Raw genomic sequence first — 72,089 nt, 5'->3', positions numbered from 1 at the left:
CTGTGTCATGTGAATACTGTGTCATGTGAATATATTTACTGTGTAGTATAAATATCTTTACTGTGTAGTATTAATATATATACTGTGTAGTATAAATATCTTTACTGTGTCGTGAATACTGTGTCATGTGAATATATTTACTGTGTAGTATAAATGTATTTACTGTCATGTGAATATATTTACTGTGTAGTATAAATATATTTACTGTGTTATGTGAATACTGTGTCATGTGAATATATTTACTGTGTAGTATAAATATCTTTACTGTGTAGTATTAATATATTTACTGTGTAGTATAAATATCTTTACTGTGTCGTGAATACTGTGTCATGTGAATATATTTACTGTGTAGTATAAATGTATTTACTGTCATGTGAATATATTTACTGTATCATGTGAATATATCTACTGTGTAGGATAAATGTATTTACTGTCATGTGAATATATTTACTGTATCATGTGAATATATCTACTGTGTAGTATAAATATATATACTGTGTAGTATAAATATCTTCACTGTGTCATGTGAATATAATTACTCTGTCATGTGACTATATGTACTGTGTAGTATAAATATATTTCCTCTGCCCTCAGTCCTCTGATGCTGAATGACTCTAGCTCCGCCCACTCTATGCCTAAATATAGTCGTCCGTTCTCACTGGAGCACATGCAGGTAACCTGACTCACCTGTCACATTAATGTCACTGTTTGTGTCACAACATCACATCACAATCTGACAGTTTCAAGCTGTATTTTTTTATGATGTCACAACCAGTCTCAAAGTGATTGATTGTATCGATCTGTTGATGATCTGATTAGATCTTGATTACCTGTTCAGTAGTTTCCTATAGAATCAGACAAGAGGTCAGTTCTGACTGCACTTTATCTTTGTTTGTGTTTTCAGGCTGCAGCCAGTCTCTTCTCAGGGGATTCCCCTGTGACCTCTGGACCAATCATCTCTGACATCACAGAGGTGGCCACGCCCATAGCGGAGGATGTCGTCAGTGATTGGACGGACACAGGGTAAGAACCAATGACATAATTTCCTGTACAGTCAGTAACTGTAAAGGTTGAGTTGAGAGTCAAAGGCCCCAACATGAGCAGTAGAACATAAACATGAGAGAAAACAACCAATCACACGCTTTGATCAAACCCTGCAGTGGATCAATAACAGAGCACTCAGTGAAAGTTTGTTCCCAGTAGAGCTGCACGATATATCGTTTGAGCATCGTCATCGCGATGGACGTGTGCGCAATAGTCACATCGCAGGGCCTGCGATGTAGGAGGCAAATGAACTCATCTAATTTCAAGGGTACCTGATCCACCAATCACATTAGTTCTTATTCAGCGTGACGAACAAGAGAAAATTGCCAAAAACGAAGACTTGGTGCAGAAAAGAAAAGCAACGTCAGTTATCTGGAATTATTTCGGCTACAAGAAGGATGATATTGACCAAACACGTGTTCTGTGTCGACAGTGCTTTGCATCTGTTGCCACAACGAGAGGTAACACAACTAATTTGTTTACTTATTTTCTACCTATTTACAAAACAAGGGGTTGTGGACCACTCAGGAATCTGATGTAGAGCTGCTCTTATTATTATTATTATTTTTTATAGAAAGATGTTTAGTTTTGCTGTAAAAGATTTCAGTGGTTGACTAAAAGGTTGAATAACCTGTTTTTTTCACTCATTGTTAGTTACTTAATGTAATTTTGAAGCTAGAATGTTCCATTTTAAGATGGAGAGCTCAAAAGGTTCAAAGGTTTGTTTATTGACATTCAATTCACATTTGCACGATAGAACGAAACATGTACTCAGGTCCCAGCACAATAAAAGCAGGCAATAAAAGATAACAATAAGAATATCTCTAAAACACAGACAGAAGCCATACTCGTAACATTCACAAAAAGAGGTAAGATCAGTGAAGGTTAATTGTCCACAAGATAGCAGCAGTGCAGCATAAAAAAGTGCTATTCAGGTCATCTGATGAAAATTCCTGTATTTTTTCATATCGCAATATATATCGCAGGGTTAAAAAAAATCTCAATGTCAGTTTTTTCCAATATCGTGCAGCCCTAGTTCCCAGTTCATCAGATGTCACTTTGAACGTCTGTGAGACAGTTGCATTTCTGCCTTGTGTCCTGCTAAGCCCCGCCCCTTGGTCAAGATATTTAGTCGGCCATGTTTGTTTTGGTATGTTAATCTTTTTTGTTTTTTATCGCAGTCCTATAAACATATCTATTGATCACAATCTATTGATCACAATATAGGACGACCAAAGAATCCAATATGGCCAACATCATGGTGTTCAGGTAGTCACTGAAGGTTTGTTCTCTTCTGATTGGTCAATTCTCTGCCTGCTTCACCTGCAGAAAGAGCCAATCAGTGAGTGTCAAAGAGGAGCCAGCCAGTCCTGAAGTGGAGGTGTGTCCTGTCCTGGAGGGTGGGGCTTTACCTATAGACACGCCCCTCTCCCCCACCACCTTCATCAACTCCATCCTACAGGACGAGACACAGCTGACCCCCACCACCTCCACCTGCAACCCCACGACAGGTAATTAACACCTCCAACCAAACCTACGACGGGTACCTAACACCTCCAACCAAACCTACGACTGGTAACTAACACCTCCAACCAAACCTACGACGGGTACCTAACACCTCCAACCAAACCTACGACTGGTAACTAACACCTCCAACCAAACCTACGACAGGTACCTAACACCTCCAACCAAACCTACGACTGGTAACTAATAGGGCTGGGGCGACGCGTCGACGTCATCGATTACGTCGACGCAAAAAATAAGTCGACGCAAAAACTGTACGTCGACGCGTTAACCGACCAAAACAAAAAATGGTGGCAGCGAGTAGCAGCAACGCCAGTAGCCCTTTTCACACAGACGCCGTATTATCGCCGCAGCGGCGGTTCGCCAATTCTCCGCCGTTGGTTGTTTACACAGAGCCGAGCAGCTCCGACGTAAAAGACGAACCAGAGTGTAATTCACACAGAAAGCCGGCGCCGCGGCTCCAAAAGAGGCGTGACAGTACACGTCAAAAAAGAACACGTATTTCGAAGGTATGGGACTATTTTACAGTAAAGGGGAGCAACTCTGTTGTTTGTCAGCTTTGTAAAATGGAAATGGCCTATCATAAAAGCACGATGGCTATGCACCAGCACCTCAAAGTGCTGAAAGACATGAGGCCGCTTGCTATTCATTACTTGAATTTTATTTTGGAATTTGGTAATTAAGAGCAATAAAAATGTATTGGAATGAAGAAATTTGTGTTTTTTCATTGAGATACATAAATTAGCATATGTAAATTGCTATATAGGTCAAATTATGGGGAAATAATCGCTAATCGAATCGGAATAGAATCGAATTGAAAAATTAATCGTTAGATTAATCGATGCATCGAAAAAAAAATTGCTAGATTAATCGATTACAAAAATAATCGTTTTGCCCAGCCCTAGTAACTAACACCTCCAACCAAACCTACGACGGGAACCTAACACCTCCAACCAAACCTACGAAAGGTAACTAACACCTCCAACCAAACCTACGACTGGTAACTAACACCTGCAACCAAACCTACGACAGGTAACTAACACCTCCAACCAAACCTACGACAGGTAACTAACACCTCCAACCAAACCTAGGACAGGTAACTAACACCTCCAACCAAACCTACGACAGGTGACTAACACCCTCCAACCAAACCTACGACAGGTAGCGTTTCCCTTTGATGACATATGATCATGAGCTCCACGCTGTGTTGCCCAAAACATTTTTTTCCTGAGGTGTTTTTAAACAAACGAGGAGTCTGTCTGTGATCAGTGTGTTCAGGATATGATGCAACAAACAACAAATAACAACAGCAGAACAATAATCATTTAGTTTATGAATCCACAATCTTTCTGATTATTTCCAGGTTTATGTGACAATATCAGAGATTTTCAGTGAGGTCTCAGACCTGTGGACCATTATCATGACTTTGCTGAATCTTTGTGTGTATTGACGATGATCGGTTGTCTCTTGTTCCTATCCCTCTAGCCAGTCCTGTTGTTGTGATGAGTCCCGCCTCCACCGGGCCCCTCCCATCATCCCCAGCCAGCCAATCACCTGCCTCTGTTCCCACCTCAAATGTTGCCTCGAGCTCCACAAAACCTCAACAGAAATGTCAGACCATTGCCTGCATCGACAGGTAAGTCTTTAACACCTGTTTACATCAGTCAGGGTGGCTGCAGGTCAACTTAGCTGCTGGAGTTACCTGTTAAATGTTTTCACCCACTTGTTTCACCCAAACCTCCCTGACCCTCCAGGGACGGATCCTACCCAGAATGCCATGCTACCTTCAACTGTTTTGTCTGTGATAAATGTGTTAAGTGAACCAGCAGTATGTTTTATATTCATTCTTCTCAGATTTAGTCCCTTTAAGGGTCAGCTGTGTCATTAAAACCCCTGTGCTTCCCTCAGACCCCGCCCCCCTCCCTCTGCAGGTGGACTCTCACCTGACGTTCGGCACTTCTTATCAACACGACCTGAAAAGTGAATGAATAACATTTTAAATATTAGTCAGTTTTAAAGGATCAGTCTGGTGACAATGTCTCTGTGACTGTTTGTTCAGACTCAAACCAGCAATTGATGATTCTCCATTAAAACACATCAATGAGCCGCACATGTAGAGATGACTAAAGATTTGAGGCTTTCACCGTTGCCATGGTAATTGATGTCCCAATCAGTATCCAAAAGCTTTGGGGTTTTTTGTTTGTTTGGTTTTTGAAGAGGAAGAAGACGTGGTGTTGACTACACTGAGAAAGAAGCAAACAAAATGGAGTGAGATACAAGTAATTAAAAGCAGGTGATCCGAGCACACAGAAGAAAACTGTCCTGATGACGGAGGACATCCTGACAGGAAGTCAGACAGTGCTGAGAGATGGACATATTGATGGTTTGAGTCTGAACAGGAGATTTAATGACAAAAAAATAAAAACTTAAGATAACAGCAGACTGATCATGTGACTGAACATTATGTTTGTGTGTGTGTGTGTGTGTGTGTGTGTGTGTGTGTGTGTGTGTGTGTGTGTGTTTCAGGTCTGAACTGTCGGATCATGTGGAGTGTATCGATAACAGTCTAGAAAACCTGCAGAGCATCCTGAACACACAAAGCTTCACCTTCGACACCTCCCCGCTCATGGAGGTCAGTCTGACTCTGTGATAATAACTGTGTAGATTAACTCGTGTCATATAATATAAACTGTGTAGATTAACTTGTGTCATAGAAAATAAACTGTGTAGATTAATTTACGTCATATAATATAAACTGTGTAGATTAATTTACGTCATAGAATATAAACTGTAGATTAACTCGTGTCATAGAATATAAACTGTGTAGATCAATTTACGTCATATAATATAAACTGTGTAGATTAACTTGTGTCATATAATATAAACTGTGTAGATCAATTTACGTCATATAATATAAACTGTGTAGATTAACTTGTGTCATATAATATAAACTGTGTAGATTAATTTACGTCATATAATATAAACTGTGTAGATTAATTTACGTCATATAATATAAACTGTAGATTAATTTGTGTCATATAATATAAACTGTGTAGATTAACTTGTGTCATAGAATATAAACTGTGAAGATTAACTCGTGTCATATAATATAAACTGTGTAGATTAACTTGTGTCATATAATATAAACTGTGTAGATTAACTTGTGTCATAGAATATAAACTGTGAAGATTAACTCGTGTCATATAATATAAACTGTGTAGATTAACATAATATAATATATGTAGATTGACACGTATGACACATATATGTTGACACGTTACATATAATATCAGTGTACATTAATGTGTCACACTCATTGACAGTAAATGTGTGTTTAGTTTTTCAGCTCGTCTGGTCTTTCTGGAGACTTCGACCTCGACAGTTTGGATACTGTGAGTTTATCTGCAGACTTAGACTGATTTGTATCTGTTTCTGCACTTCATCTTTGAGTTTTAATTTAATGAAAATGATTCATTTCTTTAAAGTGTTATCGTACAAACATGTTTAAGAGTGTTTTTACATCCATTTATGGATATGTTGATGTTGGCACACCTGTCTGACTGAGATGTCACTGTTTTGTTTTAGCTGCTGTCTGATGAAGTTCCTAAAGGAAGTGATGAAAACAGCAACCCCAACCACACAGGTAACCCCAACAGCACAGGTAACCCCAACAGCACAGGTAACCCCAACCGCATGGGTCAGATTTAAAGCCGCAGGCTGGATTTAACGCCACCGGTCGGATTTAAAGCTGGAAAGGCGGATTTAACGCCGCCGGTCGGATTTAAAGCTGGAAAGGCGAATTTAAAACTGCAGGTCGGATTAAAGCCGAAAGTTGGATTTAAAGCTGCAGGTCGGATTTAAAGCCGCCGGTCGGATTTAAAGCTGGAAGGGCGGATTTAAAGTTGCAGGTTGGATTTAACGCTGCAGGTCGGATTTAAAGCTGCAGGTCGGATTTAAAGCCGCCTGTCGGATTTAAAGCTGGAAGGGCAAATTTAAAGCTGCAGGTTGGATTTAAAGCTGCAGGGCGGATTTAACGCCGCCGGTTGAATTTAAAGCTGGAAAGGCGGATTTAAAGCCGGAGGGTGGATTAAAGCCAAAAGTCAGATTTAAAGCCGCCGGTCGGATTTAAAGCTGGAAAGGCGGATTTAAAGCCGCAGGTCGGATTAAAGCCGAAAGTCGGATTTAAAGCTGCAGGTCGGATTTAACGCCGCAGGGCGGATTTAAAGCTGCAGGTCGGATTTAAAGCTGGAAGGGCGGATTTAAAGCTGCAGGTTGGATTTAACGCCGCAGGTCGGATTTAAAGCTAGAAGGGCGGATTTAACCCTCTAGGCGCCAAAGTCGCATTATTGCGACAGGCAACATTGCTGAATAAAACAGCCCATATCTTTAAATCTACTGCCTTGTGCTGTTACTGCTTGCTACCACTAGATGGCCACTAGATTCAGCTTCAATCCTGACGTCATTTGTGGGCGTGTTTCTATGCAAAATACCTGAGAAAAAAAAGTTTGACACCCGACACCGGCTGTCAGAGCGGCAGCGGCAGAGTGGGAGAGGAGAGAGCCGTGGAGCGGTGGCAGAAGTGTGCTGGACAGATAGAGAGACAGATTTTTGTAATAAAGAACAAAATGCCCAAAAGACTTTACAGTGCAGATGAGGTGCTTGCACAGATCTTTGCTGATCGCGATTCAGAAGGGGATGATTTGCCCTCTGATGACGATCGCTCGAGACGAGTGACTGACGATGCTGCAGCTGCACACACTGTCACACAAGCAACACACACTGATCACGGCGAGAGTTTTCTTTTCTTTTTACAAATTAGATTAGGAAATTTACTCCAATCAAACTCCTGTTCCTTTATTTTGAGGATGAGATGATAATTTAAATATTTTTTTTCTGTGTAAATATGTTCAAAAATCAGTTTTACTGAAAGTTACTTTCAGTCACCTGGTGACATCACAATATGCAAATTAGATTAGTTCCAAACGGAATATTTTCCTAAATAAACTCTGGCGCCTAGAGGGTTAAAGCTGCAGGTTGGATTTAAAGCTGCAGGGCGGATTTAAAGCTGCAGGTTGGATTTAAAGCTGCAGGGCGGATTTAACGCTGCAGGGCGGATTTAAAGCTGCAGGTTGGATTTAAAGCTGTACTCTGGGTGTAGTTTTCCGTGAGTGATGATGAATTAACTTTATCTATTGTTCTGGTTCTACTTCAGAGTCCAGCTGCAGCTTTAAGAAGGGTTTGAAACAAGGGAAAGACATTGTTTTAGTTACATTGTGTAAGTGATAAAATATTGTAACATGTAACACCAAGATTCTTGATGGGTAAAGTTTGAGAAAATGCAGAGTTTTTAGAGTTCATGTTAGCTGATCAGTTTGATCAGGACTCAGGAGCAGGAAGTCGTCTGACGGACAGGATTAATTAATGTAAGAGTGATCGTCTGCCTCAATGGGAACAAACAGCCGAGTGTTGTCAGCATTAGTGGAAATCTAACTGTGGGGAAATCTATAGAGAAGACAGAGCTCTGAAGATCTCCCTGAAGAACCAGATCAGGTTCTCAGACAGATCAGACAGGATGTCTTCCCCAGCTCCTCCCTCTCGTCCAAATATGAGCTGTGTCTCAGTTCGGGACTGATGAGGCCATCACATTTTGAAAAGCTCCTACCAATGTGGCCTTCGTTTCCTGTGACGTGAAGGATCCAACAGTTGCATCCTTCACGGCCAACCGTTTCCCAAGATTCATTGCACACTGATGACCGTTAGGATTTGTTTTCCAAAAGACAACTAGCAGCTGAAAACACTTTAAAATAAATCTCAGTAGTTAAATCTCAGTATGGAGTTTCAAGTCACATGAATATCAAAGTAAAAGCGGACAAACTGTTTGGGCGAGCCCCCATTTGTTACCGGCTCAAGTAACAAAGGAACGCCAAGAGAGACTTTTCAGCAGTTTCACTTTAACAAATAGGTGACATCGTGTTGTTTGTGGGTGTGGCCCCTGTTGTCATGGTGACTCTTGTTTGCTCTCTGATTGGTCCAGGGAAACAGCTGGTGCAGTACACGGCCACACCTCTCCTGATGTCTGAACCAATCAGCTTGGGAGAGGGCGGGGCCGACCTGCCCTCACTGCTGGAGCTGGAGGCGGAGCCTTTCTTCATCACCGACCCGCCAACTGATGACCCGGTCACCGCCCTGCTGAGCCATGCCCACCCGAACCCTGACCTCTGACATCATCAAAGAATGTGATTAATCAGTCACCATAGCAACAGGACAGTCTGAGCGCTGACTCAGCAGCAGCAATATGAAATCAATCGATCAGCTGTAGATCAATCAGTAGGTCATGTTTTTATTTTTGATCAATATTAACCAGTTTATATACCCGTGTCTTCTTCTACTCCTTTTATTTTAGCTTTGTTTTTTCTTCTTCGCTGCTTTATTTAAAATGTTTTGTTTGACGCTCAGAGAACCAATCAGAGGTCAGCAGGTGTTCTCTGTGTTCTGCATGTTGATTGGTTGTCTTTGTGTAACATTAGAAAATAAAGAGATGATCAATATTTTTAGAAAAGTTTATTATGAATAAGAAGTGACCCGTTACTATTGAGACAACCTGGAAGCAGAAAGAGATGCACTGATCTGATCTATTCGATCAGTATTGATCCACATTAAACATGTTCATCAGTGTGTCAGCGTTTGTCTCTCGTTCAGATCCAACAATCAGGTGATCAATCAGATAATGGATCAGGTGATCAGTCAGGTGATCGGTGAGGAGATCAGTCAGATGATCGGTCAGGATGGCGCTGTGACACCAGCTGTCATCATCTCACATCTGATTGGCTGTTCAGCTCTCTGCTGCAGTCTGAGCCACAGTAACATTGATGACCACCTGTTGTGATCATCTGATTGATCTGAGGATGGTCACATGACTCTCAGCTTGTGTTGTTGTTAAACTTCCTGTCACATGATATTTACTGCTAGCATAACGTTAGCTTTCTGGCTAAGAGCTGAGCTGAGAGTACCAGTTTATGTCGTGTTGCTGAGGTTTGTTCTGTTTACTGGAGCAGTGAACGATGTTTCCATTACATGAGGGCCTGATGGGGTTGTGATGACCGGTCTGCTCCTCACTGTGGAAATACTATTCATTCTGTGATGGTTGTGCTGAAGCTTAGCCGAACATTAAACGAATGTTAGCTGGTTGTTGCTGTAGGCGTAACGGCAGCACTTGTCGTTCTCATGAAAAACAACACAAATTCTCTTTTAACTTGATTGACAGATGATCAATATATATTGAGAACAGAACAGATTCATCGGCTTAACTTCTCTTCAAACAGGAAGTCCTTCAGTGTAAAAGTCTGTTGTTAACTGTGTTTACTCATCAGTTTCATCCAGCTGACAGACGAAGAGTTAAAATAAAGATCTGACTCCAGAACTTTACTTCAAGTATTTTAGAACCTACTACATAAATGTGTACTGTGTAACAAACAATGATGGGAATACATGTAAGTGACAATGGTTTACAGAGGAGACACAAGACATAAAGATTTTATATAAAAATGACATGTTAATAGTTTTTAATTGATGAGAGTCAGAGTTCTGTTTGAGAAGCTTTTTACATGTAAATCTGCATTTATGAATATTAAAACAAATAAAATGAAGAGATTAGAAATACGCAGTGGTGAGTTGTGTTTTCTTCAACATCTTCAAACAGGACAAAATAAAATGTTCATTAATAACAAAAACAAAATTATTCAAAAAAATAAAAGAAGAAAATGTTTATATTGAGTTTATATTTCGTCTGGATTTTAAATGTGTCGTCACTGAATTAACATTTATTTATCAGAAAATGATTCGAGAACAGACGACGAGTGTCAAACCGTCAAAACTTTCTGTTCGGAAACATTAAAAATGTTTTATTAAAGAAGTCACCTCATGCATATTCATAATTAATATTCTTTTTCAAATCGAATGCAGCTTGTTTCATCAAATGAAGTAAAAACAACATTTTTTCATATTTTTTATTATTTAATATTCTTATGGACATGAACAACCTGATGATGATGATGATGTCATCAGGTTATTGATGAAGAACTGATCAGTCCGGACAAAAGACGAAATCTCAGTTTGATGTTCAAAATAGAAAAAAACCCCAAACATTTATTGTAGAAATTTACAATCCTGACAGTGACGATGAGTTTTGTTGAGTCAAAACAGAATCACCCATTGGTGGAGGTTCGGCTGACTCTATTTATTATTTCCACTTACAGGGATTCTCTATAACAAAATGAACTTCTATAAAAAACTTAAATATTGAAAACAACACAGTCGGCGGGGCCCATAGCTAATGGGAGGGGTTTGATTTCCTGGGCCATGCTGATTGGTCGGTACACTGGAATCTGTAGCGCAGGAATCGAACTCGCGGCTTGATGTGGAAGTCAGCAGGTATCCTCCAGTTCCACATTTTCTGCACCTGGAACAGAACAACAACCAGATTTAACATTTCACTTTTTACAGTTTTATTCTTTAAACTCTGTGTGGGGGTGTCCTTACAGAGTCGTTAAGGACACACGTGAGCTCTGAGTTTCAGAGTCGTTACGGCCAGAGGAGGTGGCCTAAGACATCACTTATCACCCACCTACAATGCAGTACTGAGTTCTCTCCCCAGATAGCTTAACAACCATTCACACCTGGGCTCACCTGGCCTTAGTAACCCACACCTACTTAGTGGCCCTAAAGACTGGCTGTTTTCGAAACCGCATACTACCGTACTGCCTACTACATACTGCGTTAGATATACTGTATACTGCGTACTGAATGTGGGATTCAGTATGCTACTTCAGCAGACTGACGCCATTCACACCGCAGTATGCAGTATGCAGTATGCAAGTTTCCCAGAATGCATTTCGTGGCAACAGGCGCAAAGCTGTTTTATTTCCCACTGTAGCGCTGTTAATATGTCACTTTATTAAGTTTTAATATGTTTTCATGTAGAAAGTAACCGTTCAGATCCCCAGTGTGCGGTTAGTTTACTCAAATGACGGCTGTTTAGTAATTTGCCTCGATGTTTTGGGAGAAGTGAAGCTCCAGAAGGAGCGGCTCGTCTCAGAGGCAGCAGCCCGTCTCCAGAGGTGTTCGGCCGGCCAACATGCGTCGTCGTCCCGGGGGAGACAGCAGGCCAGTTATCTTAACGCTAGAGGGAAGCTTCATGTCTGTAGTGGACAGTGTACAGTACAGCGCTGTCTCTGGAGCTCTGTATGTACAGAAATCACCAAATATTAATAAAAAAAATGTTTTAATTAACAGAGTACTTTTTTCATTTCATATGTACAACAGCCTGGATTTCTATTGTACCTATAGCTTTCGTCACAACAGTCAGCAGCCTGTGACTGTACTTATGTTGTGTGAACAAACATAAACGCTGTACTGCTCCGGAGTACGTGACGAGGACGTCATGATCCAGGCTCCAGCGCATTGCATTGTGGGAAACAGTAGGCAGAGCAGACTGGTCGGATGCATACTGGAAATATTTTCCGAATCAGTACGACATCCGGGAACTTTTCGCATACTGCAGATTTTGCTTTTGTTTGCATACTACATACTACATTTTGGCCAAATCAGTACGTACTAGCAGTATAGTACGCGGTTTCGAATACAGTCTCTGTAACTCAGAGCTCACACATGTCCTTAATGACTCTGTAAGGACACTCCCACACTGGAAGGACACCCCACATTATGTAAGGACACTCCCACACACTATAAGGACACTCCCACACAATGTAAGGACATTCCCACGCATAGTTTAAAATGCCTGTCAACTCCTCTCCAGTTAGTTAGAAGTGAAGAAGCCTCTTTGATGAGAGGTGAAACGTCTTCAACAAACTGAAAAAAGTCCAGTTGCCTACGATACAGAACTTAGAGGTACCAGGACCTTAATGACTGAGAACCTTCATCAACATATCTCGATGACATAATACTGTGGAGTTAAAACATCTTAAAGGATCACAGATGATATAAACCATGAATACACTTCAGTTACTTGTATTACAAACTTCAGATAATTTATGAATTTTCCAAAAAATAACTTTAATTTCAATCACTTGCTCGTCTACAGGCTTAAGGGGAAAATAACAATCTGTTATGGGACAGTAAAAACTATTAGTCCTACAAAGGTCAGAGGTCAGAGTGATACGAACCTTCAGGACCCTGACCAGATGGGTTGTACTGTTCAGTGACTGAACCTGCAGAGAACAAGCAGAACCAAGAAGACAGAAAGAACAAACCTTCAGCACCTGATCACAGTAAGATACTCTTATAACCTTTAACAGGACAAATGAACAAGAACTAGAACCTTTAGCCAGAGCCAGAACCAGAACTGTTAACTAGAACCAGCACTGTTAGCAGAACCAGAACCATTTAGAAGAACCAGGACTTTAAACTAGAACCAGAACCTTTAGCGAGTACCAGAACTATTAACAAGAAACAGAACTCTTAATTAGAACCACAACTATTAACAAAAACCAGAGCTGTGAACCAGATCGAGTCATTATTGATAGACTGGTTTTCTAGACTGGTTTCATACAGGGTCACACTGGTTTATGGACTGGGTTCATACTGGTCTCAAATTGAGTTCGGACTGGTTAATGTGGTAGTTTGAACTTTGAGCATTTGTAAAACTTACCAGCCATCTGTGTGTGATCTGTCACAGCTGGATGACCTGAAACACACACACACACACACACACACACACACACACACACACACACACACACACGCATTAATGAACATTTATGTGAGGACATACTGTAACGTGTTTGGACATACTGTAACGTGTATGGACATACTGCAACGTGTTTGGACATACTGTAACGGCACTCAGAGTCATTTTGCTGGTTTCAGGGATGTTATTTAACATTTTGGTGAAATTTGTTTAAATTTAGAAGAACTAAGAATTCTTGTGCATATAGAAGAAATAACAGCACGATCTTAAATGTCAGTGCGGACACACCATTTAACTGACCACATTTACAGATCTAACTGTAACTAACCTATTTAATTTATTTGTAAATCTGTTAACTCACTCTAGTCATTTCTGATTTTCTTGCGGTCTGATACGGAGGCCTACTAGCTGCAGCCATGCCACAAACACACCGACCCCTTCGGACTCTGTCCCGGTCTTCTGCTGCTCCTCTCAGTGTCACTCATCCTCCGGAGCTGCTCTTCGCTGTAGTGTGTCAATCACGTCCCTGTCTGACAACCGCTTTTGTATGTTGTCGCTTTAGGTGAGTGATCGAGACTGAACATGAGGTCTATTGTCCGATCGAAATGTAGAGAGTGCCTTCTGTTGGAAATAAGCTTAATAGCAAGCAGACGGAGGTGTGTGAGCCACTACGTAGGCTGCTGGACAGGGATGTCCCATGGCACTGGCTACTAAAGCATGACGCTGCAGTTGAAGAGATCGAGCGTCTGGTCACAGCGGCCCCGATCCTGAAATACTATGACGTGACCAAGCCAGTCACCATCCAGAGTGATGCAAGTCAAAAAGGACTGGGCTGCTGCCTATTACAGGAGGGACAGCCAATAGGGTACGCGTCACGGGCACTAACTCAGACAGAACAGAATTATGCACAAATTGAAAAAGAGTGCCTGAGTATTGTGTTAGCATGCCGGCGGTTTCACTTCTACCTGTACGTGCGGGGGGAGATCACAGCAGAAACAGATCATAAGCCACTTACCTCAATCTTCATAAAGCCCCTCCTCACTGCCCCCAAGCGTCTCCAGAGCATGCTGCTCACGCTCCAGAATTACAACCTCAAGGTGATATACAAGCCAGGCCCTGACATGCACATCAGTGACACATTGAGCAGAGCCACGGTTTTACCACAGAGGACTGACACAAGATACACAAAACACAACATCTGTAACCTGCAGAGGGCTCAGGAGGACACAGAACAGATAAACCAGGCCAATTACCTGAATGTCACCAGCAAGCGTCTAAGTCAGATCAGACAACACACTGAGGGAGATGAAGCTCTTCAGTTGCTGAAGGCAGCGGTGCTCCAGGGATGGCCAGATCGCCAGGAGGACACCACTCTGGCCATCAGAGAATACTGGTCAATCAGGGACGAGATCAATGCACAAGATGGAGTGCTCTTCAAAAGCCAGAGAGTCATAGTCCCAAAATCGCTGCATGCAGAAATGTTGAAACGCATTCATGCCAGCCATGTAGGAGGAGATGCTTGCTATAGGCAGGCAAGAGACACGCTGTACTGGCCGAACATGCACAGGGAAGTCAAGGACTACGTGAGCCAGTGCTCAGCGTGCAACAAATACTCACATGAGCAGCAGCGTGAAACAATGTTGTCACATACACTCCCAACGAGGCCATGGCAGATTGTGAGTATGGACTTGTTCAGGCAGGCAGGCAAAGACTTTCTGCTTATTGTAGATCATTATTCAGATTTTGGGGAAATATAATTGCTCCCAGATCTTTCAGCAGAGACCACAGTACTGAGATGCAAGGCCCAGTTTGCAAGACACGGGCAGCCTGACTGTGTGATAACAGACTGTGGGCCCCAGTTCGACTGTGAAACATTCAAAAGGTTTGCAAAGGAATGGGACTTTGAACACGTTAAGTCCTCACCCAGACATCCGAAATCTAATGGAAAAGCAGAGTCAGCTTTGAAAATAGTAAAGAATCTGTGTAAGAAGGTGGCCTGTGCAGGCAACGACTGCACCTATAGACTGGACTTAATGCTTGGGCCAATTTTTGTTTTGTTGTTGTGTGATGTTGAAAAAAACAACAAAAAAAAACAAAGGGGGTAATGTGGAAACAACCTGGAATTTATTTTTTACTTGTATTCAAGTTGCAATACAGTTAAACAATTAAGTGCAATAAGGGCTATGTTAAGCTGCTACAAAAGGGGAGATGTTATGGGATTGTTCTATAGTGGTCCCTAGTGTTTACATGAAAATGGTATGGCCCGACTGAAAGCAGGAAGTGCTGTTTGTTTATGTCTCTGGCGCCAGCTCTCAATACAGTTAATGTGATAGACACACTCCATGTCTCCTCTACATTTATTACACACAAACAGGCGTGTTTGTGTTGAGTTACGGTCACGACACGTCGGAGTCGGACAGACAGGAAGTCAGACAAAGGAACGGCACAGAGCATCCGCTCAATTTTCAGAATAAAACGCCCTGTGCAGGCGGAGGATCGACAGCAACAACAAAGTCAGAAATATAAACAATAAATTAAAAGATTTAACTGTGTAGCCGACAATCTGAGCCAATCAACAACACGAGGCTCCTAAAACGCTCCTGCTGGGATATGAAGCCGCGTGGAGGACGTGATGTCATCGAGACGTGAAGGTGTGAGGGAGAAATTTTAAACGTGATCAGGGAAGAAAACTGAAGAGCAGAAGAAGAAGTGACTTCCTGTTGGATAAACAGGTGTGACCTCAGGTTACCTGAGTCTGTACCCGTAGAGTCTGTTGCCATGGTAACCAGGTCTGTGTGGGCGGAGCCATCTGAAGCTTAAGGACACAGGGACAGACAGGTGAACAGACAGACAGGTATACAGATACAAACACAGACAGACAGACAGACAGGTATACAGATACACACACAGACAGACAGACAGACAGGTGAACAGACAGGTGGACAGACAGACAGACAGGTGAACAGACAGACAGACAGACAGACAGGTATACAGACACACACACACAGACAGACAGACAGACAGGTGAACAAACAGACAGATAGACAGACAGGTATACCTGTGTGAAGGACGACAGGTGTTGATTCTGTAACATGATCATGTGACAGGAAGTGAGTTCAAACAAACTCCTGCTGTTGTTGAAATGTGGTTGTCATGGTTACAAGTCTTACCTGTGACATCATGGGTCAGTCCCAGACCTGACGCTGGAACCAATCAGAACACAGATTCAGGTTTCTACCAGTGATCAGTAATCTCGATCAGTCTATTGACGTATTGATCTATCAGTCCATCTGTCTCACCTGTAAGGTCACCGTGAAGACCTGTCACTGAGTCTGCTCCACCTGCTGACATCACCACAACACCTCATTACATCATCACAGATAGAACGTAGAACCAGCACGTAGCTGGCAAACAAATTAGTTACCGTTTTCATGGTATTATTTCAAAGTGTGAACATCTCGTTCATCTAATCGGTTTGTCTTTCAGATCTCATTAATAACAACACTCGTCGGGTTGGAGAAATAATTAACCTGGTTAAGGAAATGACAGCTTGAACTACAGTTAGTCTGAGACTCCAAACATATCTTTAACTTTACATCTTTAAATGTTACGGCTGAAAATGACAACAACGGAAGTTTAATGATGTCACATATCTCCACAATGCAAAGTAACTGACACGTTTGTAACAGGAAGTGACTGTTGTTGTTACAGTGAAGTCACAGGGATTCCATCTATAGATCCTGTGTAGGTACATGTGTGTAGTGAGATCACAAGAGTGCAGCGTTAGTTCTGAGATAAATCAAGACAATAATGTGTTTGTTTCTTCTTTCCGTTTGCTGAATCAGCTCAGATCAACCTGACCATCAGGCTGAACCACGAGCTCTTCTGCCATTAGCTGAAGAGTGTGTTTCGATAGAACCAAACCAATCACAACCAGTCTTCACTGGACAATGCTTCCTAATTGACACTTGATTTTAATCCATCAGAACTGTTCGACACAGGTAAGGTAATGTTGTCATAGCTGAACAGGTAATCAAGCTCTACAGTCAATTATTCAGTGAGTTCATTAGTGCTTAATAAGAAAAAAGGTCATAATCTGTAAAGCTAGTGGTTCTCAGTTGAAGCTTCAGTAACTGATCAATCTATCAATAATTACATCATAACAATCCAGGGATCAATAAAACAGAGTGAAGTCGTACCTGTGACCTCAGTCTGAAGATCAGTGAAGGAAACCAATTGATCAGTCGCTGTAGAAACAAACAGCAGAGTCAAACTCAACAATAGATCTGATCTAACAAATGTATAGAACAGTAAGTGTTCTACACATGTATCAGAATACATGTCCATAAGTATATCAGTATATATATATATATATATGTGTGTGTGTGTGTGTGTGTGTGTGTGTGTATCAGTATATATACACCGATCAGGCATAACATTATGACCACCTGCCTAATACTGTGAAGGTTCCCCTTGTGCAGCCAAAACAGCTCTGACCTGTCAAGACATGGACTTCAGACCTCTGAGGGGGTCCTGTGGTGTCTGGCACCAGGACGTTTTATAGTGGATCCTCTGGGTCCTGTATGTTGGGGGGTGGGGCCTCCATGGATCAGACCTGCTCCAGCACGTCTTACAGATGCTCCATCAGATTGGGATCTGGGGAATTTGGAGGCCCGGTCAACACCTCGGGCCCTTTATTGTGTTCCTCGGGCTGTTCCTGAGCAGTGTCTGTGGTGTGTCAGGGCACATTGTCCTGCTGGGGGGCCACTGCCATCAGGTAGTGTTGTTGTGATGAGGGGGTGTACTTGGTCCACAACAGTATTTGGATGGGTGGTGTGTGTCAAGTGGCATTCACATGAATGCCAGCACCCAAGGTTTCCCAGCAGAACATCACATTGTGATGAGATGAGCAATGTTATTCACATCACCTGTCAGTGGTTTTAATGTTGTGGCTGATCGGTGTATATGTGTGTGCGTGTGTTTGTATATACACCAGTATATATGTCTATATATCGTACATATCGTATATGTGTCTATATGTATATCAGTATATATGTACGTCTATGCATATATCAATATATATATATATATATATATATATATATATATATATATACAGTATATATCTGTACATTTATCAGTATATACACTATCAGTCATAAGTTTGGACACACCTTCTCATTCAATGTTTTTTCTTTATTTGTATTATTTTCTACATTGTAGATCAAAACTGAAGACATCAAACTACGAAGGAACACATGGAATTATGTAGTAAACAAAAAAGTGCTAAACAGAACATGTTTTATATTTTATATTCTTCAGAGTAGCCTCCTTTTGCTCTGATGACAACTTTGCACACTCCTGACATTCTCTCAGTCAGATTCATGAGGTCGTCACCTGGATGGTTTTAATTAACAGCTGCGCCTTGTCAAGAGTTAATTTGTGTAATTTAATGTGTTTGAGACCATCAGTTGTGTTGTGCAGAGCTAGGGTTGGTACACAGTTCAATACAGTGAATAGCCCTACTGCCCTACTGTTCTGATCCATAATATGGCAAGAACCACTCAGCTAAGTACAGAGAAACAACAGTCCATCATTACTTTAAGACATGAAGGTCAGTCAATCCGGAAAATATCAAGAACTTTGAATGTATCCTCAAGGTAGGTTGCGAAAACCATCAAACACATGATGAAACTGGCTCTCATGAGGACCACCCCAGGACAGGAAGACCAAGAGTTACCTCTGCTTCAGAGGATAAGTTCATTAGAGTTACCAGACTCAGATTAGAGCCCACATAAATGCTTCACAGAGTTCAAGTAGCAGACACATCTCAACATCAACTGTTCAGAGGAGACTGTGTGAATCAGGCCTTCATGGTCAAATTGCTGCACAGAAGCCACTACTGAGGAAGAATAAGAAGAAGAAGAGGTGTTTGGGCCAAGAAACACAAGGAATGGACATCAGAACAGTGGAAATCTGTACTTTGGTCTGATGAGTCCAAATTTGAGAGTTTTGGTTCCACCCGCCGTGTCTTTGTTAGACGCAGAAAAGGCTAGCGGATGGTTTCTGCATGTGTGGTTCCCACCGTGAAGCATGGAGGAGGAGGTTTGATGGTGGGGGGGGGCTTTGCTGATGACACTGTTGGCGATTTATTCAAAATTCAATGCACACTGAACCAGCATGGCTACCACAGCATTCTGCAGCCACATGCCATCACATCTGTTTTGCGCTTAGTGGGAGCATCATCTGTTTTTCAACAGGACAATGACCCCAAACACACCTCCAGGTTTTATAATGGCTCTCTGACCAAGGAGAGTGATGGAGTGCTGCGTCAGATGACCTGGCCTCCACAATCACCCGACCTAAACCCAGTTGAGACGGTTTGGGATGAGTTGGACCGCAGAGTGAAGGTAAAGCAGCCAACAAGTGCTCAGCACCTCTGGGAACTCCTTCAAGACTGTTGGAAACCACCCAGGTGACGACCTCATGAATCTGACTGAGAGAATGTCAGGAGTGTGCAAAGCTGTCATCAAAGCAGAAGGTGGCTACTGAAGAATATAAAATATAAATCATATTCTGGTTTGTTTAACACTTTGTGGTCGTGATTTCACAGCTGAGGTCATGTACAGTTTCGATCTACAATTTAGAAAACAATACAAATAAAGAAAAAACATTGAATGAGAAGGTGTGTCCAAACTTATGACTGGTAGTGTATGTCTATATGTATATCAATATATATGTCTATATATACGTCAGTATATATGTCTATACGTAAATAAGTGTATATATACAGTATATATGCGTATATAGATATATCAATATATCTGTACATTTATCAGTATATATATCTATGTATATCAATACATATTTCTATATGTAGAGTATATCAGTATATATGTAGAGTATATCAGTATATATGTCTATGCGTATATAAGTTTCGGTTTATGTTTACCTGTATTTATGTCCGTCAGCAGCGTCTGTCGACCGTTTCCTGTCAAACACAAACAGTTAGTGAGTCGCAGCCAATCAGTGACTTCACCACAATCTGACTCAACATTTAATTAATTTGTCATCAGATCAAATAAAACTTTATTGTCCATTGAACTGGAAATGTCTCTTCTTTTTAGCAGCAAAATATCATGAAACATTTAAACCAAACCATTTAAATATGAAATACTGAAGAGTAAAAAGTACATTAACAACTACTGTCCATTAAACACAGCGCAGTGGATATTCAACTCACTGTTTTAATTTGGAAGAATCTTTGCTCATAGAATTAATTGTGAAGTGAATGAATCAGGTCAATAATCACATCGATAAGATCAATAAATAATGTAATTAGTTTGAAAATATTACAGATATTCACCACTAGGTAAAATTATCCCACTGTTACCGTTAACATCAGGAGAGTCGGCTCCATCTGCAGATATAAAATATGAATCAAACACACAGAATTTAGTTATGAATATAACTTGTTTGTTTGTTACTGAGGTCAGTGAATAAAGTTTTTCATGTTGTGAGATTTAAATGAGTTTATTCTTGTAAGAGGAACAGCCTATCTGGATTTTCAGAGTAAACGTCTCCCTGGATTTTCACATTAAAAGTCTTTACCATACCTACCTTCCTGGGCTGCAGGATGGGCGGAGCTTGAGATTGAGCCGGACAGTGATTGGTCAGGTGCTGAGCTCAGAGAGGTGAGGTCTACTAGCAGGATGAAAACAGGAAAGAAGAAAGAATATGTTGGTTTCATGTTGTTGCTTAGAGCGTAACTCTGCTATAAATCATTTGATTTATATTTCAGATGATCAACTCATTACCAATATCAGCTAATAATGACTCTAAAATGAAAAGTCAGCCTGAAATGAACATGTCTGCTTATATGACAGGATGTGATGAGGCATTTAGGCACCTGGACACAGGTGTCATGTTACTCCGCCAACAGGTGTGACGTGTTCAGGCCTGTGGGCGGGGTCAGTACCTGCAGGTGAATCCAGGCTGGTGCCACTGTGCTGATTTACAAACGGAGCAGCTGTCACACCTGAACTGACGACTGAAACACAAATAACAACAGAACTGATCGATAATACAGCTGATCGCAGCTGATCAATAATAAAGATTATTGACACTATGTGCAGTGTTAGTGTTTGATTTTAAATTTGAAAAACTGAGGAAGAAGAAAAAAACTCACCTGTAGAGTCAAGCTGAGTGGGCGGAGTCATGTGACCTGTCAATACAAACAAGATGAAACCTTCACTCTCACCTGATCACACCTGATACGCAGCAAAGGGCCTCAGGTCGGACTCGAAACCCGGGCCGCTGCAGCGAGGACACCTGATCACACCTGCACTGATCATACCTGCACTGATCACACCTGGACTGATCACACCTGATCACACCTGGACTGAACACACCTGCACTGATCACACCTGGACTGATCATACCTGATCACACCTGCACTGATCATACCTGCACTGATCACACCTGGACTGAACACACCTGATCACACCTGGACTGAACACACCTGATCACACCTGGACTGAACACACCTGCACTGATCACACCTGGACTGATCATACCTGATCACACCTGCACTGATCATACCTGCACTGATCACACCTGGACTGATCACACCTGATCACACCTGGACTGAACACACCTGCACTGATCACACCTGGACTGATCATACCTGATCACACCTGCACTGATCATACCTGCACTGATCACACCTGGACTGATCATACCTGATCACACCTGGACTGAACACACCTGCACTGATCACACCTGGACTGATCATACCTGATCACACCTGCACTGATCACACCTGGACTGATCACATCTGGACTGATCACACCTGTACTGTCCACACCTGATCACACCTGTACTGATCAAACCTGCACTGATCATACCAGAAAATCGACCAAAGAGGGATTTGTTTTGATCCTCCCCTCAGGTGACATCAGAGCTGTCTGTCATTGTAAAATTAACTTTTACCTGTCCATTTTTCACAGGTGTGTAAGAAGTGAAACATGTTTAAACTGCCTCAGAGATCACACCTGGTATGTTGATGTGAACACCTGGTCCAAACGGATCACCTCCACCTGACCACAACAAAAACAAGAAACATTAAACAACAGTTCAGATATCTGACCAATCAGCAGCCAGACTGTTCACCTGAGACAGGAAACACTGAAGGAGACAGGAAACACTGAAGGAGACAGGAAACAATAAAAGAGACAGGAAACAATGAAGAAGACAGGAAACACTGAAGAAGACAAGAAACAATGAAGGAGACAGGAAACACTGAAGGAGACAGGAAACAATGAAGGAGACAGGAAACAATGAAGAAGACAGGAAACACTGAAGAAGACAAGAAACAATGAAGGAGACAGGAAACACTGAAGGAGACAGGAAACAATGAAGGAGACAGGAAACACTGAAGAAGACAGGAAACAATGAAGGAGACAGCAGAGGAAACACTGAAGAAGACCGGAAACACTGAAGGAGATAGGAAACACTGAAGAAGACAGGAAACAATGAAGGAGATAGCAGAGGAAACACTGAAGAAGACCGGAAACACTGAAGGAGATAGGAAACACTGAAGGAGACAGGAAACAATGAAGGAGACAGGAAACAATGAAGGAGACAAGAAACACTGAAGGAGACAAGAAACAATGAAGGAGACAGGAAACATTGAAGGAAACAGGAAACACTGAAGAAGACAGGAAACACTGAAGGAGACAGGAAGCACTGAAGAAGACAGGAAACAATGAAGAAGACAGGAAACACTGAAAAAGACAGGAAACACTGAAGAAGACGGGAAACGCTGAAGGAGACAGCAGAGGAAACACTGAAGAAGACGGGAAACAATAAAGGAGAAAGCAGAGGAAACACTGAAGAAGACCGGAAACACTGAAGGAGATAGGAAACACTGAAGGAGACAGGAAACACTGAAGAAGACAGGAAACAATGAAGGAGACAAGAAACAATGAAGGAGACAGGAAACAATGAAGGAGACAGGAAACACTGAAGGAGACAGCAGAGGAAACACTGAAGTAGACAGGAAACACTGAAGGAGACAAGAAACAATGAAGAAGACAGGAAACACTGAAGAAGACAGGAAACACTGAAGGAGACAGCAGAGGAAACACTGAAAAAGACAGGAAACACTGAAGAAGACAGGAAACACTGAAGGAGACAGCAGAGGAAACACTGAAGAAGACAGGAAACACTGAAGAAGACAGGAAACAATGAAGAAGACAGGAAACAATGAAGGAGACAAGAAACACTGAAGAAGACAGGAAACACTGAAGGAGACAGCAGAGGAAACACTGAAGAAGACAGGAAACACTGAAAAAGACAGGAAACACTGAAGAAGACAGGAAACACTGAAGGAGACAGCAGAGGAAACACTGAAGAAGACAGGAAACACTGAAGAAGACAGGAAACAATGAAGAAGACAGGAAACAATGAAGGAGACAAGAAACACTGAAGAAGACAGGAAACAATGAAGAAGACAGGAAACAATGAAGGAGACAAGAAACACTGAAGGAGACAGGAAACAAAGACAGGAAACACTGAAGGAGACAGGAAACACTGAAGAAGACAGCAGAGGAAACACTGATGCTCTCCCACTCAGTTAAAAAAAGCAAAAAATGCAGTGTGTGATCAGAAATTTACCCATGAGGCCGAGCAGGAAGTCGTGACTGGACGAGTCGATGGTACCTGAAGGAGATGAAATTAGGAGTAGGGAAAACTTATGAGAACTACAGACAGCTGGATCATTTCGTAAAAATCAATAATCAATAACTAGCTGCTACAACAAGGACAGAACAGGATGAAGGGAGAAGAAGAAGAAATGATGGCAGACAGACCTCACCTGGACACTCACCTGTAAAATCCAGGTGAGAAACTCCACCCCCCAATGAATCCGAGACACCTGAGGCAGAAAGACAGGTGAACAGACAGAAGAGTAGACAGACAAGTTGTTGAATCATGTGACTGTCACTCTGTCACTGGTCAGCTCCTCCTGAAGTCCCGCCCACTGAAGCTCACCTGTCTGACTGTCTGTTCCACCCCCTCCTGCTCCTCCATTCATCAGCTTCTGTCCATTACCTGTAACACACACACACGAACGCACGCACACACACACACACACACACACACACACACACACACACACACACACACACAGATCAGTATTCAGCCTCTTGATTTTTTATGTCTTTATTTGACAGATTTTCTCATTGAGTTATGTTCAGCTCTTCACTTCAAACCATTATATTAACCACAATAAAAATCATTATGTTATTATAAATCATTATAAATCATTATATGTTATTATTTATAGATATTTACCGTTTGACTCTGAGTCGACTCCGTCAGAACCTGCAGACACAAACACATGATTTATAACTCAGAGAGTTTTTCACACTCAAGTTCATTCATTCATTCATTCTTTTATTCTTTGGTCCGTGTACGTATGGATTTATTGTGTGTGTGATTGATTCAAGCCTTGTCCACACACACACATACTTGTTTAAGTATCCTTTCATCCACATTAACACACCTGAAAACACACATCACAGGACCGCTCTCGTACACAGGGCATGTGCGTACTGTTGTAAACAGGAAGCAGATTGTTTACTGCGGTCACTTGCTTCGTTACAGAAAATACTGTGAACTACTACTTTTTTTTGTTGTCTCTTTTCAATTCAATTCAATTCAATTCAATTCAATTCAATTCAATTCAATTCAATTCAATTCAAAGGGGCTTTATTGGCATGAAAGTTCAACAACAATGTTGCCAAAGCATCAAAACACAACTTGTCCAAACACTCGGACAGAACACAACAAATAACAACACAAACACAACACCAATATTGATTTACATTAATTATATATACAGTATATACAGTGAGTGAGTGTGTGTGTGTGTGTGCTTTTTCATCATTGTATTATCAGCATCTGTTTGTATCTTTATTGATAAAAACAATATAACATCCATTCTCAAATACTCCAACATCTCAACACACTGTGATGCTACAAACACTGATTGATGAGCATGTGTCTGCGTCATTGTTTCCAAAAATCAGTTTCTGCCCATTCAGACGTAAAGACTGAAAACAGTTTGTGAATATCTTCACATTAAAATTCACCTGAATGTTGAGTCTGAGCAGCAGAGACACCAGAGAGAGAAGCCGAGGAACCAGAGGAACCTGAAGGACGACAACTTAATGCCCATTGTGTGCACACATGTACATGCAGCCATTGATCGATTGGAACTTATTGATTGATGACTGTTTACCTGTCGGCTGTGAAGCTGCTGAGCTGATTGGACCTCCAGCTGCTGAAAACCAAAAACATGATTATGATGCGTCACATGCTGTTTCATCAGCCAATCAGCATGCAGCCAATTACAGAATATGTTCAGTCATGTGACCTGATGGAGACGATGTTTGATGAGTCGTAAAGCAGAAAAGTTACCTGATGAGTCGACAGAAGAAGAATCACCTGTTTGAAGTGAAACAGAAACAAATATCAGGTCAGTATTTATATATTTTTCTTCTTCTTCTTCTTCTTCTTCTTCTTCTTCTTCTTCTTCTTCTAACCCTTGATGTTTACCTGCAGCACTTCCTGCTATTCCATCAATCGTTCCTCCTCCTGCAGCCTGACTGGGAGCTGAAAACAACACAAACATTGAATTGATTGAAATATATATTCACTTTTTAAAAGTTGATGTTTGATCATTTTAACAACAACAACAACAACAACAACAACAACAAGTACAACATCTTCAAGTCATACACCAATGTACTGTACATGTTAATGAATATGAATATATATATATATATGAACAGTGTAACATCGACTCACCGCTCTGATCCTGAATGTTGGAGGAAGCACCTGCAGAGAAAACACACCTGAGTGAGCTTAGACAGTCGTCATTATTGTAATGAGAAACAGAAACATTAAATCTGGAAGACAAATTTCTGATTTCCTGACACTTCTTAATATTTATAATATTAATATAATTGTAATAATATAAATATTCTGCTGTATATAAAGTCTCTGAATCTTCACTGCTAATTAATTAGATGTCAAATAACTTAAAATGACAAAATAAATATCTGTAAGACTTTATATAATTGAGTTTTGTCGGTGAAAATTTTGAATACTGTATATAAATTGTACATTTCTGAATCAAATAATCCAAAATGGTGTCCGGACATCTGCAGAGTTTAGAGGAGTTACTTCAGTTTGAACATTGTGCTGGCTGCATTATACTCAGAGTGGTCTCTAATATGGCGGCCACCTCCTCTCAATGTAAAGCAGGGTGAATAAACTATAACCCTAACCCAACCAACCAACTAACCAACCAACCAACCAACAAAGCCACCAACCAACCAATCAACCAACCAACCAATCAAACAACCAACCAACCAACCAACCAACCAACCAACCAACCAAACAGCCAACCAACCAATCAACCAACCAACCAACCAACCAATCAACCAACCAACCAACCAACCAATGGACAGTGTGAAAATATGACTTCCTCAGCAGAAGAAATAACCAGCAGCTGATCTCATGATCAGCAGTTTGTGTTCCTGCCCTTCACGTCACTGCCTGCAGGTGGTGCTGTGGCTTGGACCTCTGTGGTTACCTGAGACCTGCACGATCATATGTTACTGGGCAGACTAATGAAAAAATGTGAATTAGAGCCAATCAGGTTAATCTGGATTAAACCTGAGACCAAACAGGAACAAACAAACTGTTCAGGAGGGAAAACCTGATCAGGTCAACTCACCTGAACCTCCGGATGCCGCTGCCGCTGCGGTGGTGGTCTCCTGCACGCCAACATGTCCTGTTGGAGGAGGAGGAGTATCAGGTGTTTAGGATGAATGAAACGTGTGTTTGAGCAGCTGAAGAAAGGCGACTCACAGAGTTTATTAGAAACAGACTGAAGAATCAGTGTCGCTAACGTCTGACAGAAAGTCTGTTCAAACTAATAATGTAATAACGCCGTCTGCGTCACATGAATCTGTGACTGAGCCTCTCAGATCTTCATCACCTCACACATGTTTAAATCAAATGTTTACGTTTAAAATTCAAGCTTGTTTTTTGTGTTTATGCAGGTTTATGTTGAAGTTAAAATCTCACCCTCATCAATCTTATCTTGACTCTTGGAGTCATCATCATCTGGAAAGAGAAACACATCCAACATTGATCGCTCTAATTAAAGATGTTTTAAATTAAATGTTCACATGTTCAGCAGTTTCAACACTTCATTTTTACCCGATCTTTCTTCTGTTTCTTCTTCTCTTTATGTTTAAAGTTCTTTATTGATTATTATTATTACCAATCATATCGACTCTGCTCTGACCTCTTTGTTTTTTTTTACCACAGTTCATCAATCATTTTATTGAACGCCTCACTCGAAAACACAAGGTTTTTTTCCACCTTCATGTCAGTGTGAGCTGAGGTCATACTTACACACAAAGATAAATATTTTTGATCATTTGATCAGATATTGATTAAAAAATGAGTATTCCAAATTAAAACACCAAATATCACACACACTGCCTACCCTCCTCCTCCTCAGACAGCTCTCCCTCCACCTCCTCTGTGGCCTCCACCTCCACCTCCTCCTTCTCTGGAAACACAAAAACTTTCATCTCATCTTATGACATAATAAACATGTGCATTCAATTGACATGAAGTATTTAATAAAACGTGTGTGTAATAACCAGGACCATTACCACAAGCTATCCAGTCCTCATATAAGTGAGAGCTGTGTCTGTATACTCAACACAAACTCAAACATGTTTGTGGTGGCTGTTGGACTGTCTCTTGGCTCTGATCCTGTCTGTGATATTCACGAGCAGGATCTGAAGGTGTGGTCGTGGTGAGGAGAGTTTCCTATTTGAGAACCTCAGAGGTGTGTCTCTGTTCTTTGCAGATGATGTGGTTCTCCTGGCGTCATCGGTCCAGACATCCCGCAGGCACTCGGGCGATTAGTAGTTGAGTGTGAGCCAGTTAAGATCAGGGTCAGCTCCTTCAAATAAAGGAATTCTGATTGTGATTCTGATTCTGATTCAAGTCTGAGGCCTTCTCTAACAGAAAACCATGGATGGCCTTCTTTAGTTCAGAGTTGAGCTCCTGCCCCAAGCGAAGGAGTTGAAATATCTAGGGGTCTTGTTCACGAGTGACGGGAAAATAGTGTGCCAGCTGGACAGGTGGTTTGGTGCATCAGCTGCCGACGCTGTCCTGGACTGCTGGGGTGAAAAAGGAGCTGAGCCAGAAAGCAAGCTTTTGATAACCAGTCAGTCTACGTTCAGACCCCCACCCATGCTCATGAGCTGTGGGTGGTAACTGACATAATGAGATCGTGGATACAGACAACCAAAATGAGTTTCCTCTGTGGGGTGGTTGTGCTCAGCCCTAAAGACAGAGTGAGGAGCTCACAGTGGAGCCGCTGCTCCTTCACATCCAAAGGAGCCAGCTGAGGTGGTTCAAGCATCTGATCAGGATGCCTCCTGGGTGCCTCCCTTAGGAGGTTTTCCAGGCACAACCAACTGGGAGGAGGCCCTGTGGTAGACTCAGAACTCCCTGGAGGGATTATATCTGATATGGCCTGAGAACAACTCAGTATTACCCCAGAGGGAACAGGAAAGCCTTCAAGGGTAGAGAGATGTAGCCTGCTGCCACGGCAACCCGACCCCAAATAAACGGGAAAAAATGGATGAATGGATTATCTAATTTAAATATGAAGTATTCTATAAAACTGTGTGTATTTAATTCAAATATGAAGTACTCTTACCCTCCACAGGAGCCGTAGAAATGGTTGTTGTCAGAAAGATGATGATCGACACGATCAACAGGTTTCTGTCAGGACACATGCAGATCAATACTGATCAGTAACAGTTTCAGTTCCTTTTATATCAAGAAATACTAATAATCATTAACAGTCAGGAGGGTTATTAATCAAAACCAGTAAACCGTCATCGGTGTCAATCAGTATACCAGTCATCAGTAATCGCTACAATTCAGTTCCAGCCAATACCAGTTAATACAACTGAAAGACAGTCGGTAATAATCAATACTTGACAATGATTAATATTTAATACATATCAGTTCAGTCCAGTAATCAAACACAGCCACTAACATGATGGAGATACAAGGTTTCAACATATGAGAGCTCTCAATGGTTCTTCAAATAATAACATTCATTGTAAACACATCTGATCAGACAGACGATCAGCTTATATACTACAACCGTACAACAACATGCAGTACATGTACTGATAGTACTACTGTACAGGACGGTGCTGGAGAGTATTACGGTATTTTTGTAGAATTACAATAGTAAAACCGTACTGTTGGATCACTACAGTAGTATTACAGTACTGTTGTATAACTGCAGTAGCATTACAGTACTGGTGTATAACTACAGTAGTATTACAGTACATTTGTATAACTGCAGTAGTATTACTGTTGTATAACTACAGTAGTATTACAGTACTGTTGTATAACTGCAGTCGTTAAAGTACTGTTGTATATAACTACAGTAGCATTACAGTACTGTTGTATAACAATAGTAGTATTACAGTACTGTTGTATCACTTCAGTAGTATTACAGTACTGTTGTATCACTACAGTTATATTACAGAACTGTTGTATCACTACAGTAGTATTACAGTACTGTTGTATCACTACAGTTATATTACAGTGCTGTTGTATCACCACAGTAGTATTACGGTACTGTTGTATAACTGCAGTAGTATTACTGTTGTATAACTACAGTAGTATTACAGTACTGTTGTATCACTACAGTAGTATTACAGTAATGGTGTATAACTACAGTAGTATTACAGTACTGGTGTATAACTACAGTAGTATTACAGTACTGTTGTATCACTACAGTAGTATTACTATTGTATAACTACAGCAGTATTCCTGTTGTATAACTGCAGCAGTATTACAGTTCTGTTATATACCTACAGTAATATTACAATACTGGAGTATAACTACAGTATTATTGCTGTTGTATAACTACAGTAGTATTACAATACTGGAGTATAACTACAGTATTCTACTGTTGTATAACTACAGTAGTATTACAGTACTGTTGTATAACTACAGTATTATGACAGTGCTGTTATATAACATAACTAACTTTTTCTGCAGTATTACAAAGAATTACACACACACACACACACACACACACACACACACGTGTGTATATATATATATATATATATATATACCAATGCTAATATATAGTATTAGGGCTTAAACAACTGTCACAAACAATCCATAAACATTTAGATGAATCAGTATAACACCAAGGTGTTACAGTATCAGTGAAAAATGTGGTAGTAGTACAAGTAGTTAAGTAGTATAAATAGTAGTAGAGAGTAGTACTCACGGTGGCAGCATAATGCTGTTGGAGAGTTTCTGTGTTCAGGTAAAGAGACGCAGCTGAAGAGCTGCAGCTCCTCCCTCAAACACTTGTATTTATACTCATAGAGAGGGGGAGGGACCCAGCATGCTACTGCTGAGAATACTGCAAAATTTACTGCTGAGAATTCTACAAACTACTGCTGAAGATACTGCAAACACTTCTAATGCAACCCCCCCAGCACTAAAGGAAGATTAGTACTTTTATTCTGTCAGTGATACTTTCATCCTTCCTCTGTAAGCTGGAGTTATCCCACCATGCAGTGGGAGCAGTGTTCACCTGACCTCTCCTTAAGGAAATATTGTTTATTTTGTTGTTTTCTAACAAGGAGGGTGGGTGCTGATTGGCTGCAGTAAGGGCAGGTGATTCTGTGGACTGTTAGCATGTTAGGTTGTTAGCCACATTCATCACCTGAGCAGATTTTACCTCCTGAGATCCAGTGTGACCTCACCTCCCATCTCACTGACAGCTGCTTCAACAACAACCAACCAATCAGGGCATTGTAAGCGGGATTAAAATGTTAATGTCATCAAATTTTTTTCCCACTCGATCCCAACCTTCTCTGACGTCATGTAAACAACAACCACAATAATGTGGATGATGATGATAATAATAATAATAATAATAATAATAATAATAATGAAAATATCGACTGTAAACAGTCTGTTATGGTTCTATTCAATAATATGAAGTTGTGACGATGAACTCTGGCAGTCTGAATATCTGATCAATACTAAATATTACAACACTAGTTTTCTGACTGTTGATTCGTGTGTTGAATGTCTTTCACTTGAGAGGAACTGGTCCTGGAAACTGATCTGAAATCTATGTGAAATACGTTTCTCCTTCAGAGTCTCTTCAGTACACACTGAACACAGTACACAAATGTTGTGTTTGTCATGAATCGCCTTTTAATTGATCAATGGCTGTGTTCCATTCAAGTTGTTCCATTCAACCCTAACCCAGCAGGAATAATTATGTTCACTATTCCCTCAGTGTTGTCTGTCAGGCTCAAAAGCCTGCGCCTGTCCCCTCCTCCCCCACCTCTCCTCCCAGGTTTTACTTCCAATTACCTTGTCATCACCTCAAAGACAACACCATGAATTTAACCCCCAAAATCATACAGAACAACCCAAATGTTACTATATACAAAAGATGAATGTACAAAAAATAAATATTATTGTACAACATCCTCAATGTTAAATGGATTATGTTAATACGCAACTTACCAAATATTAATAAAGAACACACACAATGTTAATATAGAACAAACTAAATTTTAACATTTAACACCTATTATGTTAATATACAACACACTAAATATCAACATTTAACACCTACAATGCTAATATACAACACACTTCATACTAATATACAACACCCACAATGTTAATGTACAACACCCACAATGGTAATATACAACACTTCAAATACTAATTTAGAACACCCACAATGTAAATATACAGCACTGCAAATATTAATATTTAACACCCACAATGTTAATATACAACACGTTTACTACTAAAATACAACACCCACAATGTAAATATACAACACACTGAATATCAATTTAACACCTACAATGGTAATATACCACATACTAGATATGAATATATATAACACCTATAATGTTAATATACAACACACTAAATATCAACATTCAACTCCTACAATGCTAATATACCCCATACTAGATATTAATATATAACACCTGTAATGTTAATATACAATACTGAAAATATTAACATTTAACTCCACGATGTTAATATGCAACTTACCAAATATTAATAAAGAACACCCACAATGTTAATATACAACCAACTAAATGTTAATATTTAACACCTACAATGCTAATATACAACACATTAAATATCAACATTTAACACCTACAATGCTAACTGTACTGACTTAATATTACTATACAACACCCACAATGTGAATATACAGCACAGCAAATATTAACATTTGATACCCACAATGTTAATATACAACCAACTAAATGTAAATATTTAACACCTACAATGTCAATATACCACATACTAGATATTAATATATAACACCTGTAATGTTAATATACAACACACTAAATACTAATATACAACACCCATAATATCAATATACAGCACTGCAAATATTAATATTTAACACACACGATGTTAATCTGCAATTTACCAAATATTAATAAAGAACACCCACAATGTTAATATACCACATACTAGATATTAATATATAACACCTATAATGTTTATATACAATACTGCCAATATTAACATTTAACACCTACAATACTGATATACAAAACGAAACGATAATACGAAAATACAACAGCCACAATGTAAATATACTACACACTGAATATCAATTTAGCACTGCAAATATTAACATTTAACACCTACAATGTTAATTTACAGAGAGCCAAATATTGATCATATAACAACCACAATGTTAATATACAATCTAAAGTTGAATTGATGTCAGTGCTTACATTTATACTTTTTGTGGGTGTGTTTTTCTGGGTAAGTAACTACATACTACTGTGTGTTTTTTAATGTGTGTTTCTGTGTATTACCACATCTGTGTATGTATTCATGTTTTGTTGTGTGTGTTACTGTGTGTGTTTCTGTGTGTTACTATGTGTGTGTTCAGGCTTAGTGGACATATAGAATAGAAGCTTTATGAGTGATATAGAGCTCCAGGGATAAAGTTGCCAACATTCCTCTGAACTACATCCATAACCTCCTTCCTCTCTGTCCCTCCTCCTCCTCCCTTCACCTTCTCCCCTGCCTCGTCCTCCCTCCTTCCACATAGAGTAGTAGTTGTATTTGTAGTAGTTTTAGTCCTCTTGTGTAAGAGCGTGTAGGTCTGTCTGTATATAACAGACTGTAAAATGAAAATGAAAATGAAGTTGTTCTTTCAGTGTTAAATGCTTGAAACCCTACTGACCTTCTGCGCTTTTATTTTGAAGTGAGTTTCCTGCTGTCTGTGGGAATCAGGGCAGAACGTGAGTCTGCATCCATCTGCAGCAGGACGTCCTGAAACCAGAACTGAGCTGGAGCCGAGTTGGACTCTGGGATTGGGTCCAGAAGAGGAATTAAGGGCACATTAAGGTATAGTTTGGTCCAGCTCGGTTCTGGATGACTGCAGCTCACCTGGACCTTTGATCCTGATGTCCAACTGTAACCAAGAGCTGTGGGAGCAACACGAAGCCAGTGAGACTCCAGAAACTCTGAGGACAACAGACAACTAGACATAACATGATTCAGTATTGAAGAGAATTCAAACAGACTCACACTCATTTAAACCTACTGGAGATCTACAATAAATACAGAATCACAGTGTTATTAATTCAGCTCACACTGGTGTGAACACTAATTACAATAAAGATTTGGCCTAATCCTTTAGTCCACCTATTCATCCTGTATAATCAATACATCAACATATATTAAATATTATTACAGCTCTGTTATACTACATTGTCATTATGTGTTTATACACCAGCCTCCACAGGAGCAGTGATAGGGTAAACAAATACATGAATAAACACTAAAGCTGCATTTTAACCAGTTAATACATCTGTATACCAACATGATGAACAGGAAGTTACAGTGTACCAAGACATCATTTACACCCTTTCAAAGCTGAAATCTTCACTGTAGCTGCTAAGAAGTGGGTGCACGAACTCGACCACACATCGAAGGTTTAAATAACGTCTCTAACATCAGTCTGGAATCTCTGGGCTTCTGCAGACTTGGATTACAGCTTGGATTAAATCAAGTCTCCAGCTACTTCAGTTGTTTAGCAGAATGCTGCAACTCTGTTTTACTGTGAAGAGACAAGACTTCAGCTGACATTCATCAGCATGGAGGGAGGAGATGATGACTGGACTTTACTTTTTGGGTGAACTGTTCCTTTAAAACTAAGATCTCACTAAACAGACAAAATCACCAAGAAGCTTTTTATTTTTTTAAAATAAATAAATAAATAATGTAAAAGTGGAAGTTGAACAGGGATTTTAAAGAGTTTTGTCTGATCTCCTCAGGTAGGTTGTCCCAGAGTCTCTGTAAAGGTTCTGTCAGCCGTTCTCACTCCCAACATGTGACATACAGCAGGTGTAGGGCTACAATACTGTCCCCTCTACAATCCCTCCTCTCACTGGAAGGGCACTTTAAGAAGTGACATGAGAGGGAAACTACAGTTTCTATGTATCAGCGTAGGGCCACTGACCAGGCTGCTGTATTTGATGTGTTGGGAGTGAGCACTGGCCAAAGAGGACAGGCCCTTCTTTAGGCTAAAGGTAGGTAGAGGTAAAGGTAGTCTTTTGGAGCGAGGTCAGCTCTGTGTTCAGATTCCAGTACCCGACAAAACCCTTACGTATGAATAGGTGAATGAGGGTTAAACTTATTTAAACACTTGATTAATGTCAAGCGTCTGGTAATAGTTAAATAGATCCTGTTCAGGAAGGGACCTTCAGAATAATTGGACACTACTGTGTTCTCACTTGTAGTGCTTGAGTCTATACTCCTGAATCAAGCTTCAGTAAATGTTTCAGTGTAATATATCCAAGTCTCATGAACCATCTTCAGTAGTAGCCCAGTTCTCAAGAATTTCTGCACAGAGATTTTCATCACCAAACTAGTGTAGATGGAGAAACTGAATGAATGAAATGAGCATGAACACGGTTTCTCAACAGGAATTGGAGGTGGCTTGTCTGCCAGCTCCTAATGTTCAACAACACTCTTGAGTTATTTTTAATTTGCAGCTCTTGACATCTTAACCTCTGTGTGGAGGTGGGAGTGGTCGAGGTGCGGCTGCGGGAGAGCGAGAGGTGGAGAGGGCTCAGGAGAGCAGCGCCAGGTGAGCGATTGACAGGGCTGGCGCTCGATTAGTAATCACTGTCTTCCCTTTATATGCAGTAGCGAGCTGGACCTCAGATGGAGGAGATGCCGGGGAGAGGCTGCCGAGTTCAGGAGTGGGGAGCTGCAGGAAGGAGAGCAGACGAGACGCACGAGCCGCGTTCAAGTCCCCCTGAAAAGAGCATTGTATTGTGTGCAGGTTAAGCAATAAAAAGGGCTTAAAACCCAGGTCTGTGTGTGTGTGGTCTCTGAGAGGACTCGCGGTAGCTGGGAAGGGCTACACTCTGCATTAATAAGCAGAGACCTGAGACATTCCAGACGAAATGTGAGTTTGGATGATTGGAACTATCACTCCACTTTTTGTTTAAGCCCCCAAATACTTTCATTTGTCTCGGTCATGAGATGTTTTGGTCTCATAGTTTCATCCAAGATGGAGGAACTTATACAATTCTAGTTTTGTGGTCTGGTGACAGATAACACAAGGCACCACGTTAAAGAGGAGTCATACTTGGATCTACACGTTTGACATCATTAATCTTTATATCCCGGGATAAAATTAGATCAAGAGTATGACCTTTTGAGTGAGTAAATCCAGACAGAGAACATGCTAAGTTAAAATATTTCAGGCCCAGCGGTCATCAGGGCAGCAGAGGAGTTAAAGTCTCCCAGGATCAGAAACGGATCAGAATGGATGACATTCATTTAAAGACTGATCACACTGACAGCAGTTAAAATGATTCATTAGAAAAGTGAGGGGTCACCTGACCCTAACCCCACCCTCAGTGGAAAAGACAGCTGTACTTCCTCTACCTCTGCTTGTGTGTGTGTGACTCAGGTGAAAGTAAATCCTTTCTCACAGATATCGACCTATCAGCTGCTTCGATGTGAAATGTACCCTTGTTTAACCAAACCAAAGTTTTATTTTACACCACACACACACACACACACACACACACACACACACACACACACACATACACACACTGATGTGTCAGGCTCCATTGATTTGCTCACTGTGGCCATTAACCAATCAGGAGCTTTTTGAAACAAACACCCTTTATCTCACAATAAGTATCTCCTGTCTGTGTGTGTGTGTGTGAGAGTCATTTAACCTCTGAGGACCTGCAGGTCACTTTTTATTCATCGTCTCAGGGAAACTTCATCTGCTCCATCTCAGGAGTCAGTCTTCCATACCAGTGACTTGCAGCAGCAGGTAACCTGATTCCTCCCCCTCCAACACGCCTGTAATCAGCTTCAGGTGATCTGCCACAACTAGCTTAAAATGTTAACATCCACCTGCCTGACAGTCTACATGAGTGTCAACAATTGCATCAACAGGTGCAAAACAGGTGGAACAACAGGTAGAACAACAGGTGGAACACAGGTGAAACACAGGTGGAACAACGGGTGAAACAGGTGAAACACAGATGGAACAATAGGTGGAACAACAGGTGGAACAACAGGTGAAACACAGGTGGAACAACAAGTGGAACACAGGTGGAACAACAGGTGGAACAACAGGTGAAACAGATGGAACAACAGGTGAAACAACAGGTGGAACACAGGTAGAACACAGGTGGAACAACAGGTGAAACACAGGTGGAACAACAGGTGAAACAGGTGAAACACAGATGGAACAACAGGTGGAACAACAGGTGAAACACGGGTGGAACAACAAGTGGAACACAGGTGGAACAACAGGTGAAACACAGGTGGAACACAGGTGTGTGTGTGTGTGTGTGTGTGTATGCGTGTGTGTGACAGACAGACTTGATGCGGATGTATATAGTTAAAAACTGACCTGCAGGTTGGACAGAAACAAGTTTGAAGTTTCCTGCAAATGTATTAAAGAAATCCGCAGCTATATATATATATATAATAGAAAAAAAATATAGAATATTATTATAAAATCATGTTTGGTGATTTTCAATAAGTTTTGAGGTAGTTGTGGTCCTTTTGGGGGTAATTTCAAAGACATTTGAAATATGTTACTTATTAATTATGACCCACTGACAGACACAAGTGTAACCTGAAATTCTTTCAGCATTTTAACGTTTCGTTCACCTGAGTCTGTTTTAAAAAATCATTTTATAATCTGCTCTGACCTGACTGTCGCTGCTGTTTCTTTGATCAGGTTCATCATCGGTGTACGATCACAGGAGTAAATAAAGACTCAGAGACTCATGAGAAAATTCAGACTTTATTAGCAGTTCCTCTGCTGACAGACAATCGTTCGTCCTTCATGAATGTTTGTACAGTAAACGATGTGAACACAGCAGATCTCAGGTCAGCAGGTAAACGATGACTGTATGTACACGTGTGAGCACAGAGCAGACAGACAGACAGTGAGACAGGTGAAAGACATGGAGTCTGAAGACAGTGGAGACAGAGGCTGAGCCTTATATAATTGCATGTGATAAAACACATTTATTTATGGATTGATTGATAAACTGGAAGCTGGAGGTCGAAGTTAAGCTGCGGTTCTTATTGTTGTTGTCATGGTAACTGAGTCAACCGTGGGGCCGGCTCTGACGGGAGAAAACACAAAAACACTCAGTTGATCATTGTTGTTGTTTGTGTGTGACATGACAGAACTGATCGATTAACATCTGTGATTGATTGATTCCTGTCTGACTGTCACTCGTCAGCAGTGTCTTTTGTTCCCATTCTCCGTGAACGCAGTACAGAATTAAATGTTTTGACTCCAGTCGACTCAGTTCAGTTTGAGCGTCAAGACCAAAGTAACTAGTTACTTAGTCACTGTTGACTTCATAGTTACACTTCCAGTTACAGTTACATTCATCAGCAGAGTCAGTGTGATTTTACCTGCAGTTGCTGAGCTCCCACAGAGTCCGAGCATCTAATTCATGGCTGAAAGAAGAAAAGAAAGAGACGTTTCACTTCTGTCACTTTGCTCTCAAACTGTGTGGGTTAACTGGTTTATTCTCTCTCCTGCAACTCAGACATTCAAGTGGATCTGAACTGTGATTGGCTGTGAGGCAGTGTGGTGTCACAGTAGGGTGTGACCTTTACCATCAGTAGTGGCAGGGTCATCTCTCTTATCTGGTTGGTCAACAGGTGTCGCTGCAACAACAAACAAGGTAACAACTCATTAACATCAACAAACAGGCTCCACCTACTGTGATGCAGTCCTACCTCTGTGAGATACGCAAAAACAATCAAACAAACAAAAAAGTCTCCGAAAACAAAAACAAAGTCTCAGAAAACAAAAACAAAGTCTCAGTAAACAAAAACAATGATCTCGAGAGTGTTTGTCTTCATCCTGACCTCTTTGTGTCCTCTGATTTCTGTACTTTGACTCTGGATTTTAATTATTTGTTTGAACTTCCACTGCTTGAAACTTTTCCCACACCTGAATTCTTCATCTCGACTCCATTTAATTTTAATTTTTTTAATTTGATCTCCATGAACCCTCACCCGTAGTCTTTACCTGGTTGACCTTTAAATACATTGAAACACAATAACCGTTTGTGTTGACTTTTGAATTCTTCATTTTACGCTTGTTAGTTGTAATATTAGTATTTGTATTACTACTACTAGTAGTAGTATATAGATGTAGTAGTAGTAGTAGTTGTAGCAGTACTAGCAGTCGCAGTAGCAGTAGTAGGTAGTAGTAGTAGTAGTTGTAGCAGTAGCAGTAGTAGTAGTAGCAGTAGAAGTAGTTGTAGCAGTAGCAGTAGTAGCAGTAGCAGCAGTAGTAGTAGCAGTAGAAGTAGTTGTAGTAGCAGTAGTAGCAGTAGCAGTAGTAGTTGTAGCAGTAGCAGTAGTAGAAGTAGCAGTAGTAGTAGCAGTAGTAGCAGTAGTGCTAGTAGTAGTAGCAGTAGAAGTAGTTGTAGCAGTAGTAGCGGTAGTAGTAGCAGTAGTAGCAGTAGAAGTAGTTGCAGTAGTGGAAGTAGTTGTAGCAATAGCAGTAGTAGGAGTAGCAGTAGTAGTAGCAGTAGTAGTAGTTGTAGCAGTAGCAGTAGTAGTAGCTGTAGTAGTAGTTGTAGCAGTAGCAGTAGCAGTAGTAGCAGTAGCAGTAGTAGCAGTAGTAGTAGCAGTAGAAGTAGTTGTAGTAGTAGTAGTAGTAGTTGTAGCAGTAGTAGTAGCAGTAGTAGCGGTAGTAGTAGCAGTAGCAGCAGTAGAAGTGGTTGTAGTAGTAGAAGCAGTAGCAGTAGTAGCAGTAGTAGTTGTAGTAGTAGCAGTAGTAGTAGTAGTTGTAGCAGTAGTAGCAGTAGCAGTAGTAGTATTAGTAGTATTAGTATTTAGTAGTTGTGAAAGTACTTGTAGGTCCAGAATCAAATAAATCCATTAATAAACTGAATTGTTGGTCCAGTCTGGACCTGGTAAATATAAAGGAGGGAACAAACGTTATCAGTCAGCTGCTCTGTGTTTTTAATAAAATGTCACGTTGTATGCTAGTTAGCTAAAAGATTAGCTATACTGTTCTTTCCATCATGTCAAGGTTTGAATTAAATCTTTCTTAATTCTAAGACAATTTTGTGAAGTTTGGTGCAACAGAATTTAAACTTAAACCAGGATTTCATCAGGTTTAAAAGTTCTTCCTTAATTTGTTGATCTTTACCTCTGAATTCTTCGCGGTTACACCCCGCTGTTCCGAAAATAGACTTCCATTCATCATAATGGCGTGGTTTCCCATTTATTCTTAAGACCCCGCTATTCCAAAAAGGCTATTGTGGACCCCCTGACCCTAACCCTTAACCCTAACCATATTGGGAAGTAATTGGAAGTTGAAAGTCAGATTCGGAACAGCGGTGTGTCGGAGTGGGGTGTGTCGGAATGGAGGGGTTTCGTAATGGAGGGGTTTTGGAACATCAAGCTGTTCCCATTCTTCACGTCGGCCTCTTTCTTCATCTTCCTCTGAAGTTTTGACTTCTCATTTTGATCTCCATATTTTCCACCCTGATCTTTCACCTTATCCTCATATTTAAAGTCTGGATCTTTTAAAATGTTGATGTTTGATCTAAATACTTGAACTCTACCCCGGTCTATACTTTTGACTCTTTACGTCAACTTTGAAAAGGACCTGAATTCTTCTTTAATAAAAGTAAAAACACCTGATGAAACAGTCGTCAGTCTGTTTACCGTCAGTGGAGTGAACACTCTGCTGCTCGTCCTTATCTTCTGGCATGTTTGTATCTGTTGGTTCAGTGCTGTCACCTTCAGCTTCACTTTCTGAAACATCCTCCTCATCCTCTTCTGCATCACTGTTGGCCTCTGTTGTTCCAGGCTCGTCACTGTCATCTTCATCTTGATCTTCACTTTCTGAAACATCCTCCTCATTCTCTTCTGCATCACTGTTGGCCTCTGTTGTTCCAGGCTCGTCACTGTCATCTTCATCTTGATCTTCACTTTCTGAAACATCCTCCTCATTCTCTTCTGCATCACTGTTGGCCTCTGTTGTTCCAGGCTCGTCACTGTCATCTTCATCTTGATCTTCACTTTCTGAAACATCCTCCTCATTCTCTTCTGCATCACTGTTGGCCTCTGTTGTTTCAAGCCTGTCACTGTCATCTTCATCTTGATCTTCATTTTCATATTCATTTTCCCCATCTGCATTCATACTGTCACTGTGTTCCTCCTCTGTGTCCTCATCACTAGCTCCTTCCATTTTGTCTGAAATCTCCCCGTCCTCCTCAGACAAGCTTCCCTCCCCTTCTGCTGCAGTGTCTTCATTTTGATCCTCTCCCTGAACCTCATCCTCAGACCCCTGAGTCTTATCCTCATCATCACTGTCATTCTCCTCCGGAGTCTGAACCCCATCCTCATCTTCACTGTCATTCTCCTCCTGAGTCTGATCCTCATCCTCATCCTCACTGTCAGCCTCGTCCTGAGTCTCATCCTCATCATTACTCTCAGCCTCATCTACATCCTCAGCCTCAGTTGTAGAATCAGCCTCATCAACATCCTCATCCATACTTTCAGCCTCGTCTACATCCTCAGCCTCATTTGTAGAATCAGCCTCATCTACATCCTCAGCCTCAGTCGTAGAATCAGCCTCATCTACATCCTCAGCCTCAGTTGTAGACTCAGCCTCATCTACATCCTCAGCCTCAGTCGTAGACTCATCCTTATCCCATTCCTCAGCTTCAGTCTCATTGTCAGACTTATCGGTAGTGTTTACGTCACTCTGGTCATCACTGTCTTCTGCAGCATCTGAGGATCAAGCATATTTCACAGTCATCATTTATTTGTTATCATGGGAAACGTCAGCAGCCAATCTTTAACCAAACAGGTGCGTGTTATTGATTATTCAGATATGAGTCCAGCCAATCAGTGCGCTGCTCCTGTGGCTGTCAGACTGCAGTGTGAAATATATGATTCGTGAGATAGATTAAAAATACTCAGACACAAAGAAACAAAGAAACAAAGACATGTGTCTGTTTGATCAAGAAGCAGCGGTGTTTGTATAATCAGCTCCAATCGGTGATCAATCCACATCAACGAGTCACATAAACAAAGACTGAAACATAAGAAATCTGTATTCTCACCTGCAGCATCTGTGGAGGTGTTGTTGGTGTCATCTGAAGAATCACAAACACAAAAACACTTAGAATGTTGTCCCTACTGTCGTCTGTTTTATCATTACTGTCGTCTGTTTACTGTCGTCTGTTTTATCGTTACTGTCGTCTGTTTTATTGTTACTGTCGTGTTTTATTGTTACTGTTGTCTGTTTTATCTTTACTGTCGTCTGTTTTATTGTTACTGTCGTCTGTTTTATTGTTACTCTCGTCTGTCTACTGTCTGTTTTAGTGTTACTGTTGTCTGTTTTATCTTTACTGTCGCCTGTTTTATTGTTACTGTCGTCTGTTTTATTGTTACTCTCGTCTGTCTACTGTCGTCTGTTTTAGTGTTACTGTTGTCTGTTTTATCTTTACTGTCATCTGTTTTATTGTTACTGTCGTCTGTTTTATTGTTACTCTCGTCTGTCTACTGTCGTCTGTTTTAGTGTTACTGTTGTCTGTTTTATCTTTACTGTCGCCTGTTTTATTGTTACTGTCGTCTGTTTTATTGTTACTCTCGTCTGTCTACTGTCGTCTGTTTTAGTGTTACTGTTGTCTGTTTTATCTTTACTGTCGCCTGTTTTATTGTTACTGTCGTCTGTTTTATTGTTACTCTCGTCTGTCTACTGTCGTCTGTTTTAGTGTTACTGTTGTCTGTTTTATTGTTACTGTCGTCTGTTTACTGTCGCCTGTTTTATTGTTACTGTTGTCTGTTTTATCGTTACTGTCGTCTGTTTACTGTCGTCTGTTTTATTGTTACTGTTGTCTGTTTTATTGTTACTGTCGTCTGTTTACTGTTGTCTGTTTTATTGTTACTGTTGTCTGTTTTATTGTTACTTTTGTCTGTTTACTGTCGTCCGTTTTAGTGTTACTGTCTGTTTTATTTTACTGTTGTCTGTTTACTGTCATCTGTTTTACTGTTACTGTCCTCTGTTTTATTTTACTGTCGTCTGTTTTAGTGTTACTGTCTGTTTTATTTTACTGTCATCTGTTTACTGTCATCTGTTTTATTGTTACTGTCCTCTGTTTTATTTTACTGTCGTCTGTTTACTGTCGTCTGTTTTAGTGTTACTGTCGTCTGTTTTATTTTACTGTCGTCTGTTTACTGTCATCTGTTTTATTGTTACTGTCGTATTTTTTATTTTACTGTCGTCTGTTTACTGTCATCTGTTTTATTGTTACTGTCGTAAGTTTTATTTTACTGTCGTCTATTTTATTGTTATTGTTGTCTGTTGTATTGTTACTGTCCTCTGTTTAATTTTACTGTCGTCTGTTTTATCGCTACTGTTGTCTGTTTTATTTTACTGTCGTCTGTTTACTGTCATCTGTTTTATTGTTACTGTCGTATTTTTTATTTTACTGTCGTCTGTTTACTGTCATCTGTTTTATTGTTACTGTCGTATGTTTTATTTTACTGTCGTCTGTTTTATTGTTATTGTTGTCTGTTTATCTGAGACAGGTTCTTTTGGGTCAGAGCTCTGAGCAGCTGTATTTGATTTCTGTTCATGTTTCAGTTGTTTTGCGTCTCATCCTGGTTATTTCATGTCTTGTGTCTGAGCCCAGTTGACCGATCAGTAATTGTGGGGTTGTGTATTCTCACCTGCAGCGTCTGTGGAGGTGTCGGTGTCGTCTGAAGAATCACAAACACATTTCAAATGAACTGATGTGAAAGTTTCCTTCAATCAGAGTTTAAACTGGAATTTCATTTGATTCACATGTGAACTGAATTAAACCAAACTGACCTGGATCAGGACTGACGGACACACCTGAAGCACCTGAAACAGGTGAACAGACAGACAGGCGATCAGACAGGTGAACAGAGAGACAGGTGAACAGACCGGTGAACAGACAGGTGAACAGACAGACAGGTGAACAGACAGGTGAAAAGACAGACAGGTGAACAGACAGATAGGTTACCTGTACTTGTGTCATCTGGTGTTTTGTTGTCAGCAGAAACTGTTGAAACAAATCAACATGTTTAGATGCATAGTTTATATAAATGTGTGTACAGCGTGTGTAGTTTGTATTGAGTTTTGTGTATAAATTGTGTATTTGTGTTGTTCTGTTACCTGTCTGTGGGTCTTCCCGGCTCCTCAGCAGGTTTTTAACGTTCTCTAAATCTTCAATGTTCAGAAACATTCATACAAGAAACAGTGGTGATGTCACAATCAATAACTTAACATTAATCTCACAAACAGCTGATGATGTAGTGATGTAATGATCAGGTTGTATTTGTTCAGTCTTGAACTGTACAGTCAGTAAGGGGCGCTGACAACACTTTAAAATGATTAACAGCACTCTGATTGGCTGCTCTGTGTGGATCTGATGTCATCATGAGGAGCAGGCTCTCTACAAGGTCGAGGGTCAAAACTTGACCTGAACTAAAGTGTAGGATTTAATGAACATGAGTGACATTTATGCCGGGACTTAAACATTTATATTTACCTTTATCTGTTGGTGGATCTACAGACAGACAACCAGAAGGACAGACAATAAAGTGAGGCAATGATAATTAAAAAGTTAATATTGAACATTAAGTGAACATATTGATTGTTGCTGATAATAACATTAGTGACAAATGATGATGTCATAGCTTACCAGTGACTGGAGCTGCCAGAGAAACAGCAGCGAGAGCAACGAGCAGCAACACAACACACCTAGAACACGCATGCAAAGTGAACAGGTTGATTTGACTACAACATGTTTGCATATTGTTTTCCTTCACCGTACTGTCGTACAGGAAGAGACAGAGTCTATAGTGTATTTCAGCCTATACATATCATCATACATAACAACTAAATTAATTGACAACAAAAAATGACCATTATCTACATCATCAGTTAAATTAAAGATAACATCCCTGATGATGTACACAGAGAAAAGGCCTGTGACAGTCAAGTGACAAACATAAAGACTGTAAAGTAACAATTATAAAGAATGTAAAGTGACAAACATAAAGACTGTAAAGTGAAATTTATAAAGAATGTAGAGTGACAATTATAGAGAATGCAAAGTGACAAACATAAAGAATGTAAAGTGACAAATATAAAGAATGTAAAGTGACAATTATAAAGAATGTAAAGTGACAAACATAAAGACTGTAAAGTGACAAACATAAAGACTGTAAAGTGACAATTATAAAGAATGTAAAGTGACAATTATAGAGAATGTAAAGTGACAAACAAAGAATGTAAAGTGACAAACAAAGACTGTAAAGTGACAAACATAAAGAATGTAAAGTGACAATTATAGAGAATGTAAAGTGACAAACATAAAGAATGCAAAGTGACAAACATAGAGAATGTAAAGTGACAAATATAGAGAATGTAAAGTGACAAACATTAAGAATGTAAAGTGACAAACAAAGAATGTAAAGTGATAAATATAAAGAATGTAAAGTGACAAACATAAAGAATATAAAGTGACAATTATAAAGAATGTAAAGTGACAAAGAATGTAAAGTGACAAATATAAAGAATGTAAAGTGACAATTATAAAGAATGTAAAGTAACAAACAAAGAATGTAAAGTGACAAATATAAAGAATGTAAAGTGACAATTATAAAGAATGTAAAGTGACAAACAAAGAATGTAAAGTGACAAATATAAAGAATGTAAAGTGACAATTATAAAGAATGTAAAGTGACAAACAAAGAATGTAAAACGATAAATATAAAGAATGTAAAGTGACAAACAAAGTGTAAAGTGACAAACATAGAGAATGTAAAGTGACAAACAAAGAATGTAACACGACAAATATAAAGAATGTAAAGTGACAAACATAAAGAATGTAAAGTGACAAACAAAGAGTGTAAACTGACAAACAGAGAATGTAAAAATGACAATTATAGAGAATGTAGAGTGACGAACAAAGAATGTAAAGTGACAAATATAAAGAATGTAAAGTGACAAAGAATGTAAAGTGACAAATATAAACAATGTAAAGTGACAAACATAAAGAATGTAAAGTGACAATTATAAAGAATGTAAAGTGACAAACAAAGAATGTAAAGTGACAAACATAAAGACTGCAAAGTGACAAACAAAGAATGTAAAGTGACAAATATAAAGAATGTAAAGTGACAAACAAAGAATGTAAAGTGACAATTATAAAGAATATAAAGTGACAAACATTAAGAATGTAAAGTGACAAACATTAAGACTGTAAATTGACAGAAATAATGTAATGTGCTTAAGTGTTGAATATGAGCTGTGTTGAGTGGAGGGTGAAACTGGTCTGAAGGGTTAAATGACTGCAGTTCTTTGTGGTTCCTTGACAGAGAGCAAAGAAACAAAGCGTTTCTTCTTTTCAATGTATAGAAAGAAACAATGACGAGCAGCTCAGATCCTCAAAGAGACATACGAGCTTTGAGGTTCATCTGAGAGTCGAGTGACTGCAGCTGAAACACTGGCGTCCTTCTGCTGAGCCAACGGACCAAACCTAAACACTGATACTGTCAGCAGCTTAAATATTAGCTCAGCTATTTAATAAATTTAGTTTGGAACTGTTTGAACTGCAGCTTCACATGATAATGATTCATGTGATGACTATAACATCTGAGAAATATTGTGATGGACAAGAGTCAATGTTTCCTTTTTTAAAAACCAAAGTAAAGTATAAGACAGACAGAAACTGTTGTGAACTACAGACGGACTGCAGACAGGTTACAGATGAACTGACGTGAGATCACTTGACAGTCTAATTAGAACAATCAGGTGTCGCAGCACAAAATGTTCCGACAGAGCAACGTCGGCTGTTATAGTGTTTACAGTTGAAATGTCTCCTCAGACGGCATTAAATATTTAATAAAAGACATTTTATAAACTTCCATTAAGATTTATTGAGTTTTAGGTTCAGTATCAGTGATGAAGAATTAATGGTTAAATAGTTCAGTATATAGTATAGTATAGTACAAATAGTTCCTTTAGTGTTCTGATGTGTAAAAGTCAAACAGTTTCATAAAGTTTTAAACTCACCGTCGCAGCATGTTGTTGTTCAGGTTGACACGAACCAAACTTCACTTTGTTGAGTCTGAACTGAGCTGAAAGAGAGCAGCAGCTTTTTATACTCTCCTCCTCCTCCTCCTCCTCCACCTCTCTCCGATCACTGCTCTACCTGTCTGTCTGCTCTACCTCTACACTCAGCTTAACATGGTTTGGTCCGGTTTAAATTCACTGAATCACTAGTTTAGTAACAAAAACACCAGATGAGAGCAGCTCCTGTCATTTCTAATTTTTTCTACTTACATTATAGCCACACCAGATTTACACATTTATACTGGGTTTACACCAGCTTTACACATTTACACTGGGTTTACACCAGGTTTACACCAAGTTAAAGTCAGATTCAGAACAGTTAACACAGTTTAAACAAGATTTACATCACATTTAAATGGGTTTAGACCAATAAAGTCAGAACAGTAAACACATGAAGAAGAGTTTAATGTTACAGATCTTAAAGTTTTCATACGTTTCCTACCAGGAAATGTAGAAATAATATGTATTCTGTGTGTGTGTGTGTGTGTGTGTGTGTGTGTGTGTGTGTGTGTGTGTGTGTGTGCTATGTCTGGTATGTTGTTCTCATTATGAGGAGAACTGGTTGGACAGTTTTTACCAGGAACACAAAGAGTTTAGGAGAAGGAAGCAGTTCATTTCAGAAGCACCGTGACTCAGACAGGTTTAAACCTCATTAACATGTCATTAACATGTTACTGATGACACACACACACTGATCTTCACATACACAATTTCAGCTAAATGTAAGTGTTTTTTAAATGTGGTTTGGTGACAGTTAACATGACCTCTGACTGTCACATGACCTTTACCCCTCATCATGTTCTTGTTATTAATCACAGTCATGATGAATTGATAAATAATGATGTTAACATCAATACGTCATATTTATGTGTTTTGTTTTACTATATTATCAAGGCTGTCAAAGTTAACGTGATAATAACGCATTAATGCAAATTCCTCTCAACGGAATGAATTTTTTTGCAATTATCACACACACGTTATGACCCTCGGCCCGCCCCGTAGTTTGGGACATCAGGCAGCGATGCAGCAGTAACGTTTTGACTCTTTTGAATGACAAGTTCTGTTCCAGATGTTTCTCTCCTCAAGAACAAAGTTATTTACATTTACTGTGGATATGAACTGAGTCAGCACTGGTCCAGTCCAGTCTCAGATAACACAGCTGATGCAGAGAGCCTCCTCCTCCTCTCAGACCTCGCTGTTGAGACAAACTGTCTGAATGTGTCTGCAGCTGGCAGGCTGATGGACATGTTGATGAACCTTTACAGTGTTCAGTATGTCTCTACATTGTGTTAGTGTTACTGAGACTGTTACATTCAGCTCAATGTGTCCATCTGTTGTTGCTTGTTGGGTTTCAGTTTGTCATGTTTTACTTCAGCATATATTTTGAGCGTGCAGAACCTTTGAGGTTGTTCTGGAGAATATTCTGGACAGTTTCTGTTGTTTTGGATTGTTGCAATAATAATAAACATACATTTGCATAAAGCAGATTTGTTCGCTCACATGTTGAAAAGAGAATTAATAACACATTGGTACCTTTAGACAGATAGAAAATGTGAAGTTAATTTGTGATTAATCACAAGTTAACTATGGACAATCATGCAATTAATTGAGTTAACTATGTTAATCGATTGACAGCCCTAATTATTACACATTAAAGTGTCTCTCAGTGTTTCATCCACCTGCAGCAGTTGTGACACAGTTTATGGTTACACACACCTGAAACACACCTGAATGTTCTAGTAAAGGGTCAAGGTTCCTGTCAATTACCTTGTATGTTGACACCTGAATTATTTCAGTGATGCAAAGTGAGCGGCAAACAACACTCAAACCTGATGGACCAGATTCCTGACCAGTTTAAAATAACCCTTCAGACTGACTGGAAACAACATGGAGCTGGACCTGGAAATGGACCACAGACTGGGCTCTTTGATTGGTTATCCTCAAATTTTTTTCGATTGGTCTGTATTGGACTCACTGAGAACTGTGAACTCTGCTTCAGATGTAGATCAACTTTCTGTTGCCTGCGTCTTAGATTTCCCTGAAATCAACTAAAGCTCACTGTGGTTCATCCGTCATTTTCTGACACTTGTTTAACACCAAAAATAATCCTAACTCAATGTTTCTTACAGCAGTGGAAGAGAGTGAAATTATAGAGATTGTTCATAAAAAAAACTGACTGTAATGACTGACATGAGAAAAGTTATAAAAATCATTGAGGGAATTGCTAAATCACTAAAGTACATCTGTAACTTATCACTCTAAACAGGTAAATTCCCAGTAAATGGAAAATGCAAAAAAGTCTGTACGAAACCCGAGACAAACACCACTTCACAGACTATAGGCCTGTTTCTCTGCTTCCTCAATTTTCCAAAATCTTTGAAAATCTTTGTTGATATCCACACAGTTGGTGATTTTTCCATCAGCTGTCCGTCCCTCATCTCTCAGCTGTAACCGTGTGTTTTCAGGTTCAATTAACTTCTTCTTCTACGCTGCTGTGGGTAGACCAGTCCATGTTTTAAATGTTTGCTGAAAATCTGGGTTGATTTACAGACTTGATAACCAGCGTTGTGTGTTTGTGATTGTTGGGGTTAGTAAAGCCACATGACAGAGTCACATCCTGGGTATGTTGAGGTTCAGGCATCACACACACACACACACACACACACACACACACACACACACACACAGACACACACACACACACACACACACACACACACACACAGCTGCCTCATTATTGCTGCTCAGCAGGAAGTAGTACAGCAGACATGTTTTGAACAAACAATAGAAGAAGAAAACTTTCCAGATCAGTGAGTTGATGGGATTTCCCACAAACAAGTCACATACAAGGAAATACTGTGAAACACACACACACATGGGCCAAAGTAATTTTGTCAGGCCTTTAATTCCAGCTGTTTCTGCTGTTTGTGTTCTCTAAAGGTTTCCAGTCTCAAACTGATGTCAGGATGTGGAGGGCAACGATGCAGCTGGTGGATTTTGACACTTTTCATGGTCTTTTTCTAAAACATTTTAAAGTTTATTATTTACCTGTAACAGTTTATATTTATAACAAGCGGCACACACATCACAGAGAGACAGAGACGCTACTGAGCATGTGCAATGTCCATATGAAGGAAAATGAAAGGAAAAAAATTTTGGTGATGTTTGAGCTGAGTGAACACTTTTATAATGTGAAAAATGTCTGCACGTGTGACTGCAGGTAAAGGAGCGATGCTGACAGACAGAGCTGAGGGTCATGAGGTCAGATGTCAGCTGGAATTCACACTCAGTTCAACTTTATTCAAATATGACAAAAGTCAAGAAGAACATGAGAACATGTTGTTTCAATGTTCGATTACAGTAATGAATTGTGAATGAATAAATGTAAAAGAAAACAACAACCTAAAACTCAAATAAACTGAGCTGATTTAAAACAGAGTCAGGGGCCCAATACATTAAACATACGAGGGGCCCAATACATTTAACATATGAGGGGCCAGACACTGACAGACTTGGATGAAAGTGACTGAAAATAATGAATTATCAGTCCAAACTTTGAGTCAGAAAACAATTTAGGTCATTTCTTAAATTCATCCTGTTGAATGTTAAAAACACAAACAAGTTGTCAGATAAAATGTTTGTGTCTCTTGTCTCCATGTGTGAAAGATGTTGTTACAGCTACATACATGTCTGTGTTACTACATGTGTGTGTTGCTACATGTGTGTTTCTACGTGTGTTTCTACGTGTGTGTTACTACACGTGTGTTACTACATGTGTGTGTTAGTGCGTGTGCGTTGATGTCTTATATCTGAGGGCGGTTGGTCCTGGATCGCCTCTTTGACGTTCGGTTCCTCACCAGAGTTTTCGGCTGAGGAATGATTGGTTGAAGGGGGAGGGCGGGGCTCTGAGGTAGATGGGAGGGGCTTTGGATAAGGCTGACGGGGTTTTGTGGCTGCACGGCTGGGCTCTGAGATTTGGCCGAACGGGAGTTGAACTTTTTCTTCCCTCCTTCTTCAGAGTCGGAGCGCTCATCTTCTGTTAGAAAAACAGTTTTAAACAAACTTGTTCCATATCAGAAAAAAAAAAAATATACACTCAAAAAATAATACATTTATAAATGAACTGATAATTTATGATACATGTCTGAATTCATACATATTTTATTGGATATAATTTTCATTTTGAAATTTCCAAAACTGTTTATTTTTAAATGGCATTTTTGACAGGGGTGATGTCACTCCCCCTCATCTTTCAGCCAGTGTTATATATGTTAATGTTATCCATTTTAATGTTATTTGTGCTGTTGTGTGTTATGTATCATGTAATATAGCATAGTATGTTATGGTATAGTATAATACAATATCTTGTAGTATCGTGTAGCATGCATTCATCTCACCATCTTCTTCTTCCACACTGATTGCAGCAGCTGCAGCAGGTTCTGTAATCAATCAATCAATCAATCAATCAATCAATCAATCAATCAATCAGTCAATCAATCAGTCAATCAATCTATCAAGTTTTCAATATATCAATCAACAGAAACATTCATAAAACGCTGAAATTTAAAGAGATATTCAGAGGTAGAAGAAGAAAACCAGACATACCATGTACTGTCACCTGATTTGCTGCTGGAGCTACAAAAAGCAACAATCAATTCAATGAATGAATGAAAATAGGAAAATAAGTAGATAAATTACTTTGAGTCAAAGGGTAAATGTATAGATATATGTCCCTCTATATATGTATGTATGTATGTATGTAATGTATGTATACGTATGTATGTATGTATGTATGTATGTATGTATGTAATGTAATGTACGTATGTAATGTATGTATGTGTGTGTGTGTATGTAATGTATGTATGTATGTATGTAATGTATGTATGTGTGTATGTATGTATGTATGTCATGCATGTATGTATGTGTGTATGTAATGTTTGTAATGTATGTACGTATGTAATGTATGTATGTATGTATGTGTGTATGTAATGTATGTAATTATGTAATGTATGTACGTAAGTACAATTTCCCTATTGTGGGACTAATAAAGGATTATCTTAGCTTGTGTATGCATATCTGTCGTCTGTATGTATGTATGTCATGGATGTATGTGTGTATGTTATGTATGTACGTAAGTACATATTCCCTATTGTGGGACTAATAAAGGTTTATCTTAGCTTGTGTATGCATATCTGTCGTCTCTGTTGTGTTCTCACCGTCTGCAGCCTCTGAACTGGAGCTGCTGGTATCTGAAACAAATCATTGTTTATCATTATTCAGTGATCTGTTATCATGTTAATATCTTACGCTCAGGGCTTTATTGTGTTCACTATTGTTGTTATTGGAAAGCACTTTGTTACTTTGTTTTTGAAAGGTGCTTCATAAATAGGTTTATTATTATTATTATTATTATTATTATTATTATCATAATCTATGTTTTTTTATATTATTATTATTATTATTATGATTATCTGTGTTTTTATTATTATTATTGTCAGCTATGTTTATGTTATTATTATTATTACTATATTATTATCTAGGTTTATATAATAATAAAAATAATTATAATCTAGGTTTATATTATTATTATTATTATTACTATTGTTGTTGTTGTTCTTCTTCTAATTATTATTATTATTTGGGAGTATTTCTACTTTGACATTATTGTTGGACATTATTTTGACATTCATTCGTTCATCCTAACTCTAAATTAAACATGTGAGAATTGTTCTCTTTATTTAAGTCTGCTGACTTATTATTAAATGATTTATAAAGAATAAAGTTTCTGTTTTGTCCACAGCAGAAAACACAACAATAACATGTCATCATGTTTTAAGTTGATTTGTTGAAATTATCATCAATCAGTTGTTTATTTCCACATCTAGCAGTTACAGATCAACATGATGATTCATGTGGAGTCGTGTTTGTTTCACCTGATGATTCCCACTTTAATATATTCTCTCTTTTAGCTCTGTTTTTGTTCTCCACCAACTCCTCAGGTAAGTATCTGTCTCTTCAGCTGCACTTTGTTCACCAGCAAGTCTCTAACTGTGTCTGTCTGCTGTTTGCTGCTCTACAGGAAGTGTACAGTGGCTTTTTACAGATTTGACTCTGAAAATGATGCTATGAGAGTGCTGAGAGTGAACCACAACTAAAGTTGTGTCCAGACAGATAAACGATGAGCTGAAACTTCGTATTAAACTCTGTAAAGCTTAGAGAAGCTGCTGATTGTGTTTGACATAACTCATTTATATTTGCCCCACTTCCAAGTGTTTGTCTCATTTGTGTAATAGCGATGTCCTTGTGCTGCCATAATGTCTCTCTAGTAGTTATTGAAATGAAAAAAAGATTGTGTTTGGTATTTCTCTGCAGAGTTACAGATGTGAACTCTTACCGGGCTGATCAGGAGAGACGGCGTTCATACTCTCTGAAACAACACAACGTCCACCTCATCAACAATGACAACAAAACAGCATCATACCTGAGTCACAGTTTCTGTGGATGTTAAACTCAACAGTAACTAAACTGACAATATGTTAAAAATGTTCACTTTTATATGAAAGAGATTTAGTATATAAATATATACATATTTCATATACAAGTCAAACCATTTCAATCATCAGACTTGGGAACTTATGTCATTTCACTGATTTATCTCTGACCTCATATTGGAAAACAGTTTTTATTAGTTTACATGAGTTTTGACTGACTGACACCTGATGTTAATTGGAGTTCCTCAGGGAACCATTCTGGGTTAGGGTTAACCCCTTCTGAGACCCATTTTATTTGACTTGAAAATAGTTTTCAGACTAAAACTTTGTCATTATATACCAAAAAACACCTTTTTTAAAAAAGACCTAACCCTTTTTTAGAAGTTGAAAACTTCTGACTCACCTGTGGGGGCTTCGTCAGATGTGGAGTCTTTATCTGACAGACAGAGAATATCGACAGGTTAGACTACATACAAACATTTCAGGTATGAGTGATGAGCCAGACAGGTGACCTACCTGTCGACATGGCTTGTATTCCAGCATCTGCAAACACAAAATGCTTCATTAAACATCAATACCTCAGTCAAATGACCTGCCAATCAAACTGTAATACTATTTTTATCTGATGATCAATCAGAACAGATATTAATTAGATCTCACCGTTTGAGTCCAGGTCGCCCTCCACCAGCAGGGCGAACAGAGAGAACAGAACAACAACGTTCCTGCAACAAACATATCCTTCAGACTGAGAAACTTACAGAGGTCACATTGAACGCTCAGTTGTTTCTGTATTTTCATTTTGACTCTGCCTCAGGCTGCCCTGTGATTGGCCAGTTACAGAAGTGTAACATAACAGAAAAACAAAACAAAAGCTCAGTTTGATGTTCCTCCTGACGGTGGCGCTAGATGGAAAGACTTCAAATAAATCATCAGTGTGTTCTTTGTTCATGTTGTCACTGTAATTGCGTCTGCAGCCTGAGGAGGGCGCCGGCAGACCAGTGGATTAGAGTCCAGGTAGCTGTGTACTGAAGAGGTTCAGTATTGACACAACCTGGTCCACCTCAGTAACAAACACCCAACATCAATAACCCCCGAGCAGAGAGACTGATTTTATTGATTTACTATCAGTTCAAACAGAGAGGAAACATTTGTGTGATCAGTATCATCAATCTGATGTCTCATTTCATAATAAGACTAATAATTAGAGCTTGAAACTTAAATTTGATCTCTCTGATTGTGTTCAGAAAAGTTTATATTTACAGACACACAAACACTGATTTAACCTCTCTGTAGCAGCCAATCAGCAGCCAGTAAGTGATGAAACACCTCTGATGTCACATCACTTATTCATTATTATTATTATCAAACATTAAATTATTTTATTTGTAAATGTGTCTGAATTTGAATTCGAATGGATCATTTCACATCAGAAATACACATTTCATAAACCAGAAGAGACAGAAGATTTAATACATGTTGCACGGAAGGCTGCTAACCACACGCACTCAGACACACACACATGCACAGACACTCACACGCACACACACACACACACACACACACACACACACACTGTGAACTCAGTTGTTGATACAAACAGTAATGTAACTCTAAGAATGAATAAAATGCTGGAAGATATTTTCACTTGTTTCTGTCTCACCATCTGATCCTATTTAAGGTTGTTTACTTTCTGACTGATTGTGTTTGCTTACTTCCTGACTGATTGTGTTTGTTTGCTTCCTGACTGTGGAACGTCATGTTCATTCATTCATCATTCTGCAGTTTGTAACATCATCGTTGTTTTATAGAGTAATCTGACTGAAACAAACATGGACGTACCTGGTGAGCATGATGCTGTGAGGTCAGACAGTTCCCTGGATCAGTACGACAGGTAGGCAGACAGGTAGGCAGACAGGTTACAGTACTTCAGTATTGCACTGCAGGAATCTTCTGGCTCTGAACGTCCGGCCTGGTGATTTATATATCAGCCTAAATGTCACCAAGACAGAGAGAGAGAGAGAGAGAGAGAGGGAGTGTGTGTGTGTGTGAGTTTCAGGTTTCTGTGTTAATGTTCAGTTAGAGGAGGTGAAGACGCCCACAGAGGTCAGTGTCAGTGTTTCAGTATCTGTGAGGACCCCGAACATCATCTCAGTGACTTCAGACCAACATGTTGTCAACGTGTTTCATGTTCTCTGATGTTCTCAAGTTATAAAAATGTTCTCTGATGTTCTCATGTTAAAGAAATTTTCTCTGATGTTCTCAAGTTATTAAAATTGTTTCTGATGTTCTCAAGTTACAGAAACAGTCTTTGATGTTCTCATGTTACAGGAATGTTCTCTGATGTTCTCAAGTTACAAAAATGTTCTCTGATGTTCTCAAGTTATAAAAATGTTCTTTGATGTTCTCAAGTTATAAAAATGTTCTCTGATGTTCTCATGTTACAGAAATTTTCTCTGATGTTCTCAAGTTATAAAAATTGTTTCTGATGTTCTCAAGTTACAGAAACAGTCTTTGATGTTCTCATGTTACAGGAATGTTCTCTGATGTTCTCACGTTATAGGAATGTTCTCTGATGTTCTCATGTTATAAAAGTTATAGGAAGGTTCTCTGATGTTCTCACGTTACAGAAAAGTTCTCTGATGTTCTCATGTTACAGAAATGTTCTCTGATGTTATAGAAATGTTCTGATGTTCTCTGATGTTATAGAAATGTCCTCTGATGTTCTCACGTTACAGAAATGTTCTCTGATTTTCTCATGTTACAGAAATGCTCTCCAATGTTCTCACATTACAGAAACATTCTCTGATGTTCTCACATTACAGAAAAGTTCTCTGATGTTCTCACATTACAGAAAGGTTCTCTGATGTTCTCATGTTACAGAAATGTTCTCTGATGTTCTGACATTACAGAAACGTTCTCTGATGTTCTCGTGTTATAGAAATATTCTCTGATGTTCTCATGCTACAGAAATGTTCTTTGATGTTCTCACGTAACAGGAACGTTCTCTGATGTTCTCACGTTACAGGAACATTCTCTGATGTTCTCACGTTACAGACTGTCTTAGATGTTTTCACGTTACAGGAACGTTCTCTGATGTACTCACGTTACAGAAACGTTCTCTGATGTTCTCATGTTACAGAAACGTTCTCTGATGTTCTCACGTAACAGAAACAGTCTTTGATGTTCTCATGTTACAGAAACGTTCTCGGATATCCCAGTGGAACGTCTCAGGGCTGAGGGTGCTGTGTACTGTACAGATTGTAAAGCCTCTGAAGAGAAACTGTGATGTAAATATATAAAGAAAGTCACCTGACTTCACCTGTACACATCTCCTACTGGTGAACAGGTGAACTAACAGTGCTGACAGGTGAAGTCCTGCTGCATGTATGATGCTTTAACTCTGAACTACCTGTGTGTGTGTGTGTGTGTGTGTGTGTGTGTGTGTGTGTGTGATTTGTCCCACAGAAAGTCTCTGTCCTCCGTCAGACTGAGACTTCAGGCTGACCCTAACACTCATATCCAGGACCCGGTCCAGGTATTCCAGGTGAATCGTCATTGTTCTGCTCTGATTGTTCCTCAGGTTCTATCAGAGGGATCTCAGTCTGGAGGGTTCAGTGTTCTGATGTAACTCGACCACCTGCTAATGTTCAGGCTCACTGTGAGTATTTGTTACGGGGGGATTCCCTGAACTGTGAGGACGTCAGGAAACCCACAAACAGTCATTGTGTGTGTGTGAGTATGTGAGTGTTTGTGTTGTTGTGTCATTGTGAGGCCACTGTGAGTTTTACACTGAGGTGAGGACATTGTTACACTGTGAGAAATACATAATATAAATAATGTTACAGGGGAATCTGAGGCTCAAGTCTGTGTCGAGTAAGAGCAACATTCAAATGTTCAATGGAAAGAATACATTCTTCCAAAAATCTTTTTTAACACAGGAAGTCCTCAGTCTTTAGTTTCATCAGAAATTGTACCTGCTGGGTCCATACAGCAAGAGGTGGGCAACAAAATAAGACTCCAAGAGAGAAAAAAACTGTCAACATAATATAGGAAAAAACTAAAACATAACCCAAAACCAGGAGAGAATCTTGGTAAGAGAAAAATGTCCATGAATGTCAGAATATCTCAGTATTTATCCCCCTTCATACATTCGAGATGCATGGACCCCACAAGTGAGTGTAAAACCTGCTGACTCATTTTATCCCAGCATGATCTGACAGTGCTCCACAAAGCTTGTTGGCTTTTTTAGTCTTCAAGTGCCCCCATAAATGTCGAATGGGGTTAAGGTCAGGTGACTGTGGAGGAAAGTCCATGACAGTCAGGACTCCTTGGTCTTCTAAGAAAAAAAAAACAGGTATGAGTATGTTGAGGCTGTTCAATCACCTGATCATTCAAAGTAATGATCTGATAGGCACCATCATCTGTATTCTTCGACCTTGAGAGGCACATCATTTTAGTTTTGTCAGCATTGAGTACAAGTCTCAATTTATAAAGATTTCTCTCAAGATTTAAAGCAGATTGGAGGTGATTCATTGCACTTGCTTACGATGAGGCAATATGATACATGATTGTGTCATCTGCATAAAAGTATTATATAATAGAAATATATTATTAAGATTACAACACAATTTATGTATGAACATTGTTAAGACAATAGGACCCAATATGGACCCCTGGGAGACACCATTTTGTATATTCACACCGCTCAAGTAGTTTTCAAACCACAGAAGACAACCCGGTGCTAACCAGCAGAACAGGGTGGTCAACTGTGTGAAAAGCCTTTAGTCTAAGAATAATGCAGCACAGTATTCTTTTAAAATGTAATTTAAGACCAGTAGCAGTGACAGCACTGTGTTTTCTTCTGAAACCAGACTGTAAGTCATTTAACATGCCATTTCTTGAGAAAAAATATTTTGATTACTTATAAGCCCTTTTAACACTTTAACTAAAACTGAAAATTTAGATGATGGCCTATAATTGTTGGTATTTGATGGATCTCCACCCTTCAATGAACGGGTGACATTTGCTACCAACCACACATCAGGTATAAGCCCATTTTCTATAGTGAGAATAAATTCTTATCTTATTTTATTAATTGTAACGTTAATTGTAACGTTAACAGCAGGTAGAAAAGCTTTTTCCCCCATGTCATCAGACTGCTGAACTCTAAGTGACAATTGTCAATTATTCTGGATACCTTGTTTCCTCAAAATATTTGCACTACCTAACTCAACAATGTCACTTTCAATAATTTGCACTTTCAGTTTTTTTCTGTTTTTGATATTTATTATTATTATTGTGGTATTTTTTTGATATACTTTCATATTTTAATTCTATGCTGAGCCTCTGACATGAAATTTCGTTCTGTGTTCACTTGTTGCTCACTGAATGACAATAAAGTCTGTCTAAGTCTAAAAGTGCCAGCGGTGACAGAGACAGGTAGTTCATGTATATGTCTGTACTGTTGGAAAATCAGGTAGAATGACTCCTGTCCCCGGAGATCCCCTCACACACACACACACACACACGCGCACGCGCGCACACACACACACACACACACACACACACAGTGATAATGGTGCTGGGGTTTTGGGGGGGTTGTGTGGTATTTGAGTATCAAAGCCTCTTCTGTCTGAAAACGTCTCTGTGTAAACGGAGAGTGGACTGAACGGCTGAAGAAGCTTTTTAAAGCAGCACTGCTTCATTCAGCCCACGCTGCAGCTTTGAAACACAGTAAGGTCAGATTTACATGTTTATAGAGCTTCCATCCATTAATCAGTCCTCCCATCCTTTCATCCTTCCATCCCTCCATCCTCTGTCTGTCTGAGGGCGTCCCACAGGAGGAAGGACAGACCTGAAACACAGGACGACTGTAAAACCACATGTCTGAACACCAGCATGATTTGATGCCTGAAATCATCATCGATGATGCGCGCTGGTCTAACACTCAGGACCAGCAGACATAATAAAAACTAGACAAAAACCTCAGAGACTAGAATAGACTGGTAAAGACTAGAACCAGTAACCCCCTGATCACCAACTCACTTCTCTAGTCTGTAGGCCACCACCACCCATTAGTACCATCCTCTGATTTACGATGTGATCAACACTGTCAGCCTGCAGTCTCTGATCAACAGAAGGACAGTTAGGTGAAAGATGGAGGCCTGAACACTCATCGTCTCCACGTGCTAAACACGGTCTATGACAGTTCAGGGTAGTCCACCGTCTCTGTCTCATTGAGTGTGACCCCCACCTGTGATTGGTATAAATCCACGACTGCTACCTGGTTGAACATGTTTTGGTCAAACTCGAGCCTTCAGTCTTTGTCAAAGGTCTTTGAATCATCTACTACAACTGTGGTGTTTGGATCGAGGAGGCTGTGTGACCATCACTACTCTGTTGGCTCGATGTCGGTGGCACCATCTCATCCACGAATGCTTAGAGAGAATTTATTTTACTGGAAATTTTAAAAGTTTGATGTAATTTCCACTGAAGGTTAATGAAAATGAATTTGCGTTTGGATCTTTTTATTTTACGTCTCAGGGTTGATGCTTGATGTCACTGTTTTGGTCATCTGTGGTGTGAACTGTTGGGCAGTGTCGGAGGGACGTTGATTGTACTGAGTTATAAAATAAGTGGATTCTGCCTGAAGTAGCTGACTTTGAGGTTAAAGGTGAAACTGCTTCAAGGCCAAACTTACTGTTTGTTACCTGATGTGTCATGTGACCAGACAGGATGACTTTATGAGGACATGTCCTCTGAGGTGTTTTGGTTCTTTTCATTAAAGTGAAGAATTCAGACAGTTATTAGTTTTCTGGATGGAAACTGATCTTTATGGTTGATGGCAGTGAGCCGGAGCGTCTGCCAGCACAGTAATAAGTCTCATCGCTCAGATCTCCATCAGCAGGATGAATTTCAGACATACCAGACAGGATCACTGTGTGAAACTGATCCAGGATCAACTGATATGAAGCTGAAGCACACTGAATCTGCGTGCATCAGCTCATGTAGTTTGAAACAACAACACTATCCACATCGTCACAGACACAGTGACCAGCTTCATTTTACCTTTAGTTTATAGTATAATTATGTTTAAAACACTAGAAACACGTTAATATGAGACACCGTCAGTTAATGATCAGGTTCAACCTCCTCGAAGCTGCTTCCACCTTCAATTCACCTTTAAAAGTTCACTTTCTGTAGTTCAGTCAGTGTTTCTTATTAAAAGTCACACACATGTGAAATGTTTCCATCATTATTAAACACTGTCTGTGACTCAGTCCACCATTTCTATCTAACTTTTGTCAGAGTTGGAACAAACACATAGAAACAGTTTTACAGTATTATCAGCAATATTAATCAAAATTACTCAAAGTAAAATGACTCATTCTGCAGTAATCTGTTACCTGTCAGTGTTTTTATATGTGATGTTTGTGGATTCATATTCCTGCTGCATTAATGTGTCATTTTACCACTGTACTTGTACTCTACAGTATTTACCTCTAACATGTAGTGGAGTCAAAGTACTCTACAGTATTTACCTCTAAGATGTAGTTGAGTAAAAGTACTCTACAGTATTTACCTCTAACATGTAGTGGAGTCAAAGTACTCTACAGTATTTACCTCTAAGATGTAGTGGAGTCAAAGTACTCTACAGTATTTACCTCTAACATGTAGTTGAGTCAAAGTACTCTACAGTATTTACCTCTAACATGTAGTGGAGTCAAAGTACTCTACAGTGTTTACCTCTAACATGTAGTGGAGTCAAAGTACTCTACAGTATTTACCTCTAACATGTAGTGGAGTAAAAGTGTAAAGTTACCTTAAATTTGTACCTAGATACAATACTTAAGTAAATGTACTAAGTTACATTCATTATCAATTAAAATGGTGAAACTATTTATTTATTAACTTTTTTAAAACTGTTTGCTGTGATGTGTTAATATTTGATGTTCAGAATAAACAACTATTAGAATGAAAGGAGGCTCAAGTTTTTTTATTATTATTATTATTATTATTATTATTATTATTATTATTATTATAATTATTATTATTATAGACAGTCTTTAAGTTCTATTACATTCACGTGATAAATAAACCGGATTAATTTATTTCTTAAGCGCTGCTGGCGGCCTCTGGTGGGCAGATGACGTCATGCAGCCAGATCTCGCGTTTCCAAAATAACAGTAAACAGAAAGAATAATATACTGCTAATGATATAATATGATAATATAACCTTATTTAACTGTAAACCAAAAGGAAACGAAGCAGTGTTGAAAGTTTCTGAAAACAAAAGAACGATGTTAATCTGCTTTTTGTTTCGGGGGGGCCGACATCCTGTATGCACAGCCGGAAGTAATCCAGAGCGCACGCGTCGTGTCTACAGAGCGCAGTGAGTTTCTTGTTTGTTTGTTTGTTGCTGTAAAGCTGCTGTTTGTCACGTTCACGGTGAGTTTGGTTGTTTGTTTATTATCAACAGAACCGTTATAAAGGGTCGCGTGTTTCCGGTTCAGACTGAATATACTGTTGTTTTATTTAGCATGACGAGCTGTTGGTCTGTTAGCCTGCTAACAGCTAACAGCTAACGTTAGCGGTTCAAACAGAAGTGATTAACATCAAACGCGTTTGTTTGTTTGTTTGTTTGTTTGTTTCTCCCGATTATTTCAATAACGTCAGTTCTGTCTCTGCGGAAGGCGAAAGCGGCCATTCACTGATTTGAATAACGCCGTGCTCTGTGAAAAAGCAGCTGATCAATAAGTTCTGAGATGAAACAACAGGTCGTTTCCTGATTGTTGATCATGTTCATCAGAGGTCAATGACAGATCGATGCACACTGTAAATAACCTTTGATTGATCTGATTGATTACATTAATGCGCTTTTCTAATAGAAAATATTGATGTCATACTGCCACTTATTAACCCACACAGACTGCTAATGCTAATGCTAACTTTAACTGACCAACTGAATCAGTGCAGCGAGTCCATCTATTACCAATAAATACTGTGATTGATTGATTGACATCAACAATCATAAAACATAGATGGTTTCTGATTGGCTGTGAGTTAGCTGAGGGTGGGACGAGTCACATTACAGCAAAACATGAGACTTAGTAAAAGAAACTTAAGGTTTTATTGATCAGGTGTAAGTTCATTTCCTTGTTTGTACGTACACAGACGTTTAGTGAGGAGTTTCTAAATGAGCCCCTGTATCTGTCGTACAGGTGAGTCCGACTCACCTGTCCTTCATTATTACCTGTGTCTGTAGATGTGTGACATGTTGATGCTACAGAGCAACACACCTGTTAAATGATGAAATGTCACTCACTGTGTTATCAATGATCTGATTAGCTGTTTGCGTCAAGGTGTGTTTGTTACCTGTTTTCACTACACTTAATTGATTGAAGTTAAACTTTCTTATTCTCTGTCAATGTTGTTTTAATGTCAAGATAACAGAATAATTAACTTGTGATTAAAATGTCTCCACTATAAACAACTGGAATAAAATCAAGTCCTCCCACTGGACCGTTCATTGTAGACGTCTCGTCAAAACAGGAGCTGCAACTAACGATTATTTAAATTATTGATCAAGCTGCCAGTTATTTACACAATGAATCAATCAATGGTTTAGACATAATTATTGTTACCTCCATTGTATTACATATCATGTAGTCACATGAAGTCCTGTTAGTTCTCATGCAAAGTTTCCACCTTCAATGTTCCTGTGACCGTAAACGAGTCAGTCGTCATCACAGCTGAAACATAAAAGTGACAGTCATGTTTCACTGAATCATCTTCTTGTTTTCAGGGATGGAGCTTCAGTCTGAAATGAACACTGTGAAGGAGGGAGGAGAAGGAGAAGGAGGAGGAGGAGGAGGAGGGCAGAAGGCCGGGATGAAGAGGAGACATGAGGAGGAAGAGGACGACTCACACAACAAGAAGCTGGTACATTTAAAGTCTGATCTGAACTGATAGATAATCAAAGCTGCTGTCAGTGATGTAGAGTAACATGTCTCTCCTCCTGCTCATGAAGTGAAGGAGAAAAGAAATGTTCTGTATCCCTGCCCTCTTTATCCAATTAGGACAGACAACTCCTTAAAGAGGCGGTCCTGTCTGAGAGCACGATCCCCCTATTGACTGTCTGCTGATTGATTACAGCTTAGTGTTCATATGGTCACAGAGAGCAACTGTCTGCCTTCCTGTCTGTCTGCCTGTCTGTTATTGTTCTTGCAGGTGAATGATCAGTGTTATTGATCTTGCAGGTGAATGATCAGTGTTATTGATCTTGCAGGTGAATGATCACAGTGTGAAGGTGGCGAGTCACTACAACAGTCTGCAGGAAGTCGGTCTGGCTGCACGAAGTAGAAGCAGAATCTTCTTCATGAGGAACTTCAACAACTGGCTGAAGAGTGTCCTGATTGGTAACTGATCATTAAGCAACACTTCAGTGTGAACAGAGTGAGTCAGTCTGTGAGCAGAGAGTCGGTCAGTGTGAACAGAGTGAGTCTGTGAGGACAGAGAGTGAGTCAGTCGGTGTCAACGGAGTAAGTCAATCGATGTAAACGGAGTGAGTCAGTCGGTGTGTCCAAAGTGAGTCAGTCGGTGTGTCCAGAGTGAGTCAGTCGGTGTGTCCAGAGTGAGTCAGTCGGTGTGTCCAGAGTGAGTCAGTCGGTGTGACCAGAGTGAGTCAGTAGGTGTGACCAGGGGTTAGGCCTAACCCTAACTCATTTACTGACATGTAGTTTCCCTTAATGTTGTAATGTTAAGAGTTAATGTGAGCAGTCTGTGGAGAACAGAGATGTTCAGTGTTTTATAATTAACACTTTAATATTCACTCCACATGTTGCAGAGTAGGAAACAGACTAATGCACATTTGATAACAGCTGAAAATAAGTTAGGTAATATCAGAGTAGGAACAAACAGTGATCAATATAGAAACTGATCAGTGATCACCAGCAGCCTGTTGAAATAAGTTATTTTAAAGCTGATGGGATGTTTGTTTGATTGACAGGTGAAATCCTGGAGCAGGTACGGGGGGCGGGGTCTCAGCAGGTGTCTGTGTTGGACCTTGGCTGTGGGAAAGGAGGCGACCTCCTGAAATGGAGGAGAGGAGGGATCAATCACCTGGTCTGTGCAGGTAATCAGTGATTATTGATCAGTTGTTTCTAGGTTCTTCAAACACACCTCATCAGGTGAGACTCAGTGATTCTGTTGATGCAGCGAGAATTAACTACTTCAGATGAACAGAAATAATACTCTAAGTGTGTAAAGGAATGATCAACAAGTAACTCCTGATTGCCCTTTACTCTACTGGGACTATATTTTTATTGTACATAAAGTAAATTAATAATCAATATTTTTATTTTCAGATATAGCAGCAGTGTCAGTGGAGCAGTGTCAGAGTCGCTACGAAGACATGAAGAAGAAAAGTCACAGCAACGACAAAATCTTCAGCGCCCAGTTCATCACTGCAGACTGCACCAAGGTAGAGCTACGACACATAGATCACGTCCGCACTGCAGACTGCACCAAGGTAGAGCTGCGACACATAGATCAGTTCATCACTGCAGACTGCACCAAGGTAGAGCTACGACACATAGATCAGTTCATCACTGCAGACTGCACCAAGGTAGAGCTACGACACATAGATCAAGTCATCACTGCAGACTGCACCAAGGTAGAGCTGCGACACGTATATCACGTCATCACTGCAGACTGCACCAAGGTAGAGCTGCGACACATATATCACGTCATCACTGCAGACTGCACCAAGGTAGAGCTGCGACACATATATCACGTCATCACTGCAGACTGCACCAAGGTAGAGCTACGACACATAGATCAAGTCATCACTGCAGACTGCACCAAGGTAGAGCTACGACACATAGATCAAGTCATCACTGCAGACTGCACCAAGGTAGAGCTACGACACATAGATCAGTTCATCACTGCAGACTGCACCAAGGTAGAGCTACGACACATAGATCAAGTCATCACTGCAGACTGCACCAAGGTAGAGCTGCGACACATTAAGATCAAGTCATCACTGCAGACTGCACCAAGGTAGAGCTACGACACATAGATCAAGTCATCACTGCAGACTGCACCAAGGTAGAGCTACGACACATAGATCAGTTCATCACTGCAGACTGCACCAAGGTAGAGCTACGACACATAGATCAAGTCATCACTGCAGACTGCACCAAGGTAGAGCTGCGACACATTAAGATCAAGTCATCACTGCAGACTGCACCAAGGTAGAGCTACGACACATAGATCAAGTCATCACTGCAGACTGCACCAAGGTAGAGCTACGACACATAGATCAGTTCATCGCTGCAGACTGCACCAAGGTAGAGCTACGACACATAGATCAGTTCATCACTGCAGACTGCACCAAGGTAGAGCAACGACACATAGATCAGGTCATCACTGCAGACTGAACCAAGGTAGAGCAACGACACATAGATCAGGTCATCACTGCAGACTGAACCAAGGTAGAAGTACAGTAGATACATCATATTATTACATCACACAGTGACTGTCAGTCGTCAGGGGTTGTCTTCAGGGTAAAGTTGGAGTCATGGATTAAAGTATTACTGTTGCCTTAGTGTTCCTTCTGGGTCTCTGTAGTTTCATCTCACACCTTGTCAGTCACTTTCAAGCGGTAGAAATGTTGCTCTAACTCCTTTGATTTGTGTATACAGGAGGTTTTGTCAGAGAAGCTGGACGATCCTGAGCTGATGTTTGATATCTGCAGCTGTCAGTTTGTGTATCATTATTCATTTGAAAGTGAACAGAAGGCCGACATGATGCTGAGAAATGCCTGCAAGCGTCTGAAACCTGGAGGTTTCTTCATTGGAACAACCCCTGATGCCTTCGAACTTGTGTAAGAACAGTGATGACGATGTTAAGTTGCTGGGTTCAGTCTGAGAAATAATCACATGAGGAATTAAATTCTGTCTGAACTTGTGGAGAGCTTGTTAATGTGAGTGACTGAAGATACACAAAGATTATTTTAAAATAACAATGTTAATGCGTCTCTCCTCTTTGTTTTTCTGCTCCTCTTTGGCAGTAAACGTTTGGAGGCATCAGATGCTCTGTCGTTTGGAAATGAGGTTTTTAAAGTGTCCTTTCAGTCCAAAGGCTCCTATCCACTTTTCAAATGTCAGTATCACTTCAGCCTTGAGGATGTTGTCAACGTTCCAGAGTTCCTCGTCTACTTTCCTCTCTTTGAACAGTGAGAAGTTATTTGTAATCTCAACACCTCATCGTAATGTCAGCAATGTTTGTGGTAATAGTGTGCGCGAGTCGTATTCTGGATTTTGTTGGCCTTCGGTCTTCTCCTACGCACCTGTCAACCCTAAGGTGTGCAAAAGCTGCACTCTGTTAATATCAACATGAAAGAAGTCAGTGTTGTTTCTGGACTATAATAGTTACATTGTAGATGTCTCTTCAGAAGATGTTTGCGTAATAATGTTAAAGGGGAGACTGTAAAGACTCAAATTACTCTACTGTGTCTCTACTTCATTGACTCAACTCACTCTTCTCTCTTTGTGTTTGTGTCAGCATGGCAAAGCGTTACAACATGCGTCTGGTCGTGAAACAGAGATTCTCTGAGTTCTTTGAAGAGAAAGTGAAGAAGGAGCACCATCGCAGCCTCATGATGAAGATGATGGCTCTGGAGGTAAAAACAGCTTTTTCAACGTGTATCCAACATGTGTTTCCATGTAATAGTCACATACTTGTATGTACATGTAGTTATGTTTCCAACGATTTGATATATTTTCAGCCGTTTCCCACTGAGGACGGAGGTCAACAGGCTTCAGACAGCAGAGGAGAGTACTGCCATGCGAAAGAGCATTGTGGCAGAGCCGGAGTCAAACTCCCACTGGTGGGTTTTCTGACCTACGTAGTTTTATTCAGGTTTAGTCCGGTTCGATCCTGTTTGGTGAAACAGTGTTGTTTGTTTGTGTGCAGGGGACTCTGAGCAGATCTGAGTGGGAAGCTACCAGTAAGTATTCATCATGTTTGTCATGGTTCAGATCAGAGGTGTTGAAACGCATCCACACTTTTTATCCAGAGCCTTCATCATCATCCTGTGATGAAGATGTGCAGTTATTGATGTCAAATATCAGTCACATCTAAATGAAACCAGCAAACGCGTTTTAAATAAATAATTTTAGTTTTTAAACCTGGATCAGCAGATTCACATCAACAGTTAGATCGATAAAACACAACTCCTGACTCAGCTTCACCTGTCCTCTCTGTTCTGTGTAGGTATCTACCTGGTGTTTGTCTTTCAGAAGATGTCCTGATGATGAAAACAAGCTCTTCTTCGTTGGTTTGTGAACTCACCGGCTGCTCATCAGCGCACCTCTTCGCCATCTTTTGTTTGTACAGTGTTTACCTGTTTTCTTTTTCAAGTCTGATTTTGATAAACAATGAATTGTGTGAAGTAAAGTCATTAAATTCAATTCTTCTCCTTTTGTCTTCATCATAACAAACTGAAACTGACCCTTCACACTTTAATTAACAAACATGTACACCAAACAAAAAATGGTAAGATATTCACTTGTTTCATTGATTTCAAGAAAGCTTTCGACTCTATTTGGGTTAGGGTTATGGTATAGGGGGCTACATGTACCATCTGGTTAAATCAATGTATTAGGAAAAAATATGTTGTTAAAATTGGAGAAAAAACAAATCTTCACCCAGAGAAGAGGTGTACGCCACGGCTGCAATTGAAGTCCGACTCTATTTAACGTGTATATAAATGAACTTGCTGTTGAGTTGGATCAATGTGCTTCTCCTGGCCTCTCCCTCCTCGATAGAGAGGTGAAGTGTCTTTATGCTGATGACCTTGTCCTACTGTCTCCTACTGAACAAGGACTACAGCAACAGCTGGACATAGTAGAAAAGTTCTGTCAGAACTGGGCCCTGGCAGTAAATATGAAGAAAACTAATGTCATGATCTTTCAAAAAAAACCCAGATGTCAGGAGAACAAACACCAATTTACCATAATTAATCATATCATTGAACACAGCATGAGTTACACCTACCTTGGTATAACCATTACATCATCATGGAGTTTCAACATGGCAGTGATGCACTAAAAGAAACAGCTGAAGAGCCCGACATGCAATTAAGAGAACATTTAATAATTTACAAACTCCAGTCAAAATCTGGCTTCAAATATTTGATAGTGTCATCCAGCCCATTGCGCTGTACGGTGGTGAAGTCTGGGTCCACTCAGTCATCAGAACTAAACCCGCTGGGACAAACATCCAACAGAGTCTTTACATGCAGAAGTCTGCAGACACATTTTACACAGAAACACACCAACAAATGCATGTAGAGCAGAATGAGGCAGAGACCCGCTGATAATTAACATTCAACAGAGAACGCTCCACTTTTTAACCAGCTGAAGTCCAGCCAGAGACGCCTCCACTCCAAAGCCCTCCAGACTCTGAGCTGAGCCCAGAGAAGAGTCCCCTCTGTCAGCTGGTCCTGAGGCTGACTGCCCCTCTCAGACAGTCTGACAGCCTCACAGCAACACTGCTCTCAAACACAACCAGAGTCAACACATTATAACACAATGTAAAGAAACCTGCAACACTGGAGAGAAGAAACTAAAAGCCAAAGTGGATCAGAACCTTATCTCGCCCTAAAAACATGATGAGTCAGCAGAACACCTCTACTGTCAGAGATAGGAAGCAGAGACAGATGCTCACCGAGTACAGGCTCAGTGACCACAAACTGACAATCCAAACAGGAAGACACAAACAATCATGGCAACCAAAAGACAGCACAACATGTGGTCACTGCTCGACAGGTGAGGCTGAGACAGAGATGCACTTTCTCCTACAATGTAAAACATTCAACGACACCAGGAACATTTATTTTAACAAGTGCAACTCTGTAATCTCAGAGTTTAAAGAGCTGAACGACCTCTCAACATTAAAATACTGCTGGGAGAAGGAGACAGGGCATACCTGCTGCCCAATATGCGTCAACATGCCAAAACCTGAGGGACAGTGAGTGACCGACAAACACACACACATACACAAGATATACTGTATATATAATTAATCTAAATCAATCTTAATGTTGTGTTAATGTTCATATTACTGGTTATTGTGTTCTGTCCGAATGTTTGGACAAATTTTATTTTGATGCTTTGGCAACATCGTTATTGAAACTTTCATGCCAATAAAGCCCCTTTGAATTGAATTGAATTGAATTGAATTGAGAGAGAGAGGGAGGGAGAGAGAGACACACAGACAGATAGGAGGAAGATGGGTCAAGTCGTCGTCTGAATTAGTTTTGGGTAGTTAAGGGCTGAGAATTAATTCCATCTACGATAGGAAACAGGGGGTGCACTCGCCATCCACCCATCCCCCCCGGTCCTTGAACGCCTGGCGAGCCCGCCGGCATCGATTGCCTTGCTGGACAGGCGTCCAGCCATCATCAAAGTCACCAATAAATAATATATATATATTTTAAAATAACAAAAGAAGGTGTGTCAGGCGACGCTTTGACCCAGGGTCACAGGGTCTTCCTCAGGCCAATTGACACACAAAAATCTAATCACTATTCTCTATCACAGGTAGCTGGAGAGCGATGTGTTCAGCTCGAGGTCAGTGAAGTGCTGGAGTCAGTGCAGGTCTTAATTTTGGCATTAACTAAAATGTCTTGTAAATTTTTGTTTATTCTGTAGGGTTATGTGGAAAGGGTCGTTTCCTATCGATTTGGACCAAGGTCCGTCACGGGGTTTGTGGCCACGGCCGTTCTAATGGTACCACCCACGAGCCGATCCGACGTCGGTAAGTGGGCGTAACTTCAAAAAGAGTCATTTCAACATGAGACTTTTTGGTCTCATTCCTCGTAGGAATGTCGTAAAGAGATGGTTCAGGTGGTTCTTGTTGGTCCCGACGAGACGCTTCTTCTGATAGCGGAACCAACCCTGTGTGACGTACGGTTCGGGAGTTATTGGCAAAAGTCTCACTCCATTTCGGCGAATTGAGTGAAATTTTTCTAAGTGTAACCCTTAGGGAAATTCGATCTTCCAAAAAGTGTCTAGGAGCACGTTTCAGGCCACTTTGAGTCGATTTGGGTTTTTGAAATAATTTGTTAGGGTTTCAAATTGTTGCAAGGGTTAGTGTAACCCGGGTGAAAAAACCCTTATTAATTTATTCCCTTGTCCTTTTAAAACATAAATTATGACGTGAGGCTGCACGTCATCACGTCACGCCGTTACGCTGTCACATGACAGAGCGCATCCGGAAACACCGGTAACATAGCCAGTGTGGCTTGCTGCGGCGGTAGCAAGAGGAGCCGCTGGGGAAATGTTTGCTGCAGGAGCCGACTACCGGAGCCGTTGAGCGTCTGAATGCCGAGCTGTTGCCGATTTAAATCTTGGAATTTGGCCAGGGTTGATGGCGAGCTAGAGCCTAGCCTGGGCGCGAAGCCTGAAGACTGCGCCGGGAAGGAACCTACTGAACCTACTGAACCTCCACTGCTCACTGTTGGCTGGTAGGAGGCGCCATTGTGCAGCCGCTCCTCTTCCTAACTCTTGCCACACACACGGCCCATACACACACTACACACCCTCACCCCCCAACACGGACTTTTCCCCCTTCCCACTGGATATTCAAATATGGGCCCGTTGCACTGAGCGTGTGCCTCGCCTGTACAGGCGAAATCGAACTCTCCCTTTTTGGGCAATGGTGGAACTGTGCGCTGCAACGTCATTTAAATGAGAAAGATGAACTGAACTGTATATAGCATTTTCTATGAATGGCCATTTGTATTTCTATTTTTCTCACTGCTAATATTTAATGTCTATGGTTCACAAATTATAAAATATGGTGTGCTAAGTCTAAAGCTGCCTTCAGTGTCTTCTTCTCCACTCCAAGAGTCAACCTGGGTCTTCTGAACTTAGCCCAATTGATAGTCGTGTTGTTGCTAACTGTTAGTACCTGACCTAAACTTAAATAGGGTAGCGTGCTTGTTACATTAGCAAGTGACGGAGTTGAGACTCTGGCTACCCCCCCAAATGTGGGGACGGGCTTTCCAACGGTACCAGCCACGAGTCTCTACGACGTTCATAGGCGAAGCGATGGCGATTTTAAATCTCCCATTCAAGTTAATGGGTGCGGGTGAAAAACACCCAAGTGTAACCCTATCACTAACAAAGTCGATGTTCCAGACAGTGGTCAGGAGCACGTTTCAGGCCATTTGGAGTCTTTTAAACTTTTTTTTTTTTTTTTTTTAGGAAAATGAAGCAGATGTGAGCAGATGAGGGACTTGAGACTGTGGCTACCCCCCCAAATGTGGCTACGGGCTTTCCAACGGTACCACCCATGTGTCTCTAGCACCTTCCTGGGTGCAGCTATGTGGATTTGTGTACATACATTGTATGCTGCTGTGAGCAAAGAATTTCCCAGTCTG

General features: G+C 40.1%; 4 protein-coding genes and 1 long non-coding RNA gene across 9 annotated transcripts in view; 2 read left to right on the top strand and 3 right to left on the bottom strand.

The window, feature by feature from the left end:
• The window catches only part of hsf1 (heat shock transcription factor 1), a 21,033-nt gene extending 10,806 nt beyond the window's left edge, over window positions 1-10,227 (top strand). The window contains exons 7-15 of one of the 2 annotated variants that reach the window (XM_084379389.1): window positions 595-673; window positions 905-1,023; window positions 2,374-2,555; window positions 4,054-4,204; window positions 4,477-4,548; window positions 5,095-5,200; window positions 5,907-5,960; window positions 6,154-6,211; window positions 8,603-10,227. In XM_084379389.1, coding sequence (XP_084235515.1) covers window positions 595-673; window positions 905-1,023; window positions 2,374-2,555; window positions 4,054-4,204; window positions 4,477-4,548; window positions 5,095-5,200; window positions 5,907-5,960; window positions 6,154-6,211; window positions 8,603-8,790 — 1,009 coding nt within the window. In that variant the 3' untranslated portion in view covers window positions 8,791-10,227. The remainder of the gene's footprint in view (window positions 1-594; window positions 674-904; window positions 1,024-2,373; window positions 2,556-4,053; window positions 4,205-4,476; window positions 4,549-5,094; window positions 5,201-5,906; window positions 5,961-6,153; window positions 6,212-8,602) is intronic. The other variant, XM_084379390.1, reaches the window with a different exon arrangement.
• A 504-nt stretch (window positions 10,228-10,731) lies between these two features.
• Window positions 10,732-23,979, bottom strand: LOC311272511 (uncharacterized protein). 2 transcript variants are annotated; one of them, XM_084378965.1, is made up of 15 exons: window positions 23,951-23,979; window positions 22,327-22,371; window positions 21,462-21,497; window positions 21,252-21,323; window positions 20,894-20,977; window positions 20,667-20,693; window positions 20,226-20,264; window positions 17,473-17,520; window positions 16,573-16,614; window positions 16,444-16,476; window positions 16,332-16,358; window positions 16,023-16,088; window positions 13,235-13,270; window positions 12,750-12,794; window positions 10,732-11,026 (listed from the first exon to the last, which is right to left on the bottom strand). In XM_084378965.1, exons 1-15 carry the CDS (start codon window positions 23,952-23,954, stop codon window positions 10,992-10,994), a joined length of 639 nt encoding a protein of 212 aa, XP_084235091.1. In that variant the 5' UTR covers window positions 23,955-23,979; the 3' UTR covers window positions 10,732-10,991. The 2 variants fall into 2 exon arrangements, with proteins under 2 accessions (XP_084235091.1, XP_084235092.1); XM_084378966.1 differs by lacking the exon at window positions 16,332-16,358.
• A 13,789-nt stretch (window positions 23,980-37,768) lies between these two features.
• stm (starmaker) lies at window positions 37,769-47,139 on the bottom strand. Its single transcript, XM_084379260.1, has 12 exons — window positions 47,088-47,139; window positions 44,710-44,768; window positions 44,557-44,574; window positions 44,181-44,231; window positions 44,029-44,067; window positions 43,854-43,886; window positions 43,712-43,741; window positions 42,100-42,132; window positions 40,694-41,764; window positions 38,621-38,671; window positions 38,414-38,458; window positions 37,769-38,115 (listed from the first exon to the last, which is right to left on the bottom strand). Exons 1-11 carry the CDS (start codon window positions 47,096-47,098, stop codon window positions 38,448-38,450), a joined length of 1,407 nt encoding a protein of 468 aa, XP_084235386.1. The 5' UTR covers window positions 47,099-47,139; the 3' UTR covers window positions 37,769-38,115; window positions 38,414-38,447.
• Window positions 47,140-51,081: 3,942 nt separating this feature from the next.
• Window positions 51,082-51,783, bottom strand: LOC311272491. The gene is made up of 3 exons (XR_014624571.1): window positions 51,753-51,783; window positions 51,545-51,586; window positions 51,082-51,183 (listed from the first exon to the last, which is right to left on the bottom strand). It is a non-coding gene; the product is annotated as an uncharacterized lncRNA (long non-coding RNA).
• Window positions 51,784-61,942: 10,159 nt separating this feature from the next.
• rnmt (RNA (guanine-7-) methyltransferase) lies at window positions 61,943-68,112 on the top strand. 3 transcript variants are annotated; one of them, XM_084379961.1, is made up of 12 exons: window positions 62,189-62,473; window positions 62,813-62,859; window positions 63,444-63,580; window positions 63,927-64,056; window positions 64,647-64,772; window positions 65,005-65,120; window positions 66,343-66,524; window positions 66,711-66,875; window positions 67,205-67,322; window positions 67,428-67,529; window positions 67,616-67,649; window positions 67,916-68,112. In XM_084379961.1, the coding sequence occupies exons 2-12, from the start codon at window positions 62,835-62,837 to the stop codon at window positions 67,951-67,953; spliced, it is 1,173 nt and encodes a 390-aa protein (XP_084236087.1). In that variant the 5' UTR covers window positions 62,189-62,473; window positions 62,813-62,834; the 3' UTR covers window positions 67,954-68,112. The 3 variants fall into 3 exon arrangements, with proteins under 3 accessions (XP_084236088.1, XP_084236089.1, XP_084236087.1); XM_084379962.1 differs by lacking the exons at window positions 62,189-62,473; window positions 62,813-62,859 and adding an exon at window positions 61,943-62,030; XM_084379963.1 differs by lacking the exons at window positions 62,189-62,473; window positions 62,813-62,859 and adding an exon at window positions 62,023-62,086.
• The last annotated feature ends 3,977 nt before the right edge of the window (window positions 68,113-72,089 follow it).

Source organism: Pagrus pagrus, assembly GCF_965226575.1.
Source record: "Pagrus pagrus genome assembly, chromosome: 17".
NCBI lineage: Eukaryota > Metazoa > Chordata > Actinopteri > Spariformes > Sparidae > Pagrus > Pagrus pagrus.
Note: the sequence above shows the minus strand (reverse complement) of the source record. Positions and strands in the feature narration are given on the sequence as shown.

Excerpts from the sequence above, each read along its gene's own strand:
- rnmt (XM_084379961.1), top strand. The coding sequence starts at position 62,835 with ATGAGCCCCTGTATCTGTCGTACAG. Across the intron at positions 64,057-64,646 it reads GCTGAAGAGTGTCCTGATTG|GTGAAATCCTGGAGCAGGTA; the intron begins GTAACTGATCAT and ends TTTGATTGACAG. Across the intron at positions 66,525-66,710 it reads CCTGATGCCTTCGAACTTGT|TAAACGTTTGGAGGCATCAG; the intron begins GTAAGAACAGTG and ends CCTCTTTGGCAG.
- stm (XM_084379260.1), bottom strand. Across the intron at positions 43,742-43,853 it reads GTCCGTCAGTCCTGATCCAG|ACGACACCGACACCTCCACA; the intron begins GTCAGTTTGGTT and ends GTGATTCTTCAG. Across the intron at positions 38,672-40,693 it reads GAGTGTTCACTCCACTGACG|CGACACCTGTTGACCAACCA; the intron begins GTAAACAGACTG and ends TTGTTGTTGCAG.
- LOC311272511 (XM_084378965.1), bottom strand. Across the intron at positions 21,498-22,326 it reads TGTTCACATCAACATACCAG|GTCACATGACTCCGCCCACT; the intron begins GTGTGATCTCTG and ends TTGTATTGACAG. Across the intron at positions 16,615-17,472 it reads TCTTCAGACTGAGGTCACAG|GTGGAGCAGACTCAGTGACA; the intron begins GTACGACTTCAC and ends TGATGTCAGCAG.